The sequence below is a fragment of the Hyposmocoma kahamanoa genome, unplaced genomic scaffold (genome assembly GCF_003589595.1).
Source record: "Hyposmocoma kahamanoa isolate Upper Pololo Valley unplaced genomic scaffold, ASM358959v1 99879, whole genome shotgun sequence".
Lineage (NCBI taxonomy): Eukaryota > Metazoa > Arthropoda > Insecta > Lepidoptera > Cosmopterigidae > Hyposmocoma > Hyposmocoma kahamanoa.
In genome coordinates this window covers 1333841-1405929 of record NW_020656077.1, presented here as the reverse complement: position 1 = coordinate 1405929, position 72089 = coordinate 1333841, and the positions used below count along the sequence as shown (strand labels likewise).

At 34.8% G+C, this 72089-nt stretch overlaps 4 protein-coding genes across 10 annotated transcripts in view; 3 read left to right on the top strand and 1 right to left on the bottom strand.

Moving 5' to 3' along the window:
- The window catches only part of LOC113239368 (IDLSRF-like peptide), a 65827-nt gene extending 62478 nt beyond the window's left edge, over positions 1-3349 (top strand). The window contains exons 3-5 of the mRNA XM_026476348.1: positions 112-240; positions 471-623; positions 1369-3349. Coding sequence (XP_026332133.1) covers positions 112-240; positions 471-623; positions 1369-1562 — 476 coding nt within the window. The 3' untranslated portion in view covers positions 1563-3349. The remainder of the gene's footprint in view (positions 1-111; positions 241-470; positions 624-1368) is intronic.
- An 8303-nt stretch (positions 3350-11652) lies between these two features.
- LOC113239459 lies at positions 11653-27928 on the bottom strand. Its single transcript, XM_026476485.1, has 5 exons — positions 27725-27928; positions 20693-20914; positions 17642-19133; positions 12898-13105; positions 11653-12548 (listed from the first exon to the last, which is right to left on the bottom strand). The coding sequence occupies exons 2-4, from the start codon at positions 20909-20911 to the stop codon at positions 12912-12914; spliced, it is 1905 nt and encodes a 634-aa protein (XP_026332270.1). The 5' UTR covers positions 20912-20914; positions 27725-27928; the 3' UTR covers positions 11653-12548; positions 12898-12911.
- A 774-nt stretch (positions 27929-28702) lies between these two features.
- Positions 28703-55067, top strand: LOC113239314 (phosphatidylinositol-binding clathrin assembly protein LAP). Of its 7 annotated transcripts, none has more exons than XM_026476235.1 (16): positions 28709-28908; positions 34562-34704; positions 36310-36385; positions 37747-37761; positions 38765-38867; positions 39088-39255; positions 40145-40283; positions 40504-40649; positions 41243-41417; positions 45557-45737; positions 46916-47074; positions 47388-47690; positions 48149-48272; positions 49157-49256; positions 51999-52070; positions 54477-55039. In XM_026476235.1, exons 1-16 carry the CDS (start codon positions 28758-28760, stop codon positions 54588-54590), a joined length of 2169 nt encoding a protein of 722 aa, XP_026332020.1. In that variant the 5' UTR covers positions 28709-28757; the 3' UTR covers positions 54591-55039. The 7 variants fall into 7 exon arrangements, with proteins under 7 accessions (XP_026332023.1, XP_026332022.1, XP_026332025.1 ...); XM_026476234.1 differs by having other exon boundaries at positions 37741-37761; positions 54477-55037; XM_026476237.1 differs by lacking the exon at positions 51999-52070 and having other exon boundaries at positions 28707-28908; positions 37741-37761; positions 54477-55047.
- An 8143-nt stretch (positions 55068-63210) lies between these two features.
- Positions 63211-69872, top strand: LOC113239382 (alpha-soluble NSF attachment protein). Its single transcript, XM_026476364.1, has 6 exons — positions 63211-63395; positions 66777-66973; positions 67797-67876; positions 68133-68318; positions 68441-68614; positions 68819-69872. The coding sequence occupies exons 1-6, from the start codon at positions 63304-63306 to the stop codon at positions 68966-68968; spliced, it is 879 nt and encodes a 292-aa protein (XP_026332149.1). The 5' UTR covers positions 63211-63303; the 3' UTR covers positions 68969-69872.
- The last annotated feature ends 2217 nt before the right edge of the window (positions 69873-72089 follow it).

The following is a 72089-nucleotide window of genomic DNA, read 5'->3' as shown; positions in this document are numbered from 1 at the left end:
TTACACGTAATAAAATTTGATAGATATTTATTCCCGGACTATTGATCCGAAGTGTTAATCAAACGGAACATCGATTATGATATGTTAACGATGTTGCATAATTTATTACAGAATATTGCCACCCGTATGAGCCGTTCAAGTGCCCGGTGGATGGAAATTGCATCTCCATCCAATATCTCTGTGACGGCGCTCCGGATTGTATCGACGGTTACGATGAAGACTCCAAGCTGTGCACTGCAGGTTTAACATTAATCTCATTAAAATTTCTACACTCAAAAGTACCGTCGTTAGCCTGATCACTATTTTGTCTTATCGGACAAGTCGGAAACTCTATTTATAATTTTTCTCTAAATAACATTAGGTCACCGTCAAATCACAAATTTTCTTGTCTCATAAATAGTTGGTATTTATTCTGTATTAATTTTTTTAATATTATGTTCCTATTTTAATAAGTGAATTTTTTATTCAAGCTAAAAGGCCCCCCGTAGAAGAAACTGCATCTTTCCTTCAGTCACTGCTGGCTTCTCACGGCCCTAACTATTTGGAGAAGCTCTTCGGAAGCAAAGCAAGAGATGCATTGGAGCCGCTGGGTGGCGTTGAGAAAGTTGCTATTGCTCTTTCAGGTAAGTGCGGTTACATGAGGTGCATTCCAGATGCATTGTTACTAAGAAGTACAGTCTCGTACGACTACAAGCTAAGATTGCTTTCAGTTTCACGAAAACAATTAGGCGTGCGCGTTCCACTCTTTTTGTAGATTATATTAATGGATATCTGATGTAATTTTTTAAATACGATATACACAGAAACCATGTGTAGGGCAGCTCTTACTTTCCTATAAAATTATTTTCCTATTAACGCACACACTCAACGCACACACTCAACATAGCCCCTATTAATTAAGGGTGCTGGAGAAATTACAGGCACATGGGACTTTTCAACATGTCTCAGGAGGATGGGCGCAGAGGCAGTGCACCTCTGATCTTTGCTATTTAAAGCTCTGAGTGGCACTGCAACTGTTATGACAGGCGTGTCGTTTTCCATCAGGAGTAAGACTTGTACGTCCCATCCCTTAGTATCATAAAAATCAAATTACACAGATATAAAATTACACGAACTCAAAAGGAAACCACACCAATTTCTGTAAAATGTTCAACCCTAGGGATTAAATATTTAAATACATGAAATGTTACCAAACGAATACATACCTAACATCACACCCGCGTGTCTCGGCTCTCTTCACAGCAGTAAGAGATAACAACAATATTATAAAAAAAACCGATTCCTCGTCGAATTATCTAGGCTTGTTTTTTTATTGTAGAATCTTCTTCAAATGTTTAACTAGGTATGTTCTTTTTTCATTCATTCCAGAGTCCCAAACCATCGAAGATTTCGGCGCAGCTCTTCACCTGATGAGGTCTGACCTGGAACATCTCCGCTCTGTCTTCATGGCGGTCGAGAATGGCGATCTTGGAATGCTCAAGTCCTTGGGCATCAAAGACTCTGAGCTCGGAGACGTCAAGTTTTTCCTGGAGAAGTTGGTCAACACTGGTTTCCTCGACTGAATAGCACCGGAGTCAGCCTCTGATTATTATCACGTCGTCCAATTCGCACCTATCAGCTCCTCCTTCTACAGTTACCTTCCTTACGACTCCATTAAATACAGGAGAAAGTAAAACTTCCCAAATTATCCTAATTATTTAAACTTCCCTTGAGTGATTGGTGCGATTTGCATTTATTTTTCCGGATGGACGTGAGAAGTAACTTGTTGGTTATCAGATTGACATCTACAACCGGCCACAAAGACTCAACCTGATACGTACTAACGACACACTTCTTAACACAAATTTCTATTTCCTGACAATCACTACGTATTTTTGAAGAGTATACTTTAATTACGTACTTACTTTTATTGGTTTCCTGATTATATATTAAAATTGAATACTTTTAAAAAGTCGGGGAAGATACTCGCGTCCTTGTCACGCGAAGTGCGGAACTAAAAAGGATAATTCTAAAGAGCATAAGACTGTGATTTAATATTGTCTCACTTATCGAAAGTCGAAGGCGTTTCGCAATTCGTCGTGATAACCCGAACCATTGTAACTTCGAATATTTTGTGCTGTGTGATTGCTCTTTCGTATAGGTAAATGTCGTCCGTAACTTTAACTCTCGTAAATGTATTTTTATTTTTACCCTTCTTGTCAGAGGCGACTCCACTAACGTCTGTGTCCATTCTAAGCGAGATATAAAGCTAAACGTCGGTTGATTTCGTTCGATATTGAAAAATTGTAGAATATAATAAAATATTATAAAATCGTTAAAAGAATGTATGCGCTTTATATCTGGCTTTTGGAAAAATCCAGAATAGGACCATGGATACATTTATGGTAACCATAGCTGTAGGGTATAATACATATCATAGTTTGTAACCTATAATTATAATATTACCTATTTTAATATGATCGGTATTGTAGTGTTTATGAAACATTTTATAGGCCCTTTTAGTCGGATCTTTGACATTTTAAATTATGTATCAAAATTAAAGGCATGCTAAACGGTGCTGCACTTGACCCAAAAACATATCAAAATCATGTGATTAATAAAGATAGATTACGATGTATGTTACTTATTATATTATTATTATTATAATCTTAGTCGTAGTTGAAAGGAATTAAGATCATGTTATTAAAATATATTCATTTCTAAAATATATTAATAAACTTTTAAGAAGTTATTTTACAAAATATTATCTATCGATATTAACCTTGTATATTATAAAACTTTTGTCAAATGCGGGCTAATATACAACGAATTACTTACATAAGTACCTAATACGGCGTGACATCGTAAGTGTTAATTTTGTCAAGATGATACATCGGGTACCTACACGATTCAAAAGTTATACGATCTAAAAGGCTTTGGAAGGGGCTCGATTATTGTACGGCTAGGGGTAAGCATATATTTGAAACTTAGGGAATGGGCGTGTATTTGTCAAAACTGGATAAGGAGTGGGCCTGTATTTGCCAGAAGTTGTATGAGTCAGCACACTTCTAATCTATCGCCAACCCTTGGAATCTCAAAGTGTACCTGTAGAAGGACTCAATTTTCACTCTTACTAACTTTTATGCTATTACATAGCCTAGACAAAATAGTTGTACCCAATATAGTTAAATAAGTACTTTTACCAATATTGTAGTATATAAAGTTTTACGATTCACGGCAAATTGTAAGTTTAACTTGCGTCAGACATGTTTCGATTAGGTCTATCTATCCAGAAGACTATCTTGAGCTCTTTTAAGCGATACTGTATTTTAAACTTAATGTAAATGGCTTATTGTTCTTAATGACAAGTCAATAAATATTCATCTTCAACCGTGTGTTTCCTTTACGGATTATTTTCTTATTATATAAAATATAATTTTCCCACTATCAGTCAGTCAGGAATGGCTTATAGTATCTCCTGTATAGTAGTAGTAGTTTGATTTTTTTTCTAGAGTATTATTTTCAAATAGTGATCTCGCTCGCACCTTTACAATAAAGCCTATTTGCCATTAATATGAGAAAGAATGGTCTAAATCACTATAGTGAATGGTTTCCAAGATTTTAGTTATCACCGTTGTGTACAATATAATCAGAGAACATGCCGTAGCATCCTTAGGCATGCAGCAACAGTCCATCGCGACATCGTGCTCGCGCATGGCCTCTCTTCAGGTCTCCGCCTCTCCTCGCCCCGCATACCCGTATAGTCGTACTCATCGTCGCAAAGCTTGCCGAAGCCTAAAAAAAGCAATTTCTGCCAAGCCTAAAAAACAATTTGTAAGTGATATTTTTTATATTGCGACGGAACGGAATGGAATAGTAGTTTATGTGACTGTTACATAATGAAAGGCAGATAGAACATCAAACGAGTGTTTTAGTGCCTAATTATGTCCAGTTACATACACTACTTTATCTATACACATATTATAAGCTCTTGATGTGTTCAGGAACCGAATGTTACGACTGGCGAAATGGCGGCAAATAAAAACTTTTGTCACGCATGTCAGACAACCGTAGTTTTAATTTAATTCATATACTAACTAGAGTCGGCCCCAACTATCATATCGTTCGATATCAAGTAATTGTTTGCTATTGACTTTTCACTTCGGTTATAACTTCATCTCGACTGATATTAGAATTGAGGTCTAATCAAATCATCGAGTCTATAACCAGAAATAGAGACGGAATAAGGGCCATATATTCCTGTTAACACATTAGCGATACAGCACTTATAAATATGAACTCCCGTTTGCACTGAAATGTAGACAGACCAACTATTGACCTGTGTGTACGTCTCCGTATATTCCAAAAAATATTCTGTATTTATTGTAATAAAAACAATACCTCTAACAATGCCGTGCTGTTCTATTCGGTGGTGTGGGAAAAAAGCAAAACATCTAATTACAAAACAAACGGAATCACTTTTCATCGGTAATTTAATATTAAATATGTAATTTTGCAATTTTCGTCCATTAAACGTAGTGCTTAAATTCTCTTTGATAGCAAAGCTCAAGTTAACTGGTCGATTTGAAGTGTAACAGTTGACGACACCCGTCAATTGTTTCGAACTCGGGCTAGCCAATCGGAGCGCAGTTGTCACAGTAATGGTATGGCAGAATAGTCTCTACTAGATTCGTCTCTACTTCTGGTTATATACTCGATGAATTAAATCGTTGTTTTTCAGATATGTACGAAATTTGAATGTAATAAGAAAATCTAATTTGATCCTAATAATAAGCAATCATAACATTTTCACAGATAAGAAATTTGTTGTAACAAAACAATTTATCTTTATGCTGATCGTAATTTGCGGTTTTTGAACACATCTTAATGGGCGCGTACAAATTAGTTGCTGTTAGACGCGCTGCAACAGCGCGACTATTACTTTTCATACAATTTCTAGAAGGGCTGCAATCGCGCGGCCGCCGCGCGACATTCGCGCTGCAGTCACGGTTAGTGAGGTGTACATGTTAATTTTTTAAATTAATTACGATCGATGAAAATCGAATTGAAGAATTTATAGAGAATTTAAAACAACACCCTGCAATAAGGAATAGCAGTTCCGCCAGTTATTCCAATGGACAGGACAAAAAAGGGCATAGGAAAATTTATGTCTAAAACTCATTGACAATTTTGAAACTAAAACTAGAACTGAAAAAAACATAGCAGGTGAGTTATTTTTAACACCTATATGTAAAGTGTGTGCCCCAAGAACGCTTACCCTCCTAACTACATATCTTTTGGTTTTGAATATAAGTGTGAAGAATAGTGTTAAACAAACGTAAAAATCCCATAAAAACCCGTAAACAAGGCGAAAACTAATTACAAATATTATTCGTAAATCGAGTTTTGTAGCTATTTAATACTCATATTACAGTTTACTTTCATATTCAATCATATTACAATGTGCTTTTGCAATCCATCGCGTAACTGAATCGAAAGATAAAACATCACTAAAAATATGGTCGCACTTCAGCAGCACGACAGTCGCGCGGCTGCAGCGCGGCCGCCGCACGGCTGCAGCGCTTCTAACAGCGGCTAATTTGAACGCGCCCTTATAGGGTTTATGATGTGTGTTTTGATTTATGTGTGTAGATAAACGAATTTTGTAACGATATTGTACACAGCATAATAAACTTTGTCAAAATTTTCCGCGAAATTTTGAGCATTTGATAACTTATGGTCGTATTCCAGAACCAGTGTTGCCAATTTGTGGGGAATTCCCCAAATCGCGGGGAATTTCAACTAGATTGGAGATTTTGTGGGGATTGGCGCTATGTGGGGAAAATGTGGGGAATCTAACATTTTATGATTTTGTTTAATCTATCGATTGCTTGCATTTATCGATGCATCGCTAGTTTGATCGTTATTGCTAGAAACACTGTGATGAACTATATCGATGTGTTTTTCAACATCGCACATGCCTCGCATTATTAACAAACAGCTTAAATAGAATTATTATCAGATCGTCTTGGTTCTGAATTGTATAATGGGAAATAATTAAGTGCATATCAGAAAACTCAATACATATAAAATTATGTTCATTATTCAAATAACTTGCAAATCTAAAAAAATATTGCACTACAAATAGAACAACTGTCTAACAAAACTAGTATAAAAAATAATTTAAAAACATGTATCAAAACTAGACCTCTGCTAATTTTCTCTCAGTGTACAACGACAGTGTTCATTTATTTACAAAAATATTGTTTACATAACAAAAATATTGATTGCACATCAATTTAAATTAACTCTAAACGAAATAACAATTCTTTTAACAAAATTACCGTAATTTTTCTCAACAGTTGCTCCATAAATTATCTTCGTTTATACAATGACTCACGTACAACAAATATTATATTTGGAGCTGATTTTCTTGAGAAATTCATAATATTGGACTTTGTTGCAATGTTTGTGTGCAATTTTTTTTTTTGTTGATCTTATTGTTTTGGACAATTTGTACAATTAGACCATAATGTCATATAAAATGGTGTTTCATTCCGATGTTTTTTGTCATAAATTTGAGGTCATACGTTTTTTGTATGCCAGAAATATTAGATACCTATGTATTTATTAGATGTTAGATATGCATTGCGATAAAATGTTATGCTTTAATTTTAGTACTTAATGCTAAATTAATTTTCTTTTGATGTACATATTTTGATGTGCTATCGGTGCTTTTGTTGGGGAAATGGCATATTTGATTGCGAAAAACTTGCTTTTTTGGTAAGCGGTTAAATACTACCCTTGTAAAATTACCAGTGGGTGCGTGTTGAGTTCGCGATCCTTTCTCACACCCGTCCACGGTGTGAAGAAAAACGAAATCAGCTATTGATAAACAAAGCCGAGCAGTTGGTAATTCCAGACCACAACTTACCACTCGGCACTCGTCAACTACAAATATTAAATATAGATCAAAACTTAATTTACTCATTGATTTTTTCTTACATTAACCATAGTGTCACCAAATGCGCAACAAAATAATTAAATTACTCAATTTTGTAAGGCAAGAATTTTTTTTTTTTTTTTTCAGTTTGATTAATGTTGAATCTCATTAAAATAAATAAACGATTTATGATCATCTAATTTTATAATTTGTTTGTCATTTTACATTCTGTTTACATTCAAGCACTAGAATGAAAAAAAAACTATGATTTCAAGTACTAGAAATTATCCTCAAGTCCTTGCCATTAGGTTCGTATTTCCAGTGCTTGAAATCATACTCAAGTCCTGACTTGAGCGTTGAGTAGTTTTGGAATACGACCCTTAAATTGATTGTAACTTGAAGTAGTATCTAATTATTATAATTACATTTCATAGTTTTTCTATTATTTAAGATGCTATATTATTTAGAAGAAAACAATCCTTACGATTGAAGGTTTCGATAAGTATAGTAAAAAATTACAGGTTTTTTTCATATGGCGGGTTCGATTTCCGATACAGACAGGCGATTATTAAAAATCTTTGAACGCCGTTCGAATTGTTTTTAAAATCAAAATGAATTCTTCTTTTAGTCAAATTTTCTACCTACGGTATTTAAGGTACTTTCCCTCCGTATGGTATGGCCGCGACGCCCTGTGTTAAATAGTCACTATGCGAACGGGTACTGTAGTGTGCGGTTGAAAATGCAGGATGCAAATACATTGTATTTTTGTGTATCCTACATAACGATAAGATCGGTAAGTACTATTACCGTTTCATTGTCACTCACGACAGGTGGTGACCAGCACTTGGTTTACATGCCCTAAACAATTTTGTTCAGCTTAATCACATTTAAATGCGAAACTGAAAAAAGTGAGGTGTAATAGCGTAATTCAAATAATAGTGTTAATGAAATTAATACAAAGTCCAGTAATTATTATTCATACATTTTTACCATTTCACTATGGAACGCCAAAAATCCATCAAAACACATTACATACATCATGATTATGTAAGGATATTCATACAATTATGGAATAGACAGGCTTACATGATACTTAACATTAGGTGCTAAAGAAAAAATATTGAATAGAAAAAATTAAATAACATATATTTACTTATTTTCTAAGTTCCAAACATGTGGTTGCAATAATCACTTCAAAAAGAAAATATTTCAGCGCATCGGCTGGCTTGGCATTTACAATACACAATATTAACACCCGTTATCTACAAAAGCCGAGCAGATATGCGGTGTTTCAACAGTAAATAATCATCAACATCCTATTTTACGACCCGCTGCTGAACAGGCTCCTCCATGCTGGCTCAGCGCAGATTATGACTGAAATTTTGATGTGCAAGTTTCGTCACGATGTTTATATTCAGTGTGACTGAGAGGTATTAATATTATGAAACATTCACAATTGTACATTACTTAGAAATTAACGCCACATGTGCATCATGCACATCACAGAGATTCACACCGTTGTCCTATGAGTAACAACCGTTTTCCCACTGCTGCAACATAGCTCTGCTCAGATTTTGGACTAAGGACACATCATGGGGACAATCAAATACTGTCAAACCATCAGCATTTAAACCCGACCAATGATCTTATATATTTAAAAATGACAGATGTGTTTACTGGCGCCCGTGTCGTGAAAATACTAAAACAAAACAGGTGTAGATTCATGGAATGAAAGAAGTTTGCATCGAGCAAAGAACCGCACTTGAAATTTATAAAATTAAAAAATGTTTGTGGCCACGTCACAACAAACAAAACTATTTATTACCTTAGAAATATTTGTTCATTGTTCCCAAGTAGATGATCCTGAAATATTTTTAAGTCAAATGACTTAAAAATATTTTTCACATTTGTTTAATATCAAAATAAATTTTATCTCATTTTCCATTGTATTATATTTTGTACTTTGTGAAATGTTCATTCTATTCCACAAAGTCATAATCATCTAACCATAGCAATCAATGCACATGACGCCCAATTTTTAAAAGAAGTTTCTACAGGTTGAACGACAGATTTCAATAGTCGATTACTAGGAACGCAACATGTCTTGTGTATAAGATCATTGGCACCAACTGTTTGAATTAAGGTGGCGAGGCGAGGCGAGGCGAGGCGAGGCGAGGCGAGGCGAGGCGAGGCGAGGCGAGGCGAGGCGAGACGAGGCGAGGCGAGGCGAGGCGAAGCGAGGCGAGGGGAGGGGACGCGAGCCCAATGAGTCGAGGATTGAAATTTATATGACAAAATTTCAATTCTCTCCTAGCCAATCTTCGGTGGAAATGATCTGGATTGACGAGGAGGGGAGTGATGTAATATTAAACAGTATGGCTGCCTACATAGAGTATTCTAATCTTTAAGGGAACCACAATTATTCGTGCGTGCTCGTGCGATTTCGCGAGTGCCGGCACGGTCTAGTGCGTGCTCGCGATGGCTATTAATATCAATCGCGAGATTATGGGGTACCTACGATTGACATTTAAAAAAAGATGATAATTTCATCCGATTCTTTTTCCGTTAACATATTTAACAATATTAATTTATGAGACTTGTTAGTTCAGCCGCGTATTTATCGCTAGATGAACTGAACAGCACCGAATCATCACTATCCACAATCACAGCGAGAGGTAGCGGTAGATAGCGATGGCTCGCACTAGCTCGCGATGCCTCGCGCTAGCTCGCGATGCCTCACGCGGGTTATTTAATGGCAATTTTTGGTGGAAATAAACCGGCGAGATTTCTATTCTCGCCTCGCCTCGTCTCGTCAAGCCTCACCGGTGGAAGACAACCATTAGACAGAAAGTATCATTTATAACAAATATTTAGGTGTCCTGTGTTCATAATGCTAAATAAAGTCATTTTCATTAACTGTTTTCCATGGCATGAACACAACACTGAGAAAAATAATTATTAACCAATAAGTACATTATAAAATCAACAACAAAGGTTCCAAATTAAGCATGTGCTTTGTATAGGTTATCGGCAATATATGTAATCCTGTAATCTATATAATACCTAGGTATTTTATACGATGACTAAAACAGTCAGTCTAAAATAAAGTCTACTGTTTACTTGGCCTACCTATTTATACATAATGCCGAACGTGCATTAATGCATAGATGAACAAAACAATATGATAATAGGAAAAGTTTGTGTGTTAAGAAGAATATTTTACGCACGTCCAAGTTCACGTTTCGAAGAAAATATTATAGTAGCAACGAAAACTGATATACTAAATATGCACGCTATTCAAATCAAACTTAACACGCTATACAAATCAAACTTATAAGTTTGGTGCATTAAGCGACACTGTATATTAAGTGATTATCTCATATTTGAAAGTAGTATTTATATCATCATTTTTAGATCAGTATTTTTTGAAGACTGAGTAAAGTAACAATTTATTGCGCAAGTGTTGCCTACTTGCGAGCAGCTAGTGATTGCAGTCGATGAATATTCTAGCGACTATCAACTGAATATTGGTTACGCTTATGGAATAAATAGCCGAACTTGTTTCATTTCAATCATCCTCGACCCATTATTCATCCAATTTCCGAGAAAAGTTCATTTGAATTGTCCATTTTTGTAAATTAGTACATACATATACTGTATTTAGAACTATGTTTATCAAAAATACAAAGAGAAGACATATTTTAAAGTTTTTCATTTTTACAAACGTAACATTCACAATTCAGACATTTTGGACAAAATTTTATCTTCTTTCACAATCTATCGATAAAACTATCGACGACATAATTATTTAATATTTTATGAAAATTGGCAACCCTACAATTGTCCTTTTACTCCGCCTTCAAAAAGACACAACTATAAATCCAATAATTCTTGGACTACTATAAAAATTTAAACTCAATTTTATGGGACCCAAGCACCCAATAAACGTTTAGGAAAATTGATTTTTCTGTTTATTTTCAATATCAGCTTTTGTTCAAAAAACGGATTCCATAATAATTTTCGATTCAACTCAAAAATGCAAACAAACTCGGCTGTGGCACCTTTTTCCTATATTAACCTAAACTAAACCCACACGAGGAGGTTGAACCAGTTTGGAAACAGAAATTACTAATTAGATTTTTTGTCTTTTATTTAATACTTTGCCAAATCCATGGCCGACATTCTATACAATACCTAGGTATTCTATACGCTGCTCAGGAAATGTGTATAATAGTTAAAAAATATTAACTATTCTATACATTGCCTAAAGGTACCCGATATTGTATAGAACGACTAGGTATTCTACACAATTCCTGAATTATACACATTGCCGTTAACCTAAGACCGGAATTACATTCTAGCATCTCACGTACTTAATTATATGCAATAGTATAACGAATGTACAATTTAAAAAATCCAAAATTAACAAACAAAAGTAATAGACCAGGTTTTCGACCGGATATTATAAATGCTTTACTTATATTAAACATAACAATATGCAATATTTTGTTGCCTAAAACTAATGACATACTCAAATCGACATGAAACACTACTACTAATTCTTATGATATTGCAAAACACACCTCATAAATCCCAAATTAAATCCGGAATTACAAGGCGAGTTTTCAATTCTCTCCGTTTTTAAATTACTTAGCATTACCATAATTATATATATATATATATATATATATATATATATATATATATATATTCAGTGTAAGGGAACCAGTACAATTTTGACGTCTCTCCTTAAACTAGTAATTAATAAATCTTCGGGTTGTTTAAACATGGCGGCTAACTGCGTACCAAAAATAGCTCGCTTGCATTGCCATTTTGTGAAATAATTAGCGTTTTAAACGATAACACGAAACCGGAAAGACACTATCACTGCTACCGGGCTGCCAAACAAACTGGAAATATGTCGGTTTGCTACGTGCAATTATCTGTTTCTTTGACGGAAATCTTGACACAAATGTTCTTAAAGCTATGGATGTCAGCAGCTAGTTTCTGAAAATTGTTCGACTGAATAAAATTATTCGACTCCTGTTAGAAACCCACTCGCAAATGCTGAAGAAATCTTAAAAAAAAAGGCACCACCGATAAGCTCAAAGAAGAATATTGCAATGTTCGATTGATTCATTTCCCGCGCAATTTCAGTCACAGAGTTTAGAGGGTTGAATTTACTTCTTATGTAATAAATTTTCTGTTTCTTGCTTTTTTGGTCTCTTCAACTTAACAAGCCCAGCAATAACTCGAAACATGTACATGACTAACCAGTGTTGTACAATTTTTCCAGGTTTGGTTCTCCTACATCCAATAAAAACAGTAACAGGGACCTACAATATGCAATAGATTGGTACAGCAGGCCACACCTATAGACACAAAAGTTAAAAAAAATTCCTTGTTATATCTTATGCAAACGATACTTTGACTTGTGAGTGAGTGTACTAATTCTTCTGGTCAACTACACAATATAACGTATAATTTTTTACTACGACATTTATAACGTTACATGTGACATCGTATTTTAATAAATATTCACAAAATAGTGTTGGGTCTTGTGTCTCCATTAGTAGTGTCTGGCCATGGAGCAAACTATATGTGGCAGATCTTCATATTCTTTTATCTGAAAAGCAATAATTCTCATTGAAAAATTAATGCATTATGTTTACAATTAAAGTTTTAACTGTTACTCTCATGGTACAAAATTTACTAAAATTCTAATTATACTTTAAAATAAGTAAATAACACACACAACCATAGCCCCGCTCTAGGGAAACCCTGTATCGCGGGTGCCAAGGATACACACATAGGTACACAACTACAAATTACACCCACGCTCACGAGAGAAATAAATGTAAGCCATACAAATATTTCTTCCGGCCTGGGAATTGCAGCATGGTAACCGTTCAGCCACGGAGACAGTTCAACCACCACATTTAGAACATTACTACCTCATTTTAGAATTTTACTACCTCGTTTTAGAATCTTAGGACTTCTTCCTTCTAGCTGGTCCAGCCCTTTCACAACTAGATTGCAGTTTTTCATCCATTTTGTTGTAGTGAGATTTAATGTGAGCCAATAACTTTTGTTCTCTAGTGAATTTCTCATTACACATATTACATGTGTAGGTTTTCGGTTTGTCGCCACTCTCATTTGAATTATGGTCCTGAGCAGAGTTATCTGTAAGCAAAAGGGTATAAAATGTAAGTCAGCATGCATAGTACATATATATTAATTCATTTTGGATTGCATGGCAAGTACAGAAGATTTTTCTCAACAACCTTTATAATAATGGTAGAACTAACCATAATATGTAATGATCGTAATATCGTTAACGACCAGCACGATGTTTTTTTAATTAGAAATTTAGACATTTGAAAAATAAACTAAGACTATTTTTTAATGCACCATGTATGCGCTCTAAATCTTTTTGGATAAAACTTGTAATCTCGGAGTTCTTAAGTTATCAAAAATTTGTTGCACTATGAGATTGAGAGTTCGTTGCGCATATGTAATAAATTAGACACAATTCAATAGTGGTCATTACATTTTTTTCTTATAATTAGATTTAATCCCACATGATTTGGGTTATTCGCCGTTAGTTGAAAGGGTGCTTGCGACAAAAACTCAAGACCTAAAAATAATGTTTAAAGAAATCAAATGAAAAAACATTTGCAGTCTCCAAATGAAAAAACGTAGACACTTTCTGCAAACGCACTAAGATAAATTTGTATTATTTGCAAAATTTGGAACTTTATTTATGCTTAATTATTTAATTATTACCCTTTTTCACCGTAAAATTCATCACAGTAAAAAAATTTTTATAAAACATTCAGTACTAGAGAAGAAGCCCGTAACCATTATGCCTTTTCTACTTGGCATAATTAATTACAACACTATTGTTAACGTTAGCGTGGTTTTTCATTGTCGTAACTTAGCATTTTCACGATTCCAATTGCACTATATTTTAAATTTATGTGAGCATTGTATAACCGTCATATGGGAAATTAACATTTTTTTAATAACTACATGCACGTAAAGATTACACTGAGGGAGACTTAGAAAGTTGAACGTGACTTGCATCTTTTCATTTAATTAAGAGCGGTTTGACACGCGACTTTTAGCAACGCGACTCCAGCGATTCAGCCGGGATGCGGTCGCTATAGTGCGCGCGGAACTAGCTGGCCGCGCCTTAGGTAGGGACAGGGGTGAGGGGGCGGGTTGCTTGCTGCTCGCAACGCACATGAGATTAGACAGTGACGACCAATCTCGAGATATCGTGAACAATAATTGTTCAGTTATTGAAAAGAAAAAATTAAAGCCAATTGAACTTTTACAAGTTTATATTATACCTATCTAATTAATTGCAATGTACAGTCGGCAGCACATCAGGCCGCCACAAACTGTCAGATTTCCTCAATTGATTTTCAACTTAAAGTCCAGGGAATAGAGTATAAAATTGATTGGATAAATTTGACATTTATGTATTGATGGACTTGCTGTTGTCCGTACATTGCAATTAAAAGTAAAATAAACCAAAAACAAATTAAATGAAATTCTTCCGACATATTTGAATCATTTATGAAATTATTATTAATTAATTAGTGTAACTAACACGACTTTGTATTTATAGATATGAAATTACTCTGACATATTATCCTCTGAATCACTTGATTCTGAATTGTCTGAACTTGAGTCAGAATCATCTTGTAAGTTTATAATGAATTCGTCCATCACAGTATCATATCTCATATCATGATTCCAGTATTCTTGTTCGTTTTTTTGTACGTGGTCGTCGCATTTTTGCCATTGTTCGGCAGAAAATTCAGAAAATAGTCTTGTTAGTATTGTAATTTTCTCGTCCAATGTAGCATTAATGTGATCTCTGGCCAGGCAATTTTTTATATTTGCCCACACAAGCTCGATTGGGTTGAGATCTGGATGATATGGAGGTAGTCTTAGAACAGTATGACCTGCACCTTTCAGAAGTTCATCAATCGTGTATATTTTTTCTGATTGGGTCGTATTAATCAAGCCCAAGAGTTCAGCTTTGACCATCGTGGGAGAAAAGGGCACGTTATGATTTTGCAACCAATTCTGCATATTAATTTTCATACAGGACATAGTCGGTTTCTTCTCAACTTGCACACAGTGGTAAGCTGCATTGTCCATAACTATGACTGAGTTAGGTGGAAGTTTAGGTATTAACTTTCGATCAACCCAGTTGTAAAAATTTGTAGAGTTCATGTCTCCATGATAGTCTCCTGTTTTTGAATCTGATTTAAAAATTAGCAGAGCATCGTCAACTAACCCGTTCCGACTACCAGCGTGAACTATTATTAAACGCCTTACTTTGCCTATATCTGCATAAACACCAGGCTCCGACGAAGATTGCCAACATTTTTGGACATTATGACTTTGGTTAACGTAAGTTTCGTCCAAAAAGAATATATTTCGTTTGTCTTCTCTGAATTTTCTTATGGCCCTCAAATATTTCACTCGCCATTCAACAATGTTTGGTCTCTCTAATAAAAGGGATCTCTTCGATTTACATTTTTTAAATGAATATCCCAGTTTGTGCAAAAGTTCTCTTAAATAAGTTAATCCGCAATCTAAAATATTATCCTCTTTTAACACAGCATTTAGTTTTCGTAGACTTGGATTTGTTTTCTGTACCGTATAAAACTGATTTATTTTTCTTCTTATCACTCCTAAATCAAAATCATCAACTTGTATTTTCTTTTTTATCTCTTTTGGCCTTCGTGGAGAACTAAATTTTGCTTCCCCTGTATTTTGCAAGGATGTTTTACTTTGAGCAATCACTCTCCTTACACTTCGTTCTGATATCCCGGTTGCTTCTGCCACTAATTTATGAATATTCGCATCAGTTTTATATTCTAAACTATTGACATCGGCTTTCCGTTTTTTAAAAAACGTATGCACTTTAAATATTATTTCCTTAGATTGTCTTTTTATCGGCGGACTCATCTTGACATTGCAATCTCTTGTGCGTTTTGTCTAAACTAGCCAGAACTGTCAACGTGTGTTGCCGCCGCGAAGTCCGGCGCCGAACTGAGTATTCTGAGTAATGACATCAAGTGCCCCCGCCTCCCCGTCCCACCGCTCACATACCTAAGGCGCGGCCAGCTAGTTCCGCGCGCACTATAATATAGACATTTACCTACACGCGCGACTTCAAGTGCAACACAAACGCTATGCAAACACGTTTTTAATGATTCAACATAAGCGACTGCGTCGATGCAGTCACACGTTTGCATCGATGCAACCGCCTATACATTGCAAGTGTAGCGATGCAAACGCGCGTTTGTGTCGCTGCTAAAAGTCACCGTATGTAATCGCATCAAGTAATTATATCATACACCTATCTTCTCCGGGAACAATGCAAGCGATAGTTGTTCCACTGGTAAAGAATAAAACAGGCGATATTTCGGACGTGGTTAAATATAGACCGATCTCATTGGCAACGGTGATAGCGAAGGTGTTGGACAGTCTGCTAGACACCAGTTTGGATCAATTTATAAACCTGTATGTTGCTCAATTTGGGTTTCAGCGTAAATTTTCTACCGAGAGAACCCACTGTACGCATGCTTTCTGGACCTTTCGAGGCATTCGATCTTGTGAGTTATGACCTTCTATGGGTAAAGCTGAAGAGAGCGGCATTCCGGAGGAAGTTCTGAGGTTGTTGCGGTTCTGGTATTACCATGAAGACAATAACGTTAGTGCGGCGAAACTCTGTCACGTACAGGTTGGAGTGCGGGGTGAAATAGGGGGGAATTACCTCACCGAAACTCTTCAACTTGTACGTAAATGAGCTACTCGTGAATCTCAGTAATAAACCAGTAGGCTGCTGGATAGCTAGCGTAGCTGTCAGCCGCTTGAGTTTCGCAGACGATATGGTGCTGCTGGGGTGCTGGGTCTCTCGGCTTTAAACATCTAGGGCTTCAGAGCGCTTTTGGGATTGCCGCGTCATTTTGTGCATCTGACACGTTCACAGACGCGCGGACTGATGACTTTCATGCCCTGATGAGAAAGAAGACAGCATCCTTGCTACATGGAACACGTAGTAGTTCCAACAGCATTCTGAAAATATTTACTTGTAAAATAGCAGAGCCCATGCTTGAGCATTTTGTAGGCATGTTGATATGTTGGTAACCCACTTAAATTTTAAAATTAAATTAAAACGTAGATCAAATGTGGAGTGCAATTTTGATCTTATTTTCTGCTTTTTAATTTATTTTTTACTTCAATTTGTTGTTGAATGTTTAGTGTATTTTATTTTATTTCAATTATTTTTTTAAGTCATTTCATTTTCAGTTTGTAATATTTTATTTCAATTTTTTATTGCATTTTATTTCATTACATTTACAAATATTGAACTGTAAACTAATATAGTACATAAGGTTTTCGTAAAACTAACAAGTGGATCTGTTGTCTTGAATAAAAAACTATTATTATTATTTAACATAGTTCGACCATAGTGTGAGCCTACGCCCTTTTCTCTTACGATAACTTCATACCTAATCCACCTAAACAAAAAATAAAAACAGTGGCAGATTCGCCTCTTTTACTGATCACGGCGGTATACGTAACTCATTTTTTGAAAGCGTCATATGCGCCCTTTTAGCTAACAGCGGCAGTACTACCATCAATAAAAGTTGTCGAGTTATCGTGCATAAAATATCCCTGGTTACTCACCTGTAGGCAAAACGTATGATGGCTGCACCAATGGATCTACATTAATAAAAGTAAAATATTGTTGAGGTTTAGTTGGAGCTGCATTCTCTGAAGTAACTCTGAATGGCTGTACCATAGAAGTTTTTCGTGATTCAAGATTGGCGTTTGGTTTTCTAGCCACCTCAAGATCAACACGTGGCTTGGTTGATATAAGTAGTTTGCCTGGACTATCTGTTTGAATAACAGTGCAAGATTGTTTTTTGGCATCTGAAGCATAAAATGGAGCAGGATTTGAAGTTACTCTTGAATGATGAGGTACTGCTTGAAAAATGCCAACTGGATATGGTTTTGAAGTATTACTCGATGTAGTTTCTGCAATACGAGGTTGTAATCTTACTATCTTAGAAGGAGTTTCTTGAATATCATCCATGCTACAAGGCCTTTTTATGGTTTCTTTGCTGGATGAAGGACGCTCAACTGTACTAGAGTTAACCGTTGGGGAGTCATTTATAACATTCTGAAGGCTTGCTGGTCCCACTCTAGATTTTGGACCAGGTCTATATTGTTTAATTTCAGACTTTTTGGCTTCCACATTTGGATTAGTGTTATTTTCTTCTGGTTCTGTCTTATTTTCTCTGGTATTTATATACTTAACAACTGGTGCTTTAGGTAGAGCTGGTTGAATATAACGATTTTTCAAATCAAGTTTTTGTGTAGTGCATCCATGAGTAGCTAAAACATCTTTTTTCAAGAAATTCCTTTTACAGAGTTGGCACTGGAATAGTGTACCAACCCCAGTAACCTTTAAAGTAATCACATGATCCATTATATCGAACGGTGCGGGGTCAGGCTCTGGTGCACATTTTACAATAGCCGTACTATCCGCAGTAGTCCCTAATGAAAAAGTTTTTTCAACTTCAGCATCTTTTTCTTTTTTAATAACTTTATTTACAGTAAGAACGGAAACTGCTTCTGTTGTGTTTATAACTGGTTTAAAGAGACTAGGTTTTCGGAAGTTTATTGTTGATGCAAGCCCTTTTAAAAGAGGTTTATTTACGTAACGTTTATTTACGGCACTAGGTGAACTTTCTAAGATACTTTTATCATTCACAGTTGTGGTGGGCTTTGGTGTGGGTTGTGGCAACACCTGATCCGTATCATCAAGTTCATTTTCAGCTTCTGTTATACTTTCCAATGACGTTTTGAAGTTATCACTTCGTAACTTTCTGGGTTCTTTATGAGATGTTGCTGTCAAGTCTATAGATTTAATCCCTTCCATAGCTTTTTTAATAACAGCATCACAAATATCATCATTGGTAACATTTGATTTATTGAGTTGCTCTTCCCAAAGTATTCGAGATTTGGTTTTAGTGAAAAGTGGACCATTTTTCCCAATTGCTTTGGAAAGGTTTGCCTGAGTATTAATACACTTTTGTATGAATTCATCTAGCTCTTCAATCTTAGCCGAACAACGGAAGCAGATTTTGTGAGGGAGTTCATCATTTTCTGCTATCTGGAAAGTAACAAAACACGTCAATTTTACATCTGAGCCACTAACTTAAAACATTACACGAAGCAAAGTGCCGCAAGCATTTTACAATACTCTTATGAACGGCTGAGACGTATTAGTTACAGGGCAAAAATAAACCTGCTAAATTGTAAGGTACACATTATGCAGACACTGTTAATTTCGAATCTTAAGACTGGTATTTCTTAATTAAAATATAACAATTACGAAATACCTTCTTACATCTATTTAAAATTCGAAATACAAATACTTTCATGAGGTGTATAGAAAATATAAAATACAAAATATTTGACCTAATTTATTTAATAATTACAACAACAAAATACATATTACAAAATACTACAATCGTTACTACTAACCGGACACCACAAAAGTATTTAAAATAATAATTACAAAATATGTATTCATAGTTAAAATACCGCTCATACCAGCTACGGGCTAATATACATTATAAATGACATTGATGCGCTTAGAGCATTATACGCAACAGCATTCGCACTGCACTCAAATGCAATATTATTATTATATAAAACAACATACAAAATCAAATAAACAAGATCACATGAGTAATTAAATATATAAGAAAAATACATAACGTCACCAAGGCAATTTTAGTGTTGACTACATTTTATGGAATATTTTGGTTACCATAAGAAGAATATTTAAAGAACAAAGTTAGACTATTCTATAAAATTCACACCTAAAGATTGCTTATTTCCATCTTATTTCCCACAAACTATGAATAAAATGACTTGCTTCACTTTCGCTGTCAGTATTATTTCTAAGTATCCATACTATAAACAAAACAAGAACATTAGAAATGAAGATAGTACAAGGCCATTTCTTTTTGGCTCATCAATAATGTCTATAAATAATAAGCTATGTTTCACCACATTAAAGCTAAGTGTTCATGTAAATCCAAAAAAATGATATTCAAAATAAAATCAAACTACTAACTAAACTATTGTCCAACTGTTAGGGACAGGTCTCCACTAAAGAGGTTTACGCCTAGCCTCTTTAGGGCCGGACCAATTTGGGTCCCATAAGTCTATGTTAACTTTCGTTAAAGAAAGTAATAAAAGTATTTTCACGACAATTTTCCCCTTGAATGAAAAAATGATCGTTAATAATCAATACATAATAACATAGTTAAAATGCTTAACAAAGGAGTGTATTCTGGCAATAGCACGTTTACTGTAATATGTGTTTAAAATATAAGAACCATTGCAAGAAGATAGACTTGTTCAAGGCCCAGCTCTATGTGTTACCGGCTGTATATGTATAATGTACCTACTGTTAGTCATGTTTTAATTAGACATTGTTTTATTTTGCATTACGTTCGCAATTGCATTTTTGTGATTCCAGCAAGGCAAATTATTAAATATAAAGTAGTAAATCACATTTAACTTTAGGACACATTACAGTTGCAGGTTTTAGGTTTACCCTTCACATCCATTGTAATCTAAGGCATTCTGTAGACTTAAAATTGGAAGAAGATACGAAAGCTTATACCACTGAATTTGAAAACAGTTTGAGATACTTACCACAAATGGCAATATATAGGAAATTTTCTTAGCCACAGTCTTATCTGCATCAAAAATGTTAAGAAAAGGTCCATCCTTCGCTTCACATAGTCTGCAAATTTTTGTCCAGCCAAATGGGACAGCAACAGGATTTGGTGATATAGATGTTGTTAATTCTTTTGGCACTTTTGACTTGACTGGAAAGTTCTTCTTTTTCTTTAAACGTTTGACGTTACCCATGTTCTAAAAAGACAAGGATGTAACACGTGAAATATTTATTATCATTGTTCATATGGTGTATTATCTACCAAAGGGTCTGGGAGCCATATATTTCAACAGTATGATAATCTCGTCTTAATGAAAATGACGAAATTTATTGGTTGTTTAAACTTTTTATTCCTTTCTGCTTCATGGAAGACTTTTTCTTTACGTTACAAATGCTTTAAAAAAAAACAAACAAATGAAATAAAGGTAGCCAGTGTGTGACCTTATTACTGTTTAAGGGTGTTACCACATCCCTCTATTCCCACTAGTTCAGTTGACTGAACTAACGAGACTCATTTTCCCCATTTCTTCAGTTGACAGAACTGATGAAATTAAGGTCCTCATTTCTTCATTAACCTATGTGGTTGATACCCTACCAGATTCGTAGTACCATCGTAGTGACTAATTGGTGACGCGAAGAGCACTTGGTACTTGGTGCAACGGGCTGGTATCCGCAACTCGACGACAAAGCGCCTATTTTCCGTGTGGGACGCGAAGAGTAATTTGCTGTTTTTGTGGTCCCACCAACATGGTTAAAAATAATTAAAAATTGAGACTGAGTTCAGTAAAAAAAAAAGCGTGTTATATTTTCAACTGTGCAAACAAGATAGAAATTATTTATAGTTCAATCAACTAACTGGGACTGGACAACAGAACTAATGTAGAGACAGGATGGACAACTGAAGTAGTGGGAATAGAGAAAATAAAAAATCTCTACTAAACCAGAGGCAAAAGCTTATTTTATTTTCAACTGGGCAAACGAGAAAAAAAATCTCGTAGAATTGGAAGAAGCTATCAGTAAACTACGCTGGGATATCATCGGGCTACCTGAAGTCCGAAGAGAGGGGGAGGACTCGATAATCCTTAACTCCGGCAACTTACTGTACTACCGGGAGGGCGATCAACAGTCCCTCGGGGGTGTCGGGTTTATCGTCCACAAGTCCTTTGTTAACAACATGATTTCCATCGGAAGTGTGTCGACCAGAGTGGCATACCTGATACTCAGAATATCAAAACGATATTCGTTGAATGTCATTCAGGTATATGCTCCGACCTCGACACACCCAGATGACGAAGTGGAGGCTATGTATGAGGAAATCTCCAAAGCCATGCATAGCTACAAAACCCAACACGGTTGTGATGTGACCTCAATGCAAAGTTGGGAAATTTGGAGTTGAACAACGGAACGCCAGAGGCCGCATGTTGGTTGATTTCATGAAAAAGGAATACCTCTATATGTTGTGCACCTTTTTCAAGAAATCTCCAACTCGAAAATGGACCTGGATGAGTCCGGTCGGTAAAGTAAAAAATGAGATTGACTTTATCATGTCGACGAAAAAGCATATATTCAATGATGTCTCTGTGATCAACACAGTTAAAACAGGAAGCGATCGCCGGCTGGTACGAGACACATTGAATATCAACATAAGGCTTGAAATATCTTACTTACTTATTTACCTTAATTTAATACAGAGCGTATTTGAGAAGCCATTAAGCGGAAAAAAGGCTCCAATGTGTTCGCGAGATATCGATTGGGCAAAGCCAACTGACGAAACTGAAAACTGATGACGATAGCATCATTTCATGTAAGCCTGAAATCCTGAAGGAGATATAGAGTTTCTATCGACAGCAATACTCCACGAAAGCACCCGTTGAAAGCGAGGCTAAAGACCCCAGAGCCAAGCTTACCCGACATTATACCGAAGATATCCCAAACGTCAGCCTATATGAGATTAGTGTGGCTCTCAAACAACTCAAGAACAAAGCGGCGGGCGATGATGGAATCACTACAGAACCTGTAAGAGCTGGCGGCAAGCCGATACTTAAATTCCTCTAGAAGCTTTTCAATTCTGTCATCGTCGAAGGACAAACGCCGAAGGCATGGGGCACAAGCGAGTTCGTCCTGTTCTTCAAAAAGGGTGATAAAACACCGTTGAAGAACTATCGGCCAATCTCTCTTCTGAGCCATATCTATAAGTTGTTTTCGAGAGTTATCGCGAATCGTCTCGCCCGCAGGTTTGACGACTTCCAACCTCCCGAACATACCGGTTTCCGAAAGGGTTTTAGTACTATAGACCACAACCATAAGCTGCCGCAGGTTATACAGAAGACCGAGGAGTATAACCGACCACTTTGCTAAGCGTTTGTGGACTATGAGAAGGCCTTTGATTCGATCGAGCCCTGGGCAGTGCCGCAGTCTCTCCAAAAGTGCCAAGTAGACTATCTATAAGTAGGTATATCGAGGTGTTAAGGTACTTATACAAAAACGACACTATGTCAGTCCGATTACAGGATAAGAGCTCTAATTCTATCCAACTGCAACGAGGCGTGAGACAGGGAGATGTGATATCTCCGAAACTGTTCTCAGTTGCGTTGGAGGATATTTTCAAGCTTCTGGACTGGAAAGGACTTGGCATCAATATCAATGGTGAATATCTAACACACCTTCGATTTGCCGATGATATAGTTCTTATGGCTCAGAGCTTGGGAGATCTGAACACAATGCTCGAAGATCTCAGAAGTTTTTCCCAAAGAGTGGGTCTAAGGATGAACATAGACAAGACAAAGGTCATGTGGAATGCCCATGTTGTACCCGCTCCAGATAAAATTGGGAGCACTACACTCGAAGTTGTTGACCAATACGTATACCTGGGGCATACAGTCCAGTTAGGTAAGTCCAACTTTGAGAAAGAGCTCTCTCGTAGAATCCAGCTCGGATGGGCAGCGTTCGGGAAACGACAAAAAATCTTTGCGTCCAAATTAACTCAGTCTCTCAAGACGAAAGTCTTTGACCAGTGTGTATTGCCAGTGATCACATATGGATCAGAAACATGGGTCCCTCACTATGGGCCTCATAAGAAGGCTCAAGGGCAGTCAGCGGGCAATGGAGAGAGCTATGCTGGGTATTTCCCTACGTGATAAAATCAGAAATGAGGAAATCCGTAGAAGAACTAAGGTAACCGACATAGCTCGAAGAATTGCTTAGCTGAAGTGGCAGTGGGCGGGACACATAGCCAGGAGAACCGATGACCATTGGGGCGGAAAGGTTCTTTAATTGCGACCGCGCACCGGACAACCCTCAGTGGGTATGCCCCCCACCAGGTGGATAGACGAACTGGTAAAGGTCGCGGGAAGCCGATGGATGCGGGCAGCGCAGGATCGATCGTCATTGATATCGTTGGGTGAGGCCTATGCCCAGCACTGGGCGACGTATGGTGATGATGGTTCTTCGAATCACAAACATGAAAGTTTACAAAAAAAATATATAATAGTTATAATCTGTTCCAAACCACTGTACTAGAAAAGTAAACAAACAGATCATTGACCCGACCATAGATAGTTTAGTGATGGTCAACTGTACTGCCAACTACAAATTAATTAATTAATTGAATGAATCTGTTGGAATAACTGGGTTTTATATAATGAAATGAGTTTTGTGATTTTACTGTTGATTACTTTACAATAAATATGTGATTCAATACTGAGTAATGATATTACATGAGATTAGATTTTTTTCTTACATAACCTATAAACGCAAATTTAAATCTAATTTGAAATCCTCCTTCATATCCTTACACTTAGATATTCATTCGATTGTGATTAAATTTTCGATTCACTAATTGATAACAAAAACTTTAATTGAATGAACTGAACGAGTTATTTCCGTCCAGTCCTGTGCAACCATAGACTATTCACAAATCTATATTAGCCAAAGAACCTCATTTTTTAAATAACATTTTTCAAATAATTTTTAATGTTATTGAAATGAATATTGCTGGAAAAAGTGATGAGACAAAAGGGGGAGCTGAGGGCTCTGAGCCCATTTAAAAAATTAAGTAGCGGGTGAGGTCTGAAGGCTCCCTGTGAGTACAGATCTCAGCTTAGGATGCTACTAGACCTAGACTAGTTGGAAATCTGCTCACAGATGGAAATTTGGTCACAATATACCCTATATTTTTTTTAAGTCTACGTACTTACGTACGTAAATAGTATACTTTTTTCAATAAAAAAAAATAAAACAGATTAATTTCCCTGGCAAAATGCGCTAACAATCCTAAAAGCCCGGAAGTCAGCAAAATGCTTTAAATTCAAATGATATGTAAAGCATTTTGACGTGTCAACGTCAACGTGTTATGCCAGAAATCCAAAATTCCGAACGGGCAGACTGTCAGATTAGGAGAATGCCAGATTTGCAGAAAACCAGATTAGCAAAATGCCAGATTCTCAGAATGCCAAGTGTTGCTGCTAGGAACAGGCCTCTCTCCTCCTGAGATACAAACTAATGTCCAGACTTCATTCGTCTGAATAATGAAGCGAAGCTCTGATATTTTACTTATTTAGTAAAAACAAAATGTAGTTTCCTTTAACTTCTAAATTTTAACTAATTTGGAATTCCTAACAAAATAATGCATTTCAAAACATGCGTACATACCAATATAACAATATAAGTTAGTAATATCTAATTGAAGCTCTAAAGTTAGCAAGTTTCTTTGATAAAAAAAAGATCAGATATTTAGTAGTTAAAGGAAACTACATTTCGTTTTAACATTTGGCATTTTGAGAATCTGGCATTCTGCTATTCTGACATTCTGCCCGTTGGGCATTTTGCGTTGGCATAAGGCGTCAAAACCTCAGACATATATCTAGATAGACGCCGCAAGTACAGCAATTTGTATGAAAACCAAGCGTGGCACATCTTTTGTACCCACTATGATGTCACAAGAACTATTTCGTGATGGAAACCTCTTTCCGCTCGCTCTAAATCGATTGATTGAACGAGATACGCGTAAACACGCGCATTGCATTCAATTAATCAATTCTAAATAGAATAATTTTTGTTCATGTATTTGTTTATTACAAGTATTCGTAATATTAATATAGTAGAAAAATACTGGAGTAAGATAGTTAAGTCCTTTATTTTACTTGTTTTAAAAAAAATTTTGATTACTTAAAGAAAATTACTAACTTTTAATCAACTTCAAATATTAAAATTATTGCCCTTCCAATAAAATGAATTTATTATAATAACATCTTTTTGTAATAGAAGGTCGTATTGATTAACTTAAATAAAGAAAATGCAAGTCAATATATGTATGAACTTGCAACTGCCTTAATTAATTTTACTACATGGTTTTCTGTTGGTAATTGATCAAATTGATGAATGGAAAGACAAATTAAAATGTTACTGCTGACAAAATATGGTAAAATCTTATTAATCAGAAGAGCTTTACTAAAGTTATTTATTATTATTATTATATATTTGTGATTATTTTTTTTTATTTTTTTTTATTTGTTATAATAATCTCAGATTTCTAACTCTGCTGCTCTGCATATTTGGATAGCATCTTAGGTGGGAGAAGCTCTATCTGAGATTTCTAACATTGCTGCTCTGCATATTTGGATAGCATCTTAGGTGGGAAAAGCTCTAGCTTTTACTTAGGTGGTCTACCACCTTAGTCCTCGAAAGCAACTCATACGAATGATCAACTTCAGGTTTTTGTAAAGACAGCTCACTGTTAATTATATATTTTTAAATAATTAAACTTTGAATTATATATTTTTTTATATTATTCATACTACATCTCTGGCGATGTATGTAATTATTTGCTCACTATATTCAGACATTCGAGGCAACATGCTGCAAAAATTATCAACATTACAGATACTACTGATACTTATTTATTTATTTATTAACCTATACTATACTGACATTCAATTATATTCATATATTACTTAAAACTATAACATCAGTGCGTCCTGAAGATGTTTAGGTCTCCAATAGGATAATAGATACTACAAAACTGACAAAAAACAAAACATTACTAAACATTATAACAAAAGAATTATAGAATATTTTTATAATATTGTTAAGGTCATAGTAATTTTCGTCCCCTTCTTTTCAAAATCGATCAGAATCGAGAACAGGGTTGTTTAACGCATACATCACTAAATGTTAAATTTGGCCAGAGAAATCTACAAGCAACCATACCACGAAACTGAACATGTTATACAAAAGTGCGTTCATTCGATATTCATGGTGTATTAACAAAGGATCACAAATATATTGCACCAAATAAAAGCAGCAATGTATTACAAATCATGAGGCATACACTCGGTTGCATATTTGTTTCCTCGAAATTCATACAAACCCAAAATAATTGTTTTTAAAATAAATTATGCATCGTGTGATTACGAAATCACTTGCCTGTGGAAGGAAACGTCCCTGTTTACCCATTTACCCGCAGTTATGGTGCTTTTGCAGTTTATAATGGCACAATTATGCATTTTTCGCATTTTCGACTGGTGTTCATCTACGATAACGGTCAAGCGCGTTCTGAAGTGTAGCAGCGGCAACTAAGCGAGTTCCACTTACTTTGGGCACGCGAAGTACGTACACTTGCGTCTATCTAGTTATATGTCTGTGGCCAAAACGATGTAGAGATATTATGGGGAAAATAAGTTGAAAAGTCCAATACGAACTGAGGACAGCCGAAAATAGAAGGTATTTCGACGATATTTACAGTACAATTCAGTCTATTTATTTTAATGCCCTAAAATACTAACGTACTTAAAAATATTCAAATGTAATTTCACTATCAAAAAAATTATTCTCTTCCTGACATGCCGAGATCACGGTGACACCTTTATAGGCAGTTTGCGCATATACATGACTATCTGAGTACTGAAAAATGATCTCAAAGTGGTCAAAATCTCATTCAGTATTAGGTATTCTTTTTATAACAATAGGTAAGGTAATAATAATACATAAGGTAGGTCATTTTAACTTACAAATCTTGTACTTCCTACTTTTAATCAATTCCTCTATTGTAAGCTTGTTTGGTAGATCTCTTACAGGTGTTAATCACTTTTAATAAGTATGGGCTAATATAACTTCTTCGAAATACTGCACTGCTAAGGTAAAGGACATAAAATTTACCGGTAATAACAGTCAAATCACGAACTCACTAAAATGGCTGACGACAACAACCACCACGCTCTACCACAGACCAAGGCGATTTCTTTTTTAATTTATTGCTGGCCATGGAAACAAAGTCCTTCGGCCGAGAGCAAAGCGAGAAAAACCAGTGTGACCAGATCTAAATTGATAATCTTGCAGTTGCCCTTCTAAGGGTCGTATTCCAGAATTCTACTCAATGTCGAGTTCTTAGGTTTTCGCGATTGTTACACATAGGAAATGAAACTAGTTTTCCGGATTCAAATCGCGTATATTTGTTTTTTCAAACAAACCGACGTTTCGGGCCCTTTACAGGTCTCATGGTCACGGTTGACGCATTGAGTAGAGTTCTGGAATACTACCCTAAATATTACTAAAATCTGCTAACCATTTTTGAAAAACTTAATTATTACGTTATGGACATGACATAGACATTTGGACAATCTTTTTTTAGCTATAGAAATTTATTTTATAATTCACGCTTAATAAAACTGCAATAAAAGTTCCAAATGTAGAACAATATAAATCTTGGAAATTATATTTTTCCAATTTCTTATTTTTTTCCAATTTTTCAACTATTTCAATTTTTCGGAAAATTACCCAAATGTATGTGGAAAAATTTTTACAAATGCGTGTCATTGCCATCCATAGACTAAAGAATAATTGTATTCTGGCCACGCCAACTTAATAGATGTCGCTACCCTAAGAACCTGCTGGACAGGGACAGACATACGACATTCCGTCTGATTCCAGTCGCCATCTTAATTTTAGTACAGTGGTTGTCAGGGGGGCGGTAACATTCATTTTTGTCGTCGTCATAATTTGTGAATTTGCTAAAAGCAATTCAGAGGTTTAAGTAAATAGTTTATGTCGGGATTGCACGTAAAGATGGCAGGTCAGACAATAAACGATAGACTTTTAGCTGCTCGCCATAGTATCGCCGGCCAGGGATTAGCAAAATCAGTATGCAAAGCTACCACCGAAGAAATGATTGCACCTAAAAAGAAACATTTAGATTGTAAGTATTGTTTATAATATTATTTTGACCGAAATTAGTTAAACAGTACACGAACAGGCACACGCTTTCCGCTCAATAATCTCGTTAGCTTTTGACATTTGCGACCTACACCTATGGTCGATATTACAACTCCCATCGTATGATCGTGCTATGCATGACGAAGACAGATTCCAAACTTATTTACTACTTTCGAACCAAGTTAATCAACTAATAGCTATAGAAATAGTCACTAATGGAGTTACAGGTGGTGCAGTAACATTATCTGTATACATTTTCGTGCCCCACTATAGAAAACTCGACATAGTTTTACATTTCTGCATTATGTCATATTAGCAGGTGCGAAGATAATAACTGGCATGTTGGTAAATTGAAATAAAAATTTGAATAGCATATACTATACTATCACTTCATGTAATAAATGATGAAAAACTTACTACGTACCTGCTATGTTTGTTACATTTCATGAAGTTAACATAATAGAGATGATAATGTGTTGTGTCTGAAATGTATGACCTGTTTTTTCACCATACATACATTGATGTATAGTAAAGTTGCATTGCTGGGTACAGGTGGTCTCTAAGCACTGTGTTTTAGGCCATGACTTGTTGTTTAGATACTGTATCATTTAAGACTTCATTGAGTCTTCCCTAAAATCCAGAATTTGTTACAATGTTTTCTGTCACCGTTATAGTAAGTGGTCATTTAGTAAATAATCTTAATTCCCAAATATCAAAATGCCTTTGTTGATATTTATTCTATAATTCCAAAATATCAGGGCTCCTCTGATAATTTAAAATCATGTCAATTGTATGTCGATAGAGTGGCAATAACAGGATTTTGTATGTTTGGTATTCTGCTAAAAAGAGTAGTGGCTTATCAGTTGCTAGTTATCGAGCTACTATTGAACTGGCATGCAATTTTTTGGTATTCTTCTCTTCAATGGTAAGTCAATGGCACGTTGATGGTGTAGTCTACTAATTATTTGACATAAAAAGATACATTTAATTTGATGATTAAATTCCTGATTAAATGAGATAAATATTAAGATATGCACAGTAATTTCCATGGTAGTTTTAGTAAAGCAACATCTGTTAGTGATTGATTGAATGAATGCCATCACTGCCATTCCACTGAACTACATTTTAGCAGAATAATGAATATTATCAAAATTGCAACATAATTTCAGTGATCTCAATGGCCAAATGGCAAATTACAATGACCAGTGATTTCAAGAAAATTATCAGAAATGGACCCAGAACAGTTAATTGTTCATATACTATTCTACATTTTGTAGAAATAAAGCCTACATGTGTACACATCTGAAGTATTTTGGAGTACAAACATTATACTGAGTAAAATTGCAAAAATTTGATATTGAGTTGCTCTGAATACAGTCAACAATTATCGCTACATGTAGCTGACGTGCATTTGTTTGCTTATCGATAAACCTGTTCACTAACTTTTAATTTGAAAGCCAGCCTGATGTCCAGCATGAATTGTCAACCTTAGTTACTTGCAAAAACTATTAATGAACTTCATAAATTGAAATATAGCTAATGGGCTTAGTAAACTAAAATTACACTTATCGCAATTTATATTGGGATGATTTCCAAATTACACAATTCAACCCCTGGTTTAGTTAATTTGTTCATCTCTAAAGTATCTACCAACTTATCTAAACAACTGTCACTGCTGAATGTCTGTGCATGCAACTGTCAATGCAAAGTAACTAACTATACTTTGTAGAGGTGGTATCAGTGGTATTCACAAATAATTTGAACAGGTGTGACAGAGATAACACATAATTATTGTTCCAGTGCAAAGTACCATAAGTAAACACTGACCTGTGTACAATTTTGAATTTTGTACTTCGTGTAGAACCGCAGAAGCCTGTATTAAATTGTACAATGACTTTGTTTCCCAGTCACATAATATTTATTGTAGTTGTTTTTCTTTATATGTATAATTAAGGCAATCCTAAATCACTGCAAACAACCTTTTACAAAAAGAAATCACTAACACAGGAAATAAGTCTTAACTACTTTTAGTTTACTTAGATTTGTATTGCATGAGTGCAGTGAAATATGATAAACAAGCGGACAGAGCTCTTTCCTGTGTTTTACCAATGTGATAATATTTATCAACTAATATGGACTCTCCAATACATTTGTAACACACATTTGCTACTGTATACTTCACTGTCATGGTTGTTGTATTACCTAATTTTTGTTAATTTACTTTAATTAACTTATACTATATATTGGTGATAGCTTTGCTAAGACTACTTTTCAGAAATTCTATACTGAGATTATTTAATAATAATTAATAGACACACGCTTGGCCAAAATTATAATAAAAAAAGTATATTTGCTATTTTGTGCTAGTAGATGCATGTCATGGTCATGTGATTTCCTCAACAAGGGCTCTAAGGATGTTGTAACCCAGTAATTTTCAATTTGTGGTGTCAAGTTTGAAAAACAATACTATAACAAAGGCCATGGCTTTTAGCTGACCTTTTTTTTACTTTAACATGTACAGGTCAACTCTTCGATAAAAGCAACAGTTACTGACTAGAACCTACAATAGAGTTTCTTAGAGCGGTTACACACGGCGACGTTTTTAGCAGCGCCCCTGCAGCGATTCAGTCGCGATGCAGTAGCTAATCCCCTTCTGTACAATCGGTCTACTTTCCCGATCGGTCCACTTACACTAATCGTCTACTTTCCCGATCGGTCCACTTGTCCAAATGGTCCGCTTTCCCGATTCGTCTATTTCCCATTTCGTCTACTTTCCCGATCGGTCCGCTTATCAAAACGGTCCAGCGTCGATTGTCATCGACACATTTTTTATGTTTTTGATAATTATGGCCGCTTTACGTTAACCATTTGTGTATAATTATAATAATTCTTTTTCTGTTGGAAAGAGTACCTCAGTAGTGGTCCCGTTTCAATTTGACGAAAATATTCCAGCTCTAAGGGTGGCAAACTAGGGGGTGAATCGAGTTTCGTCCTCTTTCCGGTAATCGATTTCAATAAAACTTGGCAAATAGATATAATTTCACAAACTTTTGAGGTCGGTTTTTTTAGTACTCTGTACGAGATTATCCTGAGTAGACGCAACATTAAAGTACCTAGACCTGTCGGGAAAGTAGACCGGTCGGAAAAATAGACGAAATAGGAAATAGACGAATCGAACAGTCAACCTTTTCACACACACGACTTAGTAGCGATACAAACGCGATGCATTTTTTTTTGTTCATCGTATAATCATGCGATCAGTCGAATTACTATGAGCAGATGTGTTGCGTGATTACTGACGTGTAGAGTTAACTGTCCAGCAGGAGCACCTCCACTTGAAGGTGGATTTCAAACTGGTTGAACAAGATCTAAGATTCTGTGCCTCTTATGACGTCACATAGAGTCAGGGATAGTCAACCGCCTATAAATCTCAAATGTCGCGAACGCGCGCGTTTGTATCGCTGCTATAAGTCGCCCTGTGTAACCGTTCTTTCTCGCTGAAGTTTATAAAACGAACTTGGATTTCAACTAAACAAAAATGGCAATATAAGCAAGTTTTTTGTGTTTTCAAAACGAATTTTGCCCAAATGTAAGCACGAAAGCAAGTATTTTGTATTTTCAAAACGAACTTTGCCCAAATGTAAGCAAGAAATTAAATTAAACTTTGAGTTTACTTCATAATTTCTTGCTTAAACGTATGCGTAGTTTGTTTTGTAAATACGAAAAAACTTGCTTAATTCGCCATTTTTGCTTAGTCAAAGTCAAAGTTCGATTTATGAATCTCAGCCTTGTATTCTAAGTGAACTATGACGCTCAATTTACATTGCCGTGAAACTTTTATGTCAATTGTGTAACGTACAAACTAGATACGAGCCAAAGTGCAGGTCACGATTCTTCCGGACAATTCGCGCGCAGTCTTACATAATTGAGATAAAGTTCATTGTGCTATGTATGTACAATTTCTTTTCAAAAATTCCCTTCTATGCCGCGGTAATGTAAATTCAGCCTAATACTGTTAGGAAATTGATTTATGTCTAGAAACTTATATGTTTTAACATGATTTACGTAATAAGTTGTTGGCAATAATATGTTCCTAATATAACTAATAATAATATGTTCCTGGGAAAGTGATACCGAGATGTGTGTGCATATAGAAGTTACTCGGGTATGCTTTGACACAACGAGGAAAGTTTTAAGCAGCCGGCAGCTGTCTGTTAAACTCCGCACTAGGCCCTTGCAATGCTACGTCTGGCCAGTCGTTCTTTATGAATGCGAATCGTGGACCATAAAAGAAGACCTCAGGTTATGTTGGACGGACAAAGTCACGAATGTCGAGGTCCTTAAATGTATGGCGAGGAAGATGGAATTGATACGTACTGTCAAGCAGCGGAAGGTTGCCTATTTGGGTCATGTACTACAAAACAGATATCATCTATTGCACACCATAATGATGGGCAAAGTAGCTGGGAAGCGGAAGGTTGGAAGAAGGAAAATGCCATGACTTCGCAACACCAGGGAGTGAACCGCACAGTGGACATCATGACCATGCAACAACTGTTCAGGCTAGCTCTGGACAAGAAAACTGACCACCAATCTTCCATAATGGAGAGGCTCTTTAAGAAGCGGAAAAATAATATGTTATTCACCAAAACAGTCATAGTCCCCTATTATCATCTTCATTAGAAGACTCAAGGTACAGCTAGTCAATATACTAAAACCTTACAACAAAGCAATCAACAACAGGTTTATAGTTGATCTGTAACTATATTGACGTTATTCTCAGTTAATAGCTCAATCACTGTTAACAAAACTAGGCAAGAGACGGCAAGTCTGCTAGCCTACATTGAGATATACTAAATATGAGAAACCTGACATTTTTCGCTGATCACTTCGCCATGAACGTTGGTACCAGATACAATTTGTTTTAAGTAATTAAGATAATATTCTAAATTTAAGTTAAGCTGACACCTTCAGCTGCTAAATCATTTTCGCGGTATTACAACGAGGACAAATAATTTAATAGAAGTATTCAAAATAAATATCTGAAAATATCTGAAAGAATAAATCGTTTCTCTATTTATGAAACCATAAAATTTTGTTTATTAATAAAATAACGTAACTCCGTTTGTAACAAAAGCTACAATTTATAAGTAATCATGCTGTGGCCCCAAAGTGAGAAGATATATTGAAGAACCCTATGAACCCATCTTTATTGGGTAGATATAAAGTGCTTCAATAGAATAATTGGAAAATTTGCTCAATGTCAAACATGCTCAATATTTGTTTTATCGTTTTGTCAGCACGCGTTTCGGCAAATTAGATAAATTATGTAGATAACAAAAATGTACTGAACAAAGTATTAATTTTTAAAAATCACATATTTATTGTATCAGTCACTTTAGCAGATCGTTACATCTGTTTTTTATCAGACATTGTTACTGCCTAGAGTAATTTTATACGCGGATCGATAAACAATTTGATAATTAACAATTTGGTAAATTTGTTCCGTGAAGTAGGTATTTGTGCTAGAAGTAGTGGTCAAATTTAGATTGTTGCCGGTACAATTGCTGTAGAAGATGGTAACGACATTGGGTTGTATGCGGCCTCTTTGAATAGACAGGGATATTTTGTTTCAGATCTAGTCCACTGCACCAATGAACCGAATGTGTCGATACCCCAGCTGGCAAACTTGCTCGTCGAGCGCACCCAGAATACCAACTGGGTCGTTGTTTATAAAGCGCTTATTACTGTACACCATCTACTAGCATATGGCAATGAGGTGAGTCCATTACCACTTTTATAATTACGAAGTCCAAAAATTTTGCATTTACGAAATTTGAAATGTACGAGTACCAATAAGACATAAATAACAGGTACAGAGGAAATATGTAATTGCTTTCTGAAACTGAGCGTTCTTATCAAACATTAATTTACTGCGTCTACCCTAGCTTGCGATTGTTTAAACCATACATTTACTCTGCATGTCGCGAAATGGAAAAATAATTTTGCTAAGTGATTGTCAAAGTAGCAAAAATGTTTGTGACTCATGTCGCAAATGATAATGTATTGTTAAACATAGTTATTGATTATATATAGTACGTTATTGCAGAGGCCGAGAAGTAAGGGATTGCTGGACGAGTATGAGTTATTAATATGAGTCAAGCAGTCCCCGTTCCCGCCGAGGCTTATATAGTGCTTTTCTCAAACAATGTGAGGAAATAATAAAAGATTGAAGAGAGGAAGATGCCTAATAGAAAAAGTTAAAAAACTTAATCAATATCAATTTCATGTTTTTCCAGCCACATTAATAATAGTATTCTGAACTTCTGATAGTGTGGTTCATGTGGTTCTCCAGTGCATGAAAATTTCAAAAGTTATGAGTTTGCTCGTAGCCGCCAAACAATTTTTCGTGGATAATAATTGCCTTTGACTAATTTAAGACAGAGTACAATCCATTGCTGTATTTTTGTTATCGCTCTTCGAAGTAGAACTAATTTTCGCGACGAAAATACAAAAAAGATGAAAAAACAGAAAATAATACCAAATCACTTTAGTTTACCACCTTTTTCTTCTTTTTTTTATAGTAAACGGTACAGGTAGGTATTTTTTAATACTATTACGAACACTGAGCAGTTGGCTGTATGAGTTTTCTTTCGCCTGTTTACATATTTCATTGTTAGTAGATAGATTCAAAAGTTTAGAAAAGTGGACAGTAATGGATTTTCATAGGTACTTACTTTGCAGACCTTGACCGGGAAGAAGACACATGGTCCATAAATGGCAAACTATCCATGTTCGTTTTTTAAAAGTAAGCGCGTTTGCGCGCTGCATCCGATTCCTATTCGTTCCAAAACCGAGACTATACAAATCTAGAAAACTCGGGCCCTTCGGATGTCGCTTGACGAATCCGAGAAAATACGAGTGTCGCTTGTACACCTGGAGATAAAATGATTGACATTTCGGACCATCATTTCTCGAATTCGGAACTAATACGAATCGAACGTAGTGCGCGAACGCCCTAATGCAAACATTCCCGAGCATGTTTGAGAAAAGTACATATAAAGCAGAAAATGTAACCTTAGGCATTGTAATGTACTTACGACATGATTCAAATTATTTAAAGTGGATATCTCTTTTATTCGATAAAGTGCTATTATCACCCCGCTACATAAATGTCCTTATTCGACCGACCACTTGAGTCAATAAAGTATCTTTATAGGTCTTAAACTGCTTGATAAAATTATGTACGCGCACTTCACAAGTCCCAGCCTGTTAACGCTAATGCACACGGCCCCCAAATATGTTTGGTCTGTTTGTCTGAAATATTAAAATAAATACATAATGAAAACCTTTACGTCTAACTTTATTCTTTCGTACCTTTCAGAGATTCACACAGTACCTAGCGTCCAGTAATTCAACATTTCAACTAAGTAATTTCTTAGATAAAAGTGGAGTGCAAGGTGAGTGTCATAATCAATATTCCTAATTAGATTCTATTTTTATTCGTGTAATATCAAGATTAACTTTTAGTCGCTAATAATGTAGGTGTACATCAAAGATTTATTTTCCTTGCCTGATGTAAGGAAATGCGCGGAAGTTTTATTTACCACTACACTTACACGACGAATCTTATTGCCAAATATTCTTGGCGTCTTATGGTATAGCTGGTTGCTATGTGAATGACGTATTTCATTCTCGATTTCTAAATTTGCATTTTATGATGTATTTTATTTAACTTTTAAACTCGCTGTCATAAACAGGCAACGTTTGGTAAATTGAAATAAAAACAAAAGACTACTTACAATTAAATATTATGTCAGAACATTCTACAGTACAATTTTATGCTGCTAAGTTTTCTTCAGAGGCTTCCTTAGTACTGTTTTAATGTTTTACAATTTGTAACATTAAACATTAATCTTGGGTAATTTTAATTAAGAAATACGATGACTTGTACCTCAGACCAGCTTCTAGAGACACGAATATTTATTGAATCATGATTTATGTTACTGTAAAATTTAGAATAGTTGCGAATTTTACAACCACTATAATACTAAAGATATATATATATATATATATATAATATATATATGTATTCCCAATTAGATATAATTAACAAATATTATATATATATATATACACACACACATAATATTTAGGTATCCATTTGTAAACGAGAATATAAATTTATTGGGTACATTCAGTAATTTTTGAAACTTTAAATCGTGTTTACTCAATTCCACAATTTTGAATTAAGACAATATTTGGTTTCATGTGTGATATTAAGAAAAAATATATTTTGTTTGTTTAATAATAATTACGTCATCTCAAAATAGGTCCTAGTTCTTAGTTCCAGGCCCTAATCTATATTACATAACGCAACGTTAACTTTAGTATAGATAATTCCATTTATTTCATAGAAAACTTCTCATATAAAAAAATTTTTCGCAATGGCGCCGTAATAATCATCAATGCTGGCTGTCACCATGACATTTGACATTGTAATGGTTAAAGTAGTATAGTCTCCTAAGCATAGTTACCTATATGTTATTCATAAATCGATTTAACAACAATTGAACAGAAAAATGCGACAGTATAAATTGTACATTTCAACTAGAGTTGGGATATACAATTGGTGTAAGTATAGTAAGTATATTTTAGGTAAAGAACTGTATATAACTAAGGTACATTTAGTTGGTGTGTGTGTGTGTATGTGTATATATATATAATATCTCCGTTACGCATATAGTTTTTAGTTATGTACATTGTCTACGCCACATTAACTGAATATTTCTAATTTCCTATCGCTCTCGAAAAGGCGCAGCCGGTGCCAGAATCGGTGAGTGTTCTTTAGAAAATGGAAGCTTTGTGTATACGTGTTTGTCCGTCCAATTCTAGTTTGTAGTAACAGCTTTAGGTTGTGGGAGCAAGTTTGGCACCAGTGTTTCGTAAACTCGCCCCTCATGCAACAGGCATATGTTTTGTTCCATCACTGTGCACACTGAGAGGCTTTCTTATAGAGTTGTTTGTTTATAGGCATGTATGAGCTTGCCATTTCGTTTCTCGGATACGGTATTACAAGAAAACACGAGACAGACGAATTGGGTTAGATTGCTGTCATTAATTTTCCTTAATCAGAAAAGAATGTACTATAGAACCTAGCCATATTGTAAATTATTGTTGGGATGATTCGTGCTGTAAAATATTATTCACATCAACTGGCTTGTATTTTTTATTACATAGACAATGCATACTAAATAGGGTCAATTGCAGTGTTTGTCGTTCCATAATTGAAAGATATTGATATTCACTGTTTACGCGTAATGGCAGCAATGACGATTTTATTTGCTTTTGCGGTTATGGATCGACGAATGTAACTGAGATTAATTAAATTGTAGAGTGCACTGTATAGCAATAATCCGCCCACTTGTAGCTGAGCTGTTATCGGGTCATTGGCTGGATATTCAAATAAACTTCAATGTTGACATAGACTGATAAAAAATACACAATGATAGTAGTTAAAACACCAACTTCACAAATTTAATTGCACCGTCATGATTTCTTTACACTGCACAAGCACTTGTTTTATTGTTTTTGTTTTGCATGATATTAATTTTACTAAGATTTATATGGAGTGTTTGTAATTGCTTAAGGTTCTTAATGGGAAATATATTACAAATTACACGTGCCTATATGAGTTTGTAAAAATTCAAATCTAAAGCTTTCCATTTATATTCAATTTTATTTGATATTAGATCTTGTATTGCACTATGGGCACGATGGTAAGTATTTTATTTAGTAGTTACTTTATGAAGCTTTCTCATATTTTGTATTGTATGCAGGCTATGATATGTCTCCGTTCATCAGGCGTTACGCCAAGTACCTCAATGAAAAGGCACTGTCCTACAGGACTGTCGCCTTCGACTTCTGCAAGGTCAAGAGGGGGTAGGTGTCTCCTATTATACACATTTATGTATGACGATATAACGAGCTAGCTATTAATTCTCTAAGTATTTGCGATTAAAAAACTGTTGCCTTTATACGGTAATTCTACCTACTACAATATTTATATCTGATTTGGTATGGAATAGAATGAAATGTTTTTGTAGTGCTAGCTATAATCTTCTTTCAATATAAACCATGTAATTTTTATTTAATGGTACAGCAAGGAGGAAGGATCACTACGCATGATGAATGCAGAAAAGCTGCTGAAGACGCTGCCCGTGCTGCAGGCGCAGCTGGATGCTCTTCTGGAGTTCGATTGTACTGCCAACGACCTTACCAATGGCGTCATAAACATGTGCTTCATGCTGCTTTTCAGAGATCTTATTCGGTACGTAGCTAGTGTTAACACTAGTTAAATCGAAGCTTAGCGATATTCTATGATTATGACTGCCTCCGTGGCCGAATGGTTACCATGCTGCACTGCCACGCAGAGGTCCTGGGTTCGATTCCTAGGCCGAGAGAAATATTTGTATGGCCTACATTTATTTCTCTCCTGAGTTTGGGTGTAATTTGTTGTTGTCTATGTGTGTGTCCGTGGCACCCGCGATACAGGGTTTCCCTAGTGCGGGGCTATGTTGAGTGAGTGCGTTAAAAAAGATATCAAACTTAAAAAATCTGGGCTTGGAAATTACCCACTTTACTGAAGTGCTGTAATGTTTTGGGAGTACTCATTCCGTACTATTTTTGGTGGTAATTTCTGTTCTTATATGCGTTTGATTTAATAATGTATATATAATATCCACTTATATTAAACGCAAAACGCAACACTCATTGCCCCACACTAGGGAAATTCTGTGTCGCGGGAGCCAGAGCACACATATAGACAACCACAAATTACACCTAAACTCATGACGGAAATAAATGTAGGCCATACAAATATTTCTCCCGGCCAGGGAATCGGGACCTCTGCGTGGCAGTCCAGCATGGTAACCGTTCGGTCATGGAAGCAGTTCACATAAAATTTAATAAATATTGTAGTACTGATTAACCGACTTCAAAAAAAGAAGGAGGATTTTTTTTTGTATATATGTTACGCGATAACTCCATTTTAATGGATTCTTTTTTTGTAGAAAAGAGGGTACCTCAGATGTGGTTCATTTTAAATTTGAAGAAATTATTCCACCTCTAATGGCGGCAAACTGAGGGATGAATGACTTTTGAGGTCGGTTTTTTTTAGTACGCTGTACTGAGATTATTAAATTCCTAATTAATTACAGATTGTTTGCGTGCTACAACGACGGTATAATAAACCTGCTGGAAAAATACTTTGATATGAACAAAAAGAATTGTCGCGATGCGCTTGATCTCTACAAGAAATTCCTCATTCGCATGGATAGAGTTGGAGAATTCTTGAAGGTAACTTTATTAATATTCAATAATATTTTTTTTTATTTACTAGAATTTTGACTTTGGGATTTTGCAGTGTCCTTACAAAACTGTCTATTCTGTACCTATTTACGGTAACGCCCCTATTGTTACGTCAATCATATTTGAAAAATATCGCCACTTAACTGTACAATTTATTAAGTTACTATATCTTTAAGTACAACAATTTAACTTGTTACGTGTTCGTCAGGTGGCTGAAAATGTGGGGATAGACAAAGGTGATATACCAGATTTGACAAAGGCGCCCAGCAGCTTATTGGACGCACTTGAAGGACACTTGGCCACACTCGAGGGCAAAAAGGGCTCTGCTGCTAACACCCCGACACAGACTGCCAGGTAAAATGGCTGTTTTTTTTATCCTGTTATTTTAAATCATGGTTTCCCAAAGTGGTCCCTACCGCCCGCTTGTGCGCGCTGAAGAGTCCTAATGGGGCTGTAGGGGCCTCGGAAGCAATTTGAGGGCGTTGATGCTGTCCAGAGGGTGCCACCGAATTTGAAAAAAATATCAACTTTGAACTGGTAATCGGTATTATCTCAATTTTTATAACTTTACCGGATGAAGAATGAAATCATTTATACAGCATCTGGTTTATTAAATAAAAATACGTAGTGTACATACATACATGTGTAATAAAAAAAATTTAAAAACTACGTATTTTTATGAAATAAACCTGATGCTATAAAAAGACGCAAGCAATTTTTTCTTCTCCTGTCAGTATTGAGATAGAACCGATTGTCAGTTCACAGTCGATATATTGATTTTTTTTTCCATGTGATTGTTTGTGTTAAGTTAGTATAAAAAATATGTGTTTTCAATTATTTTTTGTGGTGGTGGGCGTTGAAATTTTTTTATCTTGTCTAAGTGGGCGATGAGCCAAAAAGTTTGGGAACCTTAAATGATGGATTTATGGTTTGTGTTATTCCTGTAGCGCTCAAAAGAACGTGGCAAGTGTAATGGGAGCTCTCTCGTCAACATCGTCGTCGTTTGGCAACGCAGCAGCGTCCACTCGACTCGATAACCAACCAAATGGCGCGCTGTTCATAGATGACACGCTAAAGCAACAGGCCCTTGCCGAAGAAGAAGCTGCAATGAATCAGTACAAGGTAACTGTACTTGATCGTGTTAAGTCGCTTTTTTATCCACCAAAAGTACTTTGCGCACCGAGTATTTATTTCAACCAAGGTTGGAAATCATAGATTTATTCCAGAAGATTGAAACAAGCAAACAAGTACGATGTAAGTATTTCTTTTTTGTTTAATTTTGCAAATGGACACAGAGAAGCGGAAAATAATTAAATGTGGAAACACATTTTCAGGTTCAATTATTACAAGGAGAGGAATGGACTGGAGAAGAAGAAGTGTCAGAAATTATAGTAAGACTAATTAAATGTCTTGGGCTGTGGCGTTTGTGTAATGCTCTATTTTGTTTAGGGTTTTTATCTGTGCTTACCGGTGTTTTCACAGACGCACACGATAGTGACTTTGAAATTATTGTAATATTTTGGTAATATGGTACAAATAACGCGGCGTTATTTTTTTAAATCTTTATATCTGTATTAAAATTTGCGCTTATTATCTTGTACAATATTCATGGCAGTTAATTAATTTCTGATAGTAAATTTCTAAGCCGTTGTCATTTTCTGTCGTCTAATGTGAAACCGCCTTATTGGTCCATCCTGGAATCAATACGTTCGTTCTTGATTGTGGTTATATATTATATAGGCATATATTTGACAGGTACAAGGTGAAATTATAATTTATTGTTTATGCTTATAATTCATGTCTTAAGGTCACACTATGAACACGTCACCGACGTTATATACATAGCTCATCATTGCCAACATCAACATTCAGTCCATGAAGTTACAGGATCAGTCATTATTCTAGAAAAAAAATGTCGAAAGTCTGAAGTGCGGCGCTGCGATGGTCCACAGACATGCCAATACGATAGGATAATTTTCCCTTATCATCAACAGACTCTGTAATCGCATCGTATTTGTATAAGGCCGGTAGTGATATGTGTAATGTGATTTTAGAATAAATAAAGTAGTAAAAAAGCAGAAGTAAATTAAACAGTCCAAATAATTAAATTGAATTGTTTCGTTTAATAACTACCTATTTACATTAAAAAAACATTAACAGACAGTTTAAAACTACTACTACTACACTTAGAAGGAAATGACAAGTTATAAAATAATAATAATTTCTAATCAAATTTTCAGGAAAATGTAAACATAATGAATTTATTTTTGTTGTTGTTTCTTCACATCGTTCATATCGAATGTTGCCTGACTAGTCAGCAATGGGGAATGAAATTCGGATGACTTGCAAGTAAATAATCTGGATTTTCTCGGATTTTTACTACATTTTGAAATCCGGATTTTAATATCGAATCCGGATTTTTTTAACGTTTCTATTCACGTTTTCGCAAACAGTATTTTGGAATTTTGTGCAACTGAATCCGTAGCTGGTTTAATTCTAAAACAATTGGCGCTTTATCATTATTAAGATCTTTTTTGTTTCAGAGAAAAAATATTAGATTATTTCTAAAGACTTAGTTACTTTACTCACATTTGTTTTTTTTTGCATTTTACTGATAGTTACGATGTGGTGTTTTTGTGAAATTTTTTTACTTGTTGTATTTTTTCTGTTATACAATTTTGAAGTATTTAATGACTAATGTCTGTTAATTTTTCTTATCTTCTTTTAGAAAACTGATTTCCAGAAATTTTAATGCCTCGTGATAGACGTCGTTCTATATATGCGTTATTTCAAAGAAGACTGATTAAATTGTGTTATGTTTGGATAATTAAGATTCCAACCTTCCGAAGATTAGATTAAAATTTGATTGATTTTGTGCCAAAACTTGCTTTTATTTTCAAGTAAATCACGAATCTACTGAAGTCTTATAGTTTTTCGAAAAAATCCAAAAAATGAGCAACGGGATTTGCATTCCTTGGTCAACAATCAATAACTACCGACGTTAATGACTATAAAAATAACACTTATTACTGTTAATTGAATTAGTTCAATACTTCCAAAACAAAACCGTAATCGTATATTATATATTTTTTTGTCATTTTTCGCAATTTAAAGTGTAAATAAAGGATATAAATTTAATACTCTTCCTATACAATGTGATTGCAATACACGGCATATTTATTCCTTTGTATTTTGTGTTCTGGATTTCGTTGCAGAATTTTTTTACGATAGTGACAAATAGAAGTTAGCGACGCATCCAATTTATTACTAATTTGACGTATGTTCGGAGGTCGTGGTAGCTCGCACCTGAGCAAACAAGATTGTTTTTGTGGCCTTTAATTCAGCCAAAGCAGTGCAACTTCGTCTTGAATTCGTGATAGAATATCGATTTTCATCGTTACTAAGCGAAACTCAGTTCTCTAGCTGCCCTATAGAAAAGATTTTCTACTCCATTTACATTTAAATATTGTACGGTCGTTCAGTAGCTCTTCAGCATTCCGCTATTTATATTTGAAGTTAAATCGTGATCGTATCATGCTTTCAATCTTATTCGTCTGCGCTTTACATTTCCATGTCGATGGTGATGGGAATATACCCGTATATCCTACGGCTATACGAAACAGAGGGAAAGTCCTTTAAAATTGTAGATGAGACATTTTGCTTCACGACATATAATTTTACTTTTAAATGTAAGTAATACTGCATTAAAAAACTAACTTACTTGAGCATAATACTCTCCTTAAAGTAATTAATTAATCCTTATAATCGACAGACGATGAAGATAAGGATGTTTTTTTTTTCACATTTGATCGGTTCAATTCCCAAATGAAGTACTAGTATTACTTACTTTTAAAAATAAAATAATCTTTCCATGAAGCAAAATATCCTATCTACTGATACGAAGATCGACTGCACTACGCGGCCGGAGCATCGCTGTTGACGTAGTAAGAACAAGAGAACGTAAGAACAAGTAGGGCAACTCCCGCCTGTTTAGCGCATCAATACCTACACTTCACTGGAAGCGTCTGGTTGTCATGTGACAACTACTACGTGCAGGTACAACTAAAATAATAATGTTATTATTTTAGTTGTACCTGCACGTTGTAAACATAATTTGAAAAAAAGCTATACTATTCAGTACAGTGTTTTCGTGTTATTTTGAAATAACCTTTGTCAAATGCAATACGTACGTATATTGATAATTTTGTACCGCATTGGTTTCTCGTTTATGGGAGTATGGTTACGAAATTAGAATGCTTGTGAGTGCGTGCGAGTGGGTTTGTGAGACAGCTTGCGAGTACATGCGAAAGCTAATGAGTGCGTGTGAGAGCGTGCCAGTGCGTGAGAATGCCTGCGAGTGCGTTCGTGAGCGTGCGAGTACGTGCGTGTGCCTGTAAGTGCGTGCGCGAGCGTGCGAGTGCCCGCATGTGCGTGCGTGTGCCCGCGCGTGCTTGCATGTGAGACTAGAGGTTCGAGTTATAAGATTCAGTCGTTATACTAACAAATTATAACGACTGAATCTTATAACTCGAACCTCTAGTCTTAATTTTACAGCCGAGTTCTGTAAAACGGAATCGAGCTTTGTAATAGGCCATATACGTAACATTAGACACGTCTGATATTTCATATCATTTTTTAAATACCGATCGAACGCTTCAATTCTATAACGGATGTCGCGTGTCACGACTCGCGCTAAGCAAAGCTTATGCACTCTTAGAAAATGCGAATGTATGCGTCCGTACACGGTGCGCTACTATACTATTGACGTCTCGAATCGATTCTCCGTTCCGATTTTTTCGATCCACCCTACATTTTCACTTTGACAGCTAACGTTCCCGCGAAGTTTATTACTTTGATCAAAACTGTAATTTAACCAAATAAATCTACTTAACAGTATAATGTTTAAAGTACTTTCCCTCTGTGTTGCATAGCTGTAATACACCCTGTAACCTCGTCCACTTGAAACGGCAGATGGTTTACGTACAGAAAAACTTCGCAGCGGTTCTCTATACATATAATGTGAATCACAATAAAACGGTATACCATCCAGTTAATACCCGTAGTTTTTTCTTCTCTGTCGTGCGATTTCTGTTTGCGAACGGTTCCCAGAGTACCACGTACAAACCGCTTTTCGCCATGTTATGGGGAATCACCAAGTTTAATAATTGTCATAATTTCATCAGCAAACGGTCCTGAGCCATAGTTGATATAATTTGTATAAGATATTAAAATCTTAGAAAGCACGTTTTAATTGTTTTCAGAATAAAATTCAGTCTCCTACAAACTCTGCGGCGAATAATCCATTCCTGTCGACTGCTCCGGCGCCCTCGCAGTCCATCGTAGATCTGTTCGGTCCGGCTCCGGCTGGATCCACAACAGCACAGACCAAGGCTTCCGATGACCTGCTTTCACTTGGCAATCCTTTCGCTGACATGTTTGGAGGTAACTTACTAATTACGGACAACGCACTGTCAACAGTGTACTGGGTTTTACACAAAAGATTTGAATTCGATTCTATACCCTTTATGAGTAGAATGGCGCTGAGTTTAAAGCGAAAGTTATCCAAAAGTATGTTTACGGCTTATATGTTCTAAATCTCAGTTAAGTTTCGTTTTCTATTATCCAGTAAGTTTGTACTGTAAAAATATCCCTGATGGTTTCGACCCATGCATGTCACCAAACAACAAAGAATGATAATCAGTGAGTTCAAGTCTCCTAAGCCAACAATGTAATTAACTAAACTACCGGTTGAATCGATTAAACTTTACATTAATGATCGCTTAACACAATAGTAATATATTAATGTGCAACTATAAATAATTAGTTAAATAATTTTTCACTATTTGGGTGCAGGCATTTTACGATTGAAGAGACAGTGTTTTTTTAAGCCCTTGTGCAGATTGGGAATTCTGCTTTTATGGCTACTGTAATGTATATAGGTGAACTAAAAATGCAGAATCAAACTACGGTTAATTGACAATTCATAATATGACGTGTCTATTAATCATATTAAGATTCTGCCAATACGGCCTTTTTAGCCCTGCTGTTGGATGTTATTTTTATACTATTGAAATGTCAATCGCGTATTGAATTTTTTTTTTTTTCATTCAATCTGCGCCGTTTGTAAGAAGACACTGTGCTCTTTTATCTTATAACAACTCAAACAATGATGGTATTATAGTACGTACAATAAAATATACCAAAGAATATTGGACAAAGCTGTAACTAGCGGGAGAAATAACTAGCAGGCATGTGTTTTTTACTCCTCATTATAAAAAAATCGTCTCTAGACTGTCTGTGAATTACATAGGAAGTAAAAGTCCGCCATTGAAGATTGTTTGTAGTTATAACATTGTCCACTACATGGTTAGAAAATAAAGTTCCTCGGCACTGTATTATAAAAGCACATCCCAAGCTTTTTTGGGGATGGTACTCGCAAAGGCACTCGTTAAGTCGGCATCATTAGCGTAAAGCAAACGTCTATCACTACACTACACGAGAGCTAATGGAACGTAAGTATTAGATACTGAATACCAATGCAGTATAATGTCGGTCCTAAGAGGTAGGCGATAGGCTTGGTGGTACTGCATTGTTATTTAAGTATGTGCACCACTTTTTAGCGGCTCCGCAGCCTGCCCCTGCGCAGCCAGCAGCGCCCATGTGGCCGCAACAACCGACCAACGGATTCGGGGCCGCGTTCCCCGCCCAGCCGCCCGCAAACAACACCTTTGTGTCCGAAGCTAACTTCTCTAACGTTTTCAATAACACTGACACTACAGGTGAGGTGCTTTCTTTCTTCTACTCTTTGGGGATGCGATGAGATATCCGTTATAATAACTGCTTCATATATTAATTTGATATAATACAAAAATAATTCAATTAATTCATTTTTGAAACACTCACAAATAGAAAGCATCGCATCCCTTTCTTCAGATTGTTTCCTTCTCTAAAGTAATAGTAATGATTTAATATAAGACTAATAAGTTTCCATATTTTGTGGTGTTGGTGCAACACGGACGGATTTAGCGCTATTAATTTAATGTATTCATATTGAAAATGTTTAACTCAAGGTTTTGAAATTTGTTCTACAAGCTGCCGCTGCAAACCCGTTTATGGGTATGGGAGATCCAACCCATCCTATATCCGCTTCCCCTGCCCGTCCCCCTCCCGCCGCCCCTGCGCAGCCCAAATCGGCATTCGATGACCTTGAGGAGGTGATGCGTATGTCCCTCGGGGGCTCGCCCGCCAAACAGTCCCAGTCCCAACAACCCATCACGCAGCAGCCCCAGCCAATAGCAACGCAACCTTTCGGCGACGTCATGTCGATGCCGATGTCTCAACCAATGATGTTCGGCTCTCCAGCTCGCCAACCAATGATGCCGATGGCAACAATGGGTTCGATATTTTATGCTTGATGGATGATTATGTTTTAAAATCGTTCAGCTTGCGTCGCCAGTAACTTTCGCTATCATGTGCTTCCTTTAATTTCCAAGCACAGGCTTCCTGCAGGTTTTAAATTTTTGTAGTTCTTTGTACATACATCATGTAGATGTCTAATATGATTGATTGTAAATAAGTCAATATAGTGATGGAGTACCTAATTATATTTAATAGTATGTCTTTTTTTGTAGTTTCGCCCTCGTTCGTAGCATTGCTGTGCAGAAAATAAAACTTTTGTTTTGTGTAGTAGATTTTACATACCATATAAAATAAGTTCAAATGTATAGCACCTTTGATGTTCCATATTTATGACGAATGTGTGTACTTGTACTTTCAATTTCAGATAGCGTTGGTGTTTAAAGTGCTACTTATTAATGCCAAATGTCTGCTTTAATAGCCGGTTGTGTCCGCAGGTCAACAACAACAACAGCAACCACAACAACAACAGCCGGGTAAAGTGCTCACAGGCGACCTGGATTCTTCTCTTGCTCAGTTGGCTAACAACTTGACTATCAACAAAAGTGCTTCTGCCCAAAAGTAAGTCATGCTCATGTAAACCTAAACAATGTTCCATTGAATTACTCGGAAGACGAAGTAAGTGTTCAGAGGAGCATCCGCTAAATTTCTGAGATGATTTATATATTTGCTTGAAACGAGCGTTTTTAGACTTTACAGTACTTGCTTGAAAAAATTATAATTACTTTCAATTCTTTGATAGGTGTTTGTAGATAGGTCCTAGCGAGGTTTCAGGTGACAAATAATAATGCATTACCATTTCGTGAAGTCGATGCGTTAATGGTTTCCTGCCTCCTAAGGTACGGGATCCCCTAGTTTAGAAAGCAGAATAATCTTGTGTATAACTTCGACTCATCAAAATATTGCAACCAATTTATTAGTTGTGGTTTATAAATAAACATTCTAATTATATTATAATGGGTATAGTGCACGTTATTTTCCTCTGAAACTGTATATCTTATTTACTTTGTCCAGTGTTCGTGACATTACTTAGTTTGCTAGAATACCGTTTTTCCACAACAAACCAAAATTTGCATCTTGTGTGAATTCAGTACTGCATCAAATTTTTACCATATTAATTGAATTGCAGAACCAATTTGCAATGCTATATAAACGATAAGTGAAAGTGTCGATTAATCCAATGCAATAAATCTTCAACCATTTATAGAATAATTTACGACGTCATTAGCCCGCATACTTTATCACGCAATACACGCCACAATATGCTCAAGATGCTTTCACTTATAGCAATAGCCGATATTGTCCATTTGATTTAAAGATTTGTCCATCACTGCATTGTTATCTTGTTCTTTCTTTATTCTTCCGACTTCTACTTTTAAAACAAATGGGCAAATGTAGTACACGCATGACCATTGCATACATTGATGCGTAACGTGTGGACGTAGACCGATGCAGTGGAATTCACCGAAGAACTCATCGAAGCCTGGCGCCACCTGGAGTCCACAACCTATTCAAGCAACCACCGGTGCCGGCTACAGGCCTATGGTAAGACTAGCTTTACTTGGTGTATTGTCCATTGCTCACTAATACACACACAACGCCATCCCCGGAGGACAAAAAGATAACTGCCATTATCACAGTTTTTGTTATATATATCTTATTTAAGATCTTTAGGTACAAATACATATTTTAATTTTTTTTTTTTTTTTTTAAGCAGGTACTTACGGAATAACAAAATAATACAATATTATCGAGTTCTTGGGTTTTCGCGATTGTTACACATAGGAAATGAAACTATTTTTCCGGATTTAAATCGCGTATATTTGTTTTTTCAAACAATCCGACCATGCCGAACGTGACCATGGGACCTGTAAAGGGCCCGAAACGTCGGTTTGTACAAATATACGCGATTTAAATCCGGAAAAATAGTTTCATTTCCAATACAATATTATTCAAATTTTCTATGCCCTTTTTCTATGCATGCCCAAGTGCACAAGAATAAGGTTATATGATAATATTAAACTAAATGAGTTACGTTTCTTAATATGACAAATGACAATAGAATTATGTTCTCGTAAAAATAATTACGCGAAATAACGCTACACGCAGCTATCACATTTTATTCCCGTTTCAAACTGTTCGTGCTGTTCGTATAATAAAGCAAAATAAAGCAAAAGTTGATTATCATATAATGGTCTTATTGTAACAGCAGAATTTACGAAAAAATATCTTTTATATACCTTTACGAAAAAATATCTTACTATGTTCACGAGAATAAGATATGTACCGTAAACCGAGGTTACTTTGATCAATTTTGAAATTAAAAGTCTATATATATAACTTTTTAACTTGTGATTTTTTTTAAATAAAAAAAATGTCGAATTATCGGTTTTAATAGTTCTCTCTAAAAACGTTAAAATAACAAACAATTTATCAATACTTTTTGGGAAAAAAAATAAAAACAGCGTGATTAAAGTTATAATTGATTTGGGGTTACTTTGAAACCCCCCTTTTTTAGTATGAATATTGAAACTAACCCCAATTACTATCCTAAAACAGAATAAAAAATTAAAAGTCAGTCAACAGGGAAAAAAGTTATTGCTGTTTTTATATCTTGGGGTAACTTTGATCGAATAAAACTACTAAATATGACAGGGCCTTTGTTTTAATTAGAGATTGTTGTTATTTATTATACAAAGTTCCATAAGATGTATTATAAAGCTGTGATGTCTCATGATTGAGTGATGAGTCTCATGGTTAGCTTACCGACCACGATTTGACTCAATGCTTCTTCTAACCTGGCTTCTCGAGTAATTTCGGTACTCGGGAACCTAGTTTTCAGTTACATGTTTAGTTTGATGTTCGTGGCATCGTTCTCAAAACAAATAATATACAAAAATTTAAAGCAAAGCCACAAAGCAAATTTTCCTGCTAGCGGCTGTTGTGACTGACACTTGATCAATCTCACACCATGCAACCTATCAGTGACACACCGCATAAAATAAACCGACGCCATAACGAAAGCATCAAGGTTAGAACAATAAAAAATTTTGTTATGAATTCACAAATGTACAATACTCTTTTGATTCTATCCAAAAAATTCATGATACTAACACACACTGAGCTGCACATGAAGTTTTGCAACACATTTTTTTAATTAAAAATAGGTTGTAACGAAAAATTACCTTTTTGTACATTAAATACAGGGAAATCTCCAGCGCACCCGCAGATGTGAACTGGACTGTTTATCAGTATTGCCACCCGAAAAAAAAATCTCCCAAAAGTCTTTTACGCAATTTGTAGTTTTATGTGAAAAGGAAGTTTTGATCAAAGTAATCCCGAGATTCAAAGTAACCCCGGTCTACGGTAATTATTATAATCGCCACTTGTACTATTGCAACCCATAGAATAAAATGATAAGTCAACGGTGCAATACTTGTTTTCGGCTTAGACACAACGAGAATAAAATGATAATCCTGAATATAAATCCAATATGATGATTGATTTTGATTAATTATTTATTATTGAAATGTCTCCATTTTGGCTTAACTTACGGCTGTTTCATTTATAATATAGAATGCACAAAAAATATTCTTTACTTAAAGCTAACTATTAATCTACTTACATTCAGTATTTAGAAACTTATCAATGAAAACATATTATTTATTTTTCCTGAAATATTACTTTGTTGCGATTATCATTTTGTTGTCCGGGGATGGCGACAACTTTATCCTCTTTGAATTAAATAATAGATGTCAATGACCATTAACTACGCGATTACAAAACAAGTTTTGTTGAGTGACTGTATGAAAAGTGGGATACCATAAACACGTTCCTGAAAAGTCAACTAAATATGGTAACATCCATTAGGGATGATATTGACTCTTCTCTCTCTTCAAACGTTTTAATGGTACCTCGTAACATTTACATATAATAATATGTGTCAAATTACATAAAATTTAACATACTTACAATCAATCAATTTAGAGGAGAATCGACAATACCCAAGTCAATAGTATGTATGTAGAAGTAAAAGTAACTACTGACACTCAAATGATGTAAACGCTGGAGCGTTCATATGGCGTCATACTATTAGTTTAATTAAGCTGCTTTTATAGTTAAGTATTGCGCATTTTTATTTTCACAAACCTTTTGTTTTCTTTTTGCCCAAGTATTAGCAACCTAATTCTTTCCTATGCTATATTTTGTTTGTTACTCTGTTGTTGCGTTGCTCTTTCTTTTCTTCCTGTAGCATGCCAGCATCCCGTCTTATTTTGCGTTTTACAGGGACCCGGCATGACACTCCCACCAATGCCTCACACTTTGCCCCATACATACCATCCCCCGCATTTTGTTATGGTAAGTTGTGCTATACTTTATTTTTTTCTTTTCTCATGCTTTTTAGGATTATAGTCTTCATTCCCTGTCCAAATGCCCCACGGCTTATGCTTTAGGCTTCGTTACACTGTTTTAAAGATCTATAGTCACTAGCATTTTAAGTAAAGCTTATCGTATCTTTAATTACCGAAATGTAAAACGTCGCTCCAGTCTTTAGGCTTCACTACTCTCTAATAAATTGTTCTATAAATTCTAAGCAGTTTTATGTAGCTCGATTGCTCCGAAAGAAGATTCAACCTCAACGGTAACGGTTTATGAAAATAATTGCAATCGTGCAAAATAGGCAAATAATTGCCAATCTACAAATACTAACAAAGAATGTGAATTAGAATTGAACAATATCACAAAACTGTTTAGAGTGAACTTCTGAAAAACATGCGTTATGTTCTTTCGAAATATTGCTTTTAAATCTAAAAAATATCACGTGTACACAAGCAATGAACGACACAATACATCTTATTGTTTATCGGGGATTTACTAGCTCTTGTTTTGGATATATTTTGTGATGAATGATAATGCATGTTCTAATATAATTATGCATGACTAATAAATCAATCTAAAAAATATACTTAATGCATTTAATAACTTAATATAACAGTTAAGTTCTCTATTAAAGATTCCTTTACCAAATTAAACACGTCACAGATGCACTAAATTTAGTAGCAGCCGACCGCTGTTTTACAATAGCGTAACTTTGTTCCTTTGGAATAGGCGTCTGAAATGGTGCCTGTTATAATGGAGATTGTGGATTTCATAAATTGTTCCCTACATTTTGAGATAGCCTTGACTAAGACGAATAAGTTTCATTTTATATTTTAGTTATGTATTAAATTATGTGGTTTATGTCGTCGATACAGTTACATATTATTAATTAAGTTGCTATACTATGTTAGTGTTGGACAGCTTCCACATAGTTTATAGGCTCTGGCCCCATACAATGTGAGTTTAAAGGAAGGCTCAGTTGAAAATCTGGTAGCACATGCGCTGTAACCGCTGCATTATTACGTGCGATGAAATTGGCTTAAACTCACGTGCGCGTGCGCTGCTGCTGTTCTAAATTTCAAGTGCATCGTTCACGTTGTTTTATAAAAGTAGGTGTGTAACTATACCACGTCCTACAGGAGTGGTTCAATGTACTGCAACAGTGTAGTTTAGACACGAATAATTTACTGTCTACTTCTAAACACCGATTTGCAAATAATATTTTGTATTGCATATATTTTCAGCCAGAGCCGAATATAGCTATTGATAACTGGGGGCCTTCTATGAGCTCTTAGGGCAATCCCGTTTAAGCCTGTAAGTTGGATTGCCTGTCAAGCCTGTAAGTTGGATGCCTGTCAAATACGTACTATGACCTCCAAAAACAATTCACTGTCCATGCAGTTTACGTTCCCCATTCGAAATCCGTACACTTTTCTTTCATAGCAAAATTGTATCATGACGTGCCATTCGCCGTGCAAATGGCGGTCTCATCAGTAAAAATAAACAATTCAAAAAAAGTTACTCCGTGACTATCCTTTTTTAGATTTTGTTACATTGTTAAGAAATTTCGTTTAAGTTTTATTATATTTTCAGTTTCATAATTATTTGATGACTTTACAAGCTATATAGCCAATTGTCAATAAATAAATACTATTAACTATTGAGCGTTTTTTGAAAATTTTAGTTCGAGTTCCCAATCTTTAAAGCATTGTTGATAAATTATTGTCATGAATGTTGTTGCAATTTTTAAATAGAATTTCAATAATTTTATTTACCGAAAGCCGTAAAATAACTTTTAAACAATGCCAATTTGACTTTAATGCAATCAATGAAAATGTACGAATACAAGATACGTTCCAATTATGTTATCAAATTACAAACTCACCTTATTAATTTCAATGATAATGACTAGGCATGACATGTAATTTAGTCGTACGACAAATTGTAAAGTATGATTGAAAAGTTGCCGATATTACAAAACAACGTAGTAAGTATAATCAATAATAAAATTAATAAAAAAATATGGTTATTCTCATTTTGAACACAATCGGTTAATAGAGCTAGAACGCACCAAGGATAGTACATTTGTTTATTTATTTCATATGATTTAGTACGTAGGACCATCTCGCTCTTGTTGATGTCAGCTAGCCAGACAGGGACAATAATTAACGTTTAAAAAGTAAAACTCATCATCCTGTCTTGCCATTCCTGTTCAATTTTGTGTAGGTTAACTTTGTGTACGTCAAGTGAATTGCATGGAACTTGACTGGCTGCTTGTAAGCTCATAGTAGGCCCCCTGTATCAAGTTATTTGCCTTCCATCTACGTTGTTACCTTTGTTGATAATTGAATATGAATTTGATAAATATGTTTTTTGTTATTCTAGCAACAACCGGGCATGGTAATGAGCATGCCAGGCGCCCCAATGATGCAGATGGGTATGGCCCCACCGATGAGACCGGCTCTACCACCGCAACCAACTACTAACCAATTCAGTTAAGTCATACCGACTCTACCTTAGTTTCGTTGGTTTACAATACTTGACCGAGTGCTAAATAGTTACTTTAATTCATAATCATTATTCAAAGCTTGATTGAAACACGAATTGAAGTTATTTAAATCTTCTTTGCGCAAATAAAACAACTTATTTCCTGTTGTAATGCCATAACTCACGTCGTTTTATCAATAGTGTATGAATCATGTAACACTCATAACTTACTATGTATGTAGGTCGATTTGTTTTTTACTATTCATAAGTGAAGAAAAATGCACGAACGAACTCTAAATTATCAAGGACAATCGACTTTTTGTCATGTCGTGTCATCACATAGCTGTATTTAAAAATTCCTTACAAATAAATATAATAATAGTATAATACAAAACATAAACCTCAACAGCATTCGGGCAAGAAATGAGAATATCAAAGTTGATCAGTTTATTTCGATTAACGATAATAATTCAGTGTTGGGAAAGTTGACAAAATGAGTATAATTACCTATTATTATATATTATTATGATAAACGGCTTAAATTTACTACTTATGACTTTACTTAGCATTTTTCTGTTACCGTCATCGGTATTTATATACATAAAAAAACAATGGAAATATAAAATTTAGAAAATTATACAATTTTAGTTTTAGTTATGTAAATCTGGAAATGAATTATTCCTTTAATTAACATAGTTCTTTTGAAATGGTGCGTTGAATAGATAATTTTTTAAATGTAATTTATACTCAAAATTCAGCAGACATCACATTCCATAATATTGTACAAAACTGTAATTTATTTTTAAAAGCTACAAGTTTGTTTCGTGTCCTATCACATTGTCTGTTTATTTATTTAATCAGCATTTGTGTATTGGAATTGAAATCAAGTCTTAGTTTTATATTGTTTAGCCCGATATTAAAAATTATAATATAAATTCTTATTCTTATATACTTTGTGTCGGTAGAGTTTCCATCGCCGCAGCAAGCAGTCATTATAATTTTAATTAATACTTGTATGTAGTAGGTAGTTTATCATAGTTTGCAATCCACGCGTTGCTTTTCGTGATGATCAGAAATACATATTATATTTGTAAAAACAGCGTTTATGATAGCATAAAGCCAGTCATATTTATTACAAATAATTGGTGTTCTGGAAAGAAAATGTGCTTTTGAATTAGAGTAATCAAAAGTCCCTTTTCTGAAATATATACTTAGCAAAGACGTTTCCATATCTACGACTAAAGTGCGAATAATATATTAGACAAATATTATGTATGCATAGGAGTTGCATTAGATTGTTATACGAATTATGAAATTAGGAGTTACGAGCAGATTACGAGTGTATATTGGTGTTGCGTATAAGTTACTGTACCACTCCTTGCTGTGTTTTAAGTGACTAGCAATAAAAATAAACGCTTCAGTCAGTACCTAAGTATATTGCAATAAGATTTCTTTATGTATAAAAAGCTTGATTATCTATTTGTATAAAAGCATGTAGTAACCTAGTTTGGATTTATGAATAGAGGGATGTTGGTTTTAAGAAGAAAACCTCAACATTTTCTGTAAATGCATTCTTGTATTCTGTACGAGCAGGTCGAATCTTTTAGTTCTTATTACATTTGCAAAGACTAGAACCAATTTGAAAGTATTATGAGTAGCCTGGTCATCGTTTTTACGAAAAGCAAAGAACTGCCATCTTAGCCTCTTTGTCTTTGAAATATATCTGAAAGCAAGACTATTTTTTGAAAAGTAATAAGATATATTCATGGCAATACTATTTATATTTCTGTGTTATAATTAATTGTAATCGATGTGTTACATAAATAAATAATAATCTTATCAATCACCTGATAACTTGTGTAGAACTATATTTATGTGTACACCTTTATTATTATAATGGTTACTATATACTAACTTAATACAACTGGTCTTGTAGAACTTTGCAATAGTATAGTGTAAAATAGTACGTACGTTTGATCACCCCCTTAATATACTAAGCTGATTTCAAGGTATGCGTACCGCACGCGGTGCTGTTTCATATCAAATCAACCGAACCTCGAAACGCCCTGTGCTTTCAATATAGTTTGCCCAGAAGTCAGAAGACATTGGTACACGTCGACATTTCATTATACTTGAACGCTTACTGTGAGAAAACACAAGTGATAAATTATATTATAAAAAATATAGTTTATAAAAAATCAATGGAAAAATCACTGTGTTGTATATTTTCTTAAATAAGGAAGAAATTATTCAAAATTTCGCTTGATGGCTTTATTCCAAGGCCGTAAAACCAATTAAAAAATTTAAAAAATAAGAATCGTTTATTTCTCCTTCCACAATAGTACTAAAACAAGGTACTTATGAATAACTTAGTAAATATTTTACAAAACATTATACAAAGAAGTGTCGATTTTCAATTAAATATCATTACAATTTGTTTGAAAATGTCACGCAAAGTCGCAGGAACTATATTTAAATAGAAATAATAGCAACGGTGTATCAATTAAGAAATTATATTGTTTTATAAAGTAATTATTGTTAAAAGAATGTATAGTAAAAAGCAATAATTATATTTGTGGTGAAATAATGTCATTTAGGTATTTTAGTATTCGTACAGTGGTGTTAGTAATTTATTTCCGTTGATTCGCTGTATGTTCACCGGTGATAGCGTTATGCGAAGATACGAACACATTCCTGCTAAGAACACCAACAATAATACAGAATGCTTAGTATCAGTGTCAAGGTGTCTATTTATAGCAGTAGATTTATAGTGCTATATTATATTTATTGTAAAGTATGTCATAATTTGACAAGTTCAAATTAATGGTATGTAATATCATTTTAAAAATATAGGATCTGTTGAACGATTTCACTTATCTTTACAGAGTTGTTGATTGCTCGCCTATTTTGTGCAATATTTAATATTAATTGCGAAACAACTGAACTATTAGATTAATTTTATACTGCTTACATTTTTATTTTGCACAGTAATCATGATAAAATAATATGATGACATTCGACTTGCCATTTATCCCTCACTTTCAGTTACATTTTCAAACTCTACTTTTGCTATGGATTTTGTTCGATCCAATTATTCGACTGAATTAATCTGAAATAGTGGGATTGATATAATTTTAAGTTCTTTTTTTTAAGATAAACCTTTTTGAATTGATTTTTATCTACTCAAGTAGCCTTTGAAATTTTTAAGTTGTACATTTTGTTCTGAAGTTATATTCACGTAATTAATTAATGTATTAATTTTTTTTATGTAAATATTAGCCACTTTAATTATTATTATTTCTAGCCTTGTCGCTTTTAGAAAACTATTCAATTAATTATTTATGGAAAGAATAAATCAAATTATGATTAAGTTTGTTTCTTTTTTTTTGCATGTTTTGTCCTTTATTTTATGGGTTCCATTAGTTTACTTATTTTTGAGATTAGATACTTATGCGCTTGACTATTCAACTAAGTTCGTTAAGTAGAATATAAGTTACGGCCACGCTTCCCCCCAGAGGCCACACTATGCGTGTAGATTAATATTGCTATAAGACGTAGTTGCAAAATTGTGTAACATGAGGCCCTAACCGCAAAATTATGTCGACGTGGTATTGCGAATCGTATTGGTACGTATGCAGTCTCTTGTAAATAGTGAAATTGATACTATACAATGAAAATCTGACTTAAGGGAAAAGTATTGCATTCACAAAACCATGTCGATGGTTTTTGAATCGGCGTGAGCATTCTACGGTTAGGGCCCTGCATAGGTACTGTACACATTAGGCGAAAAACACACAAATCTGCTAGCTTATTCTATTGATTAACTTCTCTATTATAGCGTAACATATCGTATTGGTATATTTGTTGAAGTTTTTCTTTGGAAAAGCTAATTGTAATTGTGGTATTGTAAAAAATAAAAAATACGTATAATCAACTAACTGTTGTTGCCTAACACTGTCATGTGAATATCGTTACGGTCGTTATTTTAATAAAGGTGGAATGTCTTAATTTTAATGGGACCACTACTACCCTTTTAACGAAAAAAGAATCAAATGTTGGAGTAATCAGTAACATACCTACACCAAAAACAATCGAATTGAGAACCTCCCCCTTCTTTGAAGTCGGTTAAAAAGGACTGTCCTGTGAAAATAATATTTAGAATTTAATAAGTATGTACTTCTTGTAAAGTATATACCTGGTGTAGTTTTGCTGTAGTACTAATGTACTACATTCTTTTCAGTCATTCTAAATCTTATTCTCTAGTCTGCCATAAAAATGTTCAAAAATTTTGGAATTTCTGATTTTAGATGCGATTTTATCAATTTGGATAATACACAAATTATGTATGTTGTATGAAAATATAAAAAGCACCCAACTTTTATTATTAATTTTCATTGATGAATTCATTTTATTTAAAGCAGTTACGATTTAGGGATTATTGTAGTTTTATGTTATAGCTATTTATATTTTGTAATATAAAAATATATGAACTAAAATTTAATGCAAATTGCTTTTGAAAATATATTTTTCTTAAATTATATATGTACAAAGTTCTATTAAAGTAGTGTTTGTTTTTTGCCCTTTGTGTACAAAAATGAGGCTAGGTGAGTGATTATTACCGTAGAAATTAAAATTATGTACAAATTAACTTATGAATGACAACACAATAAGAGAAATACCGTCGAGATTAAATAAAACTATGTATCGTCTTAACTCGCAAACTGCCGGAGCTAAGATATAAAAATTAGGATATATATTTACTATATATATTTACATAGCCAATAATGTTACAGTAATCACAATATTAAAGTAGTCAATAGATGTTTATCAGAGATTATTGTATAGCTGTTGAATTCTAGCTGAAATACTTAATTAGTTCAGGTAACGTTTTATTAACCAGAAATAAAGTTATTTCAGAATTATGATTAAGAGACGCACCGATAGTATTCCTTCGAGTTGATTTTGATTCAAATCAGAAGCGATCCGTTCGGGTAGTCTCGAAATCAGATGGGATTCTGAGCGAGAAGATGAACCTGATTCCTACTATATCTTTCTAATTTGTGAGTTAAATCAGCTATTGTTCCGATTACAAATGTCAAAAGTTTCCGATCGGTCAGTTGTGAATCGCAATTATGCGCCTCGATTCGGAAAAGACGCAGTTTTCTATCGGGAGAGGCCATTGACTTACAAATAAATGGACGACGGGTCTAATGCAAAAACCACGAAAAAAATGTCCCAAGTCAACCTATTTAAACGTAGTGACATTTCAAGGAATATGAAAAATGTAAAATGTTGAATTTAAATTGTAATGTCATCGCAGTATTGTCTAATTTTGCTTGCTTCGCTGTCAGTCGAACAAAAGAAAACTAGAGCGCGAATGACGCTTTGTATACGATTTTAACGCCCTATAAGTTCGGACACTTTTTAGCGCGGACCCGACGTCCATATAATTGTAAGTCAATGGGAGAGGCAATCAAAATCAAGCTGCTTGTCAGAGTACAAACACCGTTTGGTTACGAACATTCGCACACATATATGCGCAACGTTTTAGTGCGGCTCTGAAATTGGTTTTACCCTATTAGTCTTATATTGTGATAATGTGCCTCTCACTGCGCAAATGTTTATCATCTCTAAGCCCACATTTCTTATAAGTAAACTTCAATATATAACACCATGTGTAACAAACGATATATTTTAATACTTATACATATATTTGTGTCGTCGTATTGTAAATTGTACCTGTAATTTGGAAACAATACTTACTTCGTTTAACAGAACGTAACCTGAATAAAAGAAATGTGTAACAAATTTTAAGAAGAAATATTTAAATATATTTTTGTTAGGAGTCGAGAATTTTCTTCATAACTAACTTATATCGTGTATGTAATCGAACACTCTGCTTTCTAAATGTACCTTGTTAAAGCGCAAATAGTGTTGATTAAAATATCTAACTTACAATAAATGAGTAATAAAATAAATATGTTAATTTTTTATTTATTTACAACCATATCTGCACCCAATAAGGAAGATACGAAATATACTTCGGACTAAATAAACACTTAAAACACTTATAGAAGCACAACGTACCCAGCCAATGATAGGGCAAGTGGCTACGCATTGGCAGCAGTGTGTAAGCGCATCCACCGCAGCAGCATTGGGGACTTCCATCTATCGGCCAATGTGCCCAGGGTGCCGTTCTTACTGAGACGCATGCGATGGCGTAGCGAGGAGCTGCACTTTCGTATGATAGTGTATGGTTCAATTTGCATTGCGGCGGAACGGAATTGAAGCGAATTTTTGTAACAATATTGTACATAGCGTAAAGAACTTTATGGTCAATTGTGTAAAGTAGATACGAGGCAAAAACCACGTCTCGCGTCTACCGCGGAATTCTCGCGCTGTTGTGAGAATTCCGCGGCTGCCGTCGGCGGCGCCTGGCGAATGTGCGGGAGGTGGCGCGAAGGCAGGCGCAGTGTCACGTAAACGTCGACGAAATACTACAGCCTCAAGGCGCAGTCGCGAGAAAGCTCGCGAATGCTCAAGCATTCCAGCGACTGCGCCCGTCTTCTCGCACGGCGCGGCGAGGCGAAATTGACGCTTTCGTTCCATTCCGTTCCGCCGCAATGTAAAATAAGCCTATCTGTACCTGTAACCGACGAATTCGAAATTTTGTATGTTTTTTGCGTGGCTTATTGATCATGATTTACAGCGTGACCATGATCGAGTTTTTGAAATATGACTAGTCTCTATTTAGTCGGTTCTAGTCGCAAGAAAACTAAATTTAATCGGTCCGCTGTTCAAAAGTTTTATGGGTGTTTTACTGTCCACGCTGGAATAAGCTTATTCCTGCGGCACAATTTTTTAATGTCTAGAACCACAGCACCTAGTTTAGATCTGATTGCACTCAGAAAAAGTCGCTTATTGGTCGGTTCTAGTCGCGAAATTTTAGAATTAGTTGCCCCTTTGTTTAGAAGATATAACCGATATATTATTTCAAGGTTATACCTGTGTTAGTCTAGGAGCTCATGTAGAAATTTTGCGCAATATGCAGAATATTTTTTTAAATACGTGCTATTTCAAGGTTTTGACAATGTTTAGTTTTTAATACAAGGAAATTAGCAAAAAAAACAGTTAGTTTTCCTTAATGGCATTGGGATTTATCGATTGTCATGATATTTATTAGTGTGTGTGTCGTGTTGGGTTCCCCCTCCTTCGTTTACACGAGACGAACGAACCGTGTGGAGTACAGTAGCGTACGACTATTGATCACAATAATTAAATAATGAATGAATGACTTAATTGAATAAATGATAATTTATAGCGCAAGTCATTTTCAACTACAAATTGGTGTTACGTCTAATTGACTTGAAAAAATTATGTACATATTTAAAACATTTATTTGTTATACTCTATCAATTCAAATTATTTTAATTGTCACGAACACGATATCTTGAGTGATTTCACAACGATCATTTGGAGCGGTGACTTTCCTTAGATATACATTTTTCACTATGTGTACGATTTTTCTACGTAAATGTACCTGTCGATGAAAATAATTGAATATCCAATATCTTCTAAACAAAGGAGCAACTAATTCTAAAATTTTGCGACTAGAACTGACTAATTCACGGCTTTTTCTGAGAGCAATTAGATCTATCTAAGCTAGGAGCTATGGTTCTTGAGATTCAAAAATGGTGCCGCCAGAATAAGCTTATTCCAGCGTGGACATTAAAACACCTTAATAACTTCAAAACGGCATAACGATTAAATGTAGTATTCACGACTATAACCGACTAAATTACGATTTTTTTATTATAATCAGATCTAAGCTAGGTGCTGTGGTTCTGGAGATTGACAAATAGTGCCTTTGGAATGAGCTTATTCCAGCGCAGCGTGGACAGTAAAACACCTTAATAACTTCAAAACGGCGAACCGACTAAATCTAGTATTTACGACTAGAACCGACTAAATCACGATATTTTTATTATAATCAGATCTAAGCTAGGTGCTGTGGTTCTGGAGATTGACAGATAGTGCCATTGGAATAAGCTTATTCCAGCACAGCGTGGACAGAACAAACTCTTGAAACTTTTGAACGGCGGACGACTAAATCTGGTTTATTGCTACTAGAACCGACTAAATAGCGACTTTTTATCTGGCTAGTCAACATTCAAAAACTCTACCATGGTTAAGTTGGATATGGATATGGATAAGGCAGGCACGCGTTTTTTTTTTGGCTAAAGTTCCGTCCGTGAAAGCCCTATTTCTGTTTATTAGCATTTTTCCATCCTCTATGATTACCATTGATAAAATCGACAAATTCTACATGTTTTATGAATCTACTCCAAATCTAGATGGTTCTTAACATTGATCTTTTGGGACCTAAAAGTACCTACTGGGTCCAATGATCTTGATACGTCAGTTTGTGCTATGGTTTTTAGGAAATAATACAATACACACTTGTGAAGTTGTTTAAGAAATGCTAGCATCATTTCGTTCTCCTATGCGACCCTCGCACTAAACAGTTTGGTTGAAAAAACATTAACATTCGTATGTATTGATGGAGCCATAACCAAATTTTATTTTTTACTATTGCAACTCTGATTCAATCGATTCGATGACAGCGACGGTCCGCTTTTTGCCGTTCTTTGGTGACGACATTTTGTCATAATTTCTTTGGAAAACTAGAACATTTCAATAATATTTAGTGTATAGTATCACGAAAATGGCAGACAACGAACAAAAAGCTATGCAGCTAGTGGCGGAGGCGGAAAAGAAGTTAAATTCGTCGAAATCCTTCCTCGGATCACTGTTTGGGTAAGGACAATGACTTGTTCAATTATTTTGTTGATAATTGCCTAATTACTTGATCGTTAATATTTGTAGTTTATGACGTACACAACCAGTTTAATGTAATTATTTATCTTTTGTTTGGTATAACATCATTTGAACAAGAACAATGTATAAGCGACACTCTTCACAAGGGTCCACGCCTATTTCTCATCCTTTGCTAATTGCGAATTATTACTCTGTCAATAATGATGTATGTTCTAAACAACATTCTAGTATTATTTATGTAGAGTGCGAACGCATGGTGGAAAATTCCTGTTTTTTGTGGAGCCTTAAAATAAATTCCAACAGAGTGCAAACTCATGTTAAATTACTCATTTTCATGAATCTTTGAATGAATCCCTAGACAAACGGAACTTTAAAATATTGCAGTGGTTTCCCAGTAAATGAGGCTCATAGCTGTCATTGCCATTGCAACTTTTTATTATGTATTTTGGCTGCTAAATGTTTTACCATACTACATTCAAAACATGAAAATGTGGTAACATAGTTAATCTATCAGAAAATAAAATGGGTTGATCATAATGTTTATTATGACATCATATTTTCTGGAAGGATAAATATTGGGATTATGGTTATCTGCACTAAATTGTTTCATTTCTGCGCTCTTATTGGATAAATGTTCTTTGTGCATAGTTTGGAAAAATGCTTTTGTACATCTTCTTGTTGTGGGTTAACATTACTATGCACTAAGTGCTAATAATGCCCAATATTTTTGATAATTTCTGATGTGATAACTATTCACATATATATCATACACAACATATTAAGTAAATTTTAAAATGAATAATTGGCTCTTTGATTCTTCGTGCTTTGTAACAAAATATTACTAATGGAAAAAGCAGTGTTGTTATAAGTGTACTATAAGCAAAGTCCCAAGTTCCAAAACAATTATTTTTGCTAGTAGAAATTGTAGCTAGCCCCATCTCTTATTTTGTTAACCCTTTTTTTCTGGAATTCTTGTGCTTATAATAAAAATAAGGATTATCCCTCAAATGTCATTGGTTCACATGTATAAGAAAGTTGTGGGTGGCCGTTACTGACTGTCATTTCATGCCATCAAGTATATAACCAGAAATAGAGATGAAATAAGGGCCATACAATCCTGGTAACTCATCGGTCAAATGGAACAATATTACTTATAAATGTCAACTCTCATTTGCGCTGAAAGATAGTACAGCACCAACAACTGCCCTGTGTGTGTCTCCATAAATTCCAAAAATATTCTGTATTTATTGTAATAAAGATAATATCTCTAAAAATGGGGGCTGTTCTATTTAGTGAAGTGGGAAGAACAGCAAAACATGTAATCATAGAATAACCAGAGTCACATTTCATCGGTAATTAAATATTAAATATGTAATTTTTCGTCCATCGTAGGATAGCTCAAATTAAACTGGTCAATTTAAAGTGAAACAATTGATGTGATGTGACCCATCAATTGTTTCAAATCATTTATGCTTCTTGCTTCCACCTAAAGCAACTCCCATTATGTCATCTCATTCTATTCATTATGCACTTGTTGCTAGTGTTGCACTTAAAAACTCTAATTAGGTATCAATATTTGCAAGTAAGTACTACTGTATAACATTATAATGATTTATTTAAACAATTGGTGAAGTAAAAAAACTACATCTGACATCTTGGTATTGTTGAGTCATGAGTATTGTTAGTTACTCCAATTTATTATTTTTTTCACAAATCCACATTCTCTGAATTTATTAAACGTTATTTTCTAACTTTTTAGGTATAGATTTCAAAGTATTCAGCTTTTTATGTAAATGTTTTCTGCATAAGCGTTTTTTTAATTGTGCATTATTGTAATTGGAAGGGCTTTCTGTTATATTTGAAAAGCAATAAAAAAAACTAAAAATTAATAAATTTCTGATGCAATTTCTTAATTAAATCTAAGTTTCAAATAGTTGATGAGTTTTATTTGCATCTGGGGATCATTAAGTAAATAAAAATTGACAGTTTTGTAGTTACGTCTACAAGTACAAATATAAAAATCAATAATAATTTGAAACTATGATAAACGTAACATAATTTTAACATTTTAAGAAATTGTGTCTGTTTTTTTTTTTCATTTAATTTTCCAATTAAGATTTTTACAATATTAAAGAGAGAGACAAATTTATTTCATAACTGAATCAAAATATACAAGTGAAACATATGTAAAAGTAGTTAAACAGTAAAAAATGAACCTTAAACATTATGCAATATTCATAAAGCTATGCAATTAAATCTTAAAGTGTAGTTGCGATGCATTTACTAATAAAATAAGTACCTGTATTTTAGGCATCTAGTTTGAACATATGAAATATTTTTTAATCTTTTAAATGTCCTTTAAATATTGTTTTTGTTTGCTGTCAGTACAAAATTGTGTGATTTGACATTTTTTGATACTCAATGCCATGCTCACTCGAAATGTCTATGGTATCTAGCAATACTACACAATTCGGAATTGGTTAAAACATTCAGAAGTTACAGAGGAATCAATAAACGATATTTCCTTACATATATTCACGATGAAAACATTATGCTCCTTTATCTCTTGACTATCGATTTCGTTAATATAATATTTGCTTAGCCAACTCTTTGTGATATTTCGAATTCGGACTGGCCAATCGAAGCGCAATTGTTATGGTAGTCATTTAGCAGAATAGTTTTCAAACAAAATAAATGACATTTCGTCTCTATTTCTGGTTAAGTACTCAATGTTGCGTGCTTTCAAAAAGAACCCTTACTTTAAGACCTAATATATATTTACACTGAAAAATGCAAACTTCTGCTTAATCAAATTTACTACTTGAGTATTTTTCGAATAATAATAATAATAACGTACACACTCAACATAGCCCCGCACTAGGTAAACCCTGTGTCGCGGGTGCCATGGACACACAAATTACACCCAAACTCATGAGAGAAATAAATGTAGACCATACAATTATTTCTCCCAGCCAGGAAATCGAACCTGGGACCTCTGCGTGGCAGTCCGGCATGGTAACCGTTCGGCTACGGAGGCAGTCAAAATAATATCATAATAATCAGAATAATAATGTTAAGAAGAGCTCTATGATTAAATTTAATATAATGCAATAACACTTAACATTTTCCAAAAAATACATAGAATTCACACTTAATTCACAATTTATTATGAATTACTTTAAAATAAAAGCTTAGTATCATAGACAACCTTTTTTTTTAAGACTCTACTGTATGGCATGGGCTACTAATACATACAGCCATATTTATTAATCTTTCTTATTATGGATATTATGTTAGTGAGAAAATTTATTGCTTTTAAACACAATGTACTTAATATTATTATTATTGTTGTTCAAACAGAGGATCATCGAAAGTAGAAGATGCAGTAGAGTGCTATCTTCGTGCTGCCAACCTTTTCAAGATGGCTAAGAAGTGGCCTCAAGCAGGGCAGGCTTTTTGCAGCGCAGCTCAACTCCATCTGAAAGCCGGTGTTCGCCACGATGCCGCTACGAACTTTGTTGATGCTTCGAACTGCTACAAGAAATGTGATGCGAATGGTCAGTGTACCAAATAGTTATTTCCAAATAGTGTTACAATTTTATTAATCTTGAATTGTATTTTCATTTTTACATATGTTGAATACTCCCGTCTGTTTTGGATTTCTTCCAGTTACATTTTTTATTTTCATTCTTTTATAGCCAAGATGTAAGACACCATAGGCACGCCAAAGGGTGTATGGTAATTTTACTTTTTCTCGTATTGAAGTTATATGTACAGTGAGATCACAACATATTATGGGATACTATGATATGTAAATACTCTCTTCTCGCACGACACGTTTTCCTACCTTGTTCTTCTTACAAAAGAATCTGTCTCTGTGAATCATTGTACACTATAATGGCTGTTGCCAAAGGCCACCAAACAAGATCACTCTATAGGTTTCATTATTTTTTTGCATTTTAATTGTCGTGACCATCTCAGATGGGTTAAGTCGGGCATGAATACATTTTTGACTTAAATATAAAATAAAATGTTATTTTATCAAAGAAGAAATAGTGAAATATCAATCGAAAATTAAATACAAAACAGCAAGTAAAAACTTCACAAAATACTTTCACCAGCAATAAAACTAAAACAATAGTCATTGACTGTCATTATTTTTGGCTATTGATAAAACTTTAGAAAATCTGTCAGAAAAGTTACACGATAAAGATCTCTTAGATTTTTATGTTCCTATCTTGCCATTGAGTGTACTACTGTGCAAATAATATGCTAAGTTTTTGATCAACCACACTTGGTTCTTACGTTTTCTCTCTTGTATTATTAATTATTATAATATGAAATAGATATTTACATATAAGGTGTATTAATATTTTGCAGAGGCTGTCAATTGTCTCATGAAGGCGATTGAGGTTTACACTGACATGGGCCGATTCACCCTGGCTGCGAAACATCATCAGGTAATAGATTAACATTTTCGGGATGGCGTTGTTTTGTAACATATGCACCATAATAATGTTGTTTTGTAATACAATTGGATTAGATATTGATGTTCTTGTTGTCAATGAAAGGCTATGCAAAGCTGTATATAATTAATGGCATCACATCTTTGTGTTCAAATGTAACACTTGATTTTTTTAATAACTTTGGATTAGAAAATTTAAGTTTCGTCTGGAGCCTTGAATCACGATTAAGGCTTTTAATCTATTTCAATAGAACATAGCTGAGCTCTACGAGACTGAGTGTGTGGATTTGGCTCGTGCTATGCAGCACTACGAACAAGCGGCGGATTATTTCCGCGGTGAAGAATCTACCTCCTCAGCTAATAAATGCATGCTCAAACTGGCACAGTACGCCGCGCAGTTGGAGCACTATGACAAGGCAATTCAGATTTATGAGCAGGTTCGTGTTTACTACTTCTACATATTATATACATAACATAATGCAACTAATACAATCTTTCTTACTTATACTTCTATATGTAATATTCAAACGTTCTTTAAATCAAACCCTTCCATTTATAGATCGCCAAATCTTCACTAGACAACAGTCTCCTCAAGTATAGCGCCAAAGAATACATGTTCAGAGCTCTCTTATGCCACTTGTGCGTTGACATCCTGAACGCTCAGCTTGCCTTAGAGAAGTACTGCGGCATGTATCCAGCTTTTGAGGACACTCGGGAGCACAAGCTTATCAAGGTTTGTAAAACAATTGTGTTTCTGTATCCAATTACATTGTGAAACAACAATTTACACTTAAGTTGTATTTCACAGGTTGCTCAACTTGCTGAAACTCTGCTATTGTGTGTTTTCAACTTATATTTTTACTAACTTCTATGTTTTCAGGGCATAGCAAATGTTACACACATATTAAGCCATGTAAATGTTTAATTTGATTGGCAGGAGCTTATCGAGCACTTAGAGGAGCAGAACATTGACGCGTTCACCGAAACTGTGAAAATGTACGATAGCATATCTCGGCTGGATCAATGGTACACCACTATGCTTGTGCGCATCAAGAAACAAATCAACGACAATCCCGACCTCCGCTGAACGCCGCCCGTACGTATGCCGCCCATCGTCGCAGCCGCCGCGTATCCTATTGTGTATTTTATGTTTTTTTTCATATTATATACCTAAAAATTTATTTTTACTGTTGCTTGCGTTGAGTATATATTTAAAGTCTTTATTACATATTAGTTTCGTGCGTTTGTTTATTTGCTAATGATTGTTAGAACTAATTACTTAAGTCTTTGTGATATAAGTGTAAGTTCTAAATGTTTTGTTAACACAATTTTTAATTAACTTGAACTTTCTGTTCGATATGTACACCATCGGCTAGCGTAATACTAAACTGCTTATTGATAAGCTACCATCGAAGGCGAATGACGGCAATTGGTGTTAAAATTTCCTTTTAAATCGTAATTTAGTAGAATATTCATTATGCCTATTTCATTGTAACTGTTAGGCGCGTTACGCTCTACATTACACTATGGTATCAACTTCTCAAAGGTATATTATACACTTATTCTTAATCATATTCTTATTGGTCAACTATAAAGCCGCTTGGCGATTTTTGCGTGATGAATAGTGTACTGTAGAGTCTTAGTATTCAAGGTTTAGAAGCATAACTTTAGGTGTTAAGTCGGGATTTTTTTTTTAAATCAATTTGTTGAGTTCACCATAAACGTTCCACTAAGTACATTTATTTAAATATTAATTCAAGTGTTGCTACCAGCTAGCCACACGTGTAGGTATTGTATATTAGTATTTATTGGTATATCTTATTTAGTGTAAACACGTTTCCCTGAGACGAACACGCATGAAGTGTGAAATCCACCTCAATGGATAAGGACTACTCTCATATAAGGTAATATAAATCAGTCCACGTTTATCGAACATTTATTTCTTTGTAAATATAAAATGTTTCGTTGTTAATAAATTTTATATTTCACTTTTGATTTTTATTTGATTAGTTCCTGTTTTCCAAGTTTTCTTTATTGTTAATGCTATTTTTTTTACAACTATTTCATTTTATACATTTATTTTTTATTATTACATTTATTTATTGAGTTTATTACTTTTAAATTATTGTAAGTCAATAACTACTTCCTCTCGTAATGTATTACTAGCGTATATTGTGCACACGTGCGTCAATTTGTTCGTGTGAAGTGTTCTTGGTACGTATTGGTGATCGTGGTGGGACTTCAGCAATTGTATGAGAATTAAGTCGTTGGTGAACGGTTACATTTAGAATAAACACGCCTTACAATTAGGCTTACTTTTTTGGTAATGTCAATATTTAATAGAGCATGTAAATGCGTCTAGATCTTTTGCACTACATTTTCTGTCTGTGACGAATCTATGCGTGATTAATGGCACGTATTTAAAAAAGAAATCTATACTGTCACTTCTGAAAGGACTGCACATTTCAAGGAAATTCTAATTCTATTATAGACAGAATATTTAGTGCAAATGTTACTTTACCGTCTGTTTGTACTGGTTCATTTGTACAAACAATTGCCTACATGCTAGTACCAGATAGTTTAAAATGTTTCGCATTGGTATAGTCTTAACCTAGCAATGGCAGTTATATCATTGTATCGGCACACACATATTCGTTTAATGTATCAATAAAGTGTTAATACATTTTTTTGTATTTCTTTTAATACAAACACACTGGCAAAATGGAGAAAATTCACAAACATGCAATTTAGGATTATGGTAATAGGTATTTCACAGAAGAATGTAGAATACTGTATTTCTATTGCTCTATCTATTGCTGTTATCGACTACGCTGACCTAACCGTTTTATAAAACGTTATTTGTAATTTGAGTGTATCAGCACAAAAGGGTGTAACCCACATTCTATTTTTTCTGCAATGTTACTTTAAATGATACAAGAGTACATAATTGTTATATATTTGGATGTCATTTTCATGTATAAAAATTATATTTATGAATATTGATCATATATGATCACTATTATATAAAATTAATTTGGTTAATTTTAAACCCTCCTTATCTTGCGTGCCTTATTCCAGCGTGAACTTCAAAACGGCGTAACGACTAAATCTAGTTTTTCACGTGTAGAACCTACTAAATCACGACTTTTTTTTAGTGTACCCAGATTTAAGCTAGGTGTTGTGGATCTCGAGATTGAGAAATCACCCTCTTTGAAAGGCGGACCAACTAAATCTAGTATTTTGCGACTAGAACTGACTAAATAGCGGCTTTATTTGAAAAACTCGGTCATGGCAATAATGGAGTAACATGCGTTACTCCATTATGTACCATTATCTTCTATATGCAATTCATGGCGTTCACCACACGTAGATACATAGATTTTCAAATTGACGTTTTGTTATACAGAACATTCAAGTTATGTCTTGTTTTGGTCGAATTATTTCGATGATCGATAGCTGCCTTATGTACTTTAACATCTCATACTGACGCTCCTTTGTAGCGAGATTTAGGTGTTTTGGATTTGCCACTACGACTGAGGTTCATTCTCCGTCGATGTATTGTCACTTTCGAACGTATGCTTCCTGTTGGTCGACAACCTATGGTGTTTTCATGGCTTTGTTGAGTACTTACAGATCGACGTCGTTTTCTCGAGCTCTTGTGATGTTGACTTTTTGGTCTATGAGAAATTGTTGTTTCTGTTTCTGGACGCGTATATTATTGCTAGCTGGGCTATTATCTTGTTCCTTGTCCCTATTGATGCCGCCATACACGTTCACCGTGAATGTGAATTCTGTTTCGGCCAGGAACGTTTTCTTCAATACCGACACTGCAAAAAATAGTAGTACCTAAATATTAGACACTGCTCAAAAATATCTAGGGATCAAACGCCTATGAGAATTCATACGTGATTGAGCCCTAGAAACTTGATGTGTGTTGTAAAGTTACATTTTAAATATAAAAGTAACTGCATACTTATCATTACATATGAATATATTATGGAAATAAATTTTTGAAAGAAAAGTAAGTATTCTGCCATCGGAACAAAAAATACAACTAAAAAAACTTTCTATTTATTTTAAATTTCTTATCTAGGGTGTCAATTTGCAAGCACTACTTTAAGTATAATATTTTAACAATTAAAAGTATTTAAATAGCAGTAGAGCTCCCTGTGAAAGAGTTCGTCCAGAGAAATACTATCACCAGCATT

Coding starts and splice junctions, on each gene's coding strand:
- LOC113239459 (XM_026476485.1), bottom strand. CDS start 20,911: ATGGGTAACGTCAAACGTTTAAAGAAAAAGAAGAACTTTCCAGTCAAG. Junction 19,134..20,692: donor CCTATATATTGCCATTTGTG/GTAAGTATCTCA, acceptor GTTACTTTCCAG/ATAGCAGAAAATGATGAACT. Junction 13,106..17,641: donor ATCATACGTTTTGCCTACAG/GTGAGTAACCAG, acceptor TTTTGCTTACAG/ATAACTCTGCTCAGGACCAT.
- LOC113239314 (XM_026476234.1), top strand. CDS start 28,758: ATGTCGGGATTGCACGTAAAGATGGCAGGTCAGACAATAAACGATAGA. Junction 36,386..37,740: donor AGATAAAAGTGGAGTGCAAG/GTGAGTGTCATA, acceptor GCTCTCGAAAAG/GCGCAGCCGGTGCCAGAATC. Junction 47,075..47,387: donor CAATAACACTGACACTACAG/GTGAGGTGCTTT, acceptor TTGTTCTACAAG/CTGCCGCTGCAAACCCGTTT.
- LOC113239382 (XM_026476364.1), top strand. CDS start 63,304: ATGGCAGACAACGAACAAAAAGCTATGCAGCTAGTGGCGGAGGCGGAA. Junction 66,974..67,796: donor CAAGAAATGTGATGCGAATG/GTCAGTGTACCA, acceptor AATATTTTGCAG/AGGCTGTCAATTGTCTCATG. Junction 68,615..68,818: donor GGGAGCACAAGCTTATCAAG/GTTTGTAAAACA, acceptor TTTGATTGGCAG/GAGCTTATCGAGCACTTAGA.